This window comes from Plutella xylostella, chromosome 5, assembly GCF_932276165.1.
Source record: "Plutella xylostella chromosome 5, ilPluXylo3.1, whole genome shotgun sequence".
NCBI lineage: Eukaryota > Metazoa > Arthropoda > Insecta > Lepidoptera > Plutellidae > Plutella > Plutella xylostella.
Genome location: NC_063985.1, coordinates 9,978,201 through 10,050,289, shown reverse-complemented (window position 1 = coordinate 10,050,289; position 72,089 = coordinate 9,978,201). Strand labels below are relative to the sequence as shown.

The window sequence follows — 72,089 nt, the reverse complement described above, 5'->3', positions numbered from 1 at the left end:
TGGCTCTGGCTCTGCATAACTCCCGCCATGCATCGCGCGGAGTCTGTTGTGAATTATCTATGGCCACATCACGGATCAATGACCGCAATACTGGAGTGACAGCGTCAATTCCTACTAGGAGGTTCAGGGCAGAGTGTTGTGTGGTCTTCTGCTTCGTCATATTCAGAACCAGCTGCAGCCGCCATAATTGCTCAGACCACGAAGCGCCTTTGTGATTGGCTTCGATCCTAATCATGTTAAGGACCGTTCTAGCGTACCTCTCTACTTGACCATTAGCATGGTGCATCTCGGGTGTTATGTGATGGATATCGCACCCAATGTCAGTGAGAAATCGAATGAATTCCGCTGATTCGAACATTCGGCCGCGATCGGTTATTAAAAGCTTGGGTGCACCAAAGAGAGAGACTGCCTCAGTAAATGTGCGTTTGAGTTCACCTACATCCTGACGGTATATGGGATACAACAAACAGAATTTGGAAAACGCGTCTATCATTAGTAAAACAAACTTATAGCCGTTTGATTCGGGTAAAGGACCCAACACATCTAAATGCAATGTGTGGAAGGGAACATTAGGTTTTTCCCAGGAAGTAATGGGCTGGTGAGGCGCCCTGGGAACTCGCTTTTTGGAAACACAGACTAAACAATGGGCAATGTACTTAGCAACGAATTGCCGTAGGCCGGGGAACCAAAAGTGCTTCAACACAAGATGCAGGACCTTATCTACACCAATGTGCTCATGCTCGTCGTGAAAAATTCTTAGCAAGCTCAGCCTATGGCCCTTAGGGATAAAACAAAGCAGTCTTGGTTCCTCTCCTATAGGTTCGTACCGATAGTACAGGAGGTCATTTTGATTTACATAGCGACGCGTATCTAGCTCACCGTCACGCAATTTTTGCAACAAGGTCTGTGTTTCGCTGTCAGCTGACTGGGCTATTTGCGCCCAATTACGCGGTTTGGTTATGTGATGGACTTGGGTGGATGGGTTCCGGCTAAGATAATCAGCGTGTGACATCATGACGCCTTTTCGATACTCGATGTCGAAATCAAAATCTTGAAGATAAACCCACCACCGAGCCACGCGGGGAAGCAAGTCCTTTTTGTTTTGTGTGGCCTTGAGAGCATTGCAGTCGGTTACAATCTTAAACTTTAATCCAATCAAATAATGGCGAAAGTGCTGCAACGCTCTCACGACCGCCAAGGTTTCAAGCTCATACGAGTGGTATTTGCGTTCCGCACCTTGCGTAGCCTTACTATAGTAGCTCACTACGTGTTTGGTACCGTCGGCCCATGTCTGCATAAGGACAGCGCCATAGCCTATACCACTCGCATCAGTATGAAGCTCTGTTTGAAGCTGAGGGTCGAATATGGACAGAATAGGTTCACTAGTTAGATGAGTGATTATTTCTTGCCGTACTTGTTCCTGCTCCGGTCCCCAACAAAATTCGACATTATTTTTTGTTAAACGGGAAATACACGCCGTTTTTGTCGCGTAGTTCTTAATGTATCGACGGAAATATCCTGCTAATCCCAAAAACTGTCTAACTTGTCTCACATTGCTGGGGATCGGTGCATTAACCAAGGCTTCAACCTTTCGAGGGCTCGGCCCTACCTGACCTTGGCTCACCACTCGTCCTAAGTATTCGACCTTTGTAGCAAGAAACGAACATTTTCCTAGATTGATGGAAAAGCCTGCATCAGTTAACGTTTTTAAGACATCGCGTAATCGAACAATGCCCTCCTCAACCGTATTACTCATAATGAGTACGTCATCTACGTATACGAGTACGTAACCCGCTTCGATATGACTTCGCAGTGTTTTATTTATGATGCGCTGATAGACTATCGGCGAATTTGTTAATCCATAGGGCATCCGCAAATACTCATAGTGGCCTTCGGGTGTTACAAAGGCGGTTTTATGAATTGAGGCCTCATCTATGGGTATTTGGTGGAAGCCGGTAGCCATATCTAGGCTGGAGAAGAATTTAAAATGACCCAAGCGGTCGATGTGGTCGTCTATCAGAGGCAGGGGATATCGTTCCCTAGAAGTCAACTTATTTAACGCTCGGTAGTCGACACACATGCGATCGCTTCCGTCTTTCTTTTTCACGAGTATTATGGGGCTTGCATACTCCGAGTTAGACTCCCTAATAATGCCCTTCTCTAAAAGATCACGCACTATGTCTCTAACTATCAACTTCTCTTGATGAGAGAGCTTGTAAGGCCTGTACGCAACCGGCGTATTGTTAGTGAGGTTTATGTGCATTTTTCCTGTCGTAACTGTTGTTGTGGCAGTGCCGGTAATTAAGAAATCTCTAAAATCTTTAATTACTTGAAGAAGTGACACACGCTCGGGACCCAAAAGGGGCGAGTTAATCGAATTCGGTTCATCAACTACAATTGAGTTAACTAACGCCGCAACTTTACTAGAATGCGTTAAGTATTGCCTGTCCTTAGTTCTTATGTAAGTTACACCGTCGCGGTTGAGAATATCTGTACCCACAATTAATGGAAAACTCATACAAGTTCCCGGTACAATAACGAAGTCGGCTTCGATAGAAATCTCGGCAAATTCAACCGTAAGCGTGACAAAACTATCAGCTTCTATTGTGCCATCACTTATTCCTTTCAATGTGCATCGCGTGGGCTTTTTCTCACATGAAAAATATTTTAAGACGTCAGCTGATATCATTGAAATGTTTAAAGCGCCACTGTCGATAAGCACATCGATAGGAACTCCTTGAATGACAGCGGTAACAACATCAGTATTCTTCACATCCGTTTTAGGGCGTTCACTACAAAGGTTTACATTCCGTTTGTTTTGGGACCGGGCCCTGTCTTTCGCAAAACAAGAATCTTCGGCGTGCCCTGGCTTCTTACAAAAATTGCATGTAACTTTGTTGGCACTTTCGGAGCTTTGAAATGGCTTTTGTGACGAAGAACTATTTTGGTCGAGCTTAGGTTTTTTAGGGCAAACGTTACTCTTATGTCCGATTTGGCCACAATTAAAACATTTAAGAGTGTTGGTTTGACTATGCATAGGCCTCTTTTTACCATGAATTTGTCGAGGATCCACTTTACTACGGTTAGGTTTCGTGTAAATTGAAAGGAACGACACCAAGTCTTCACTATTTAAATTGGCGTTGGCTGCTGCCGCCCGAACCTGAGGGTCAGTAATACCTCGAATTACGAGCGACACCATTAACTCCTCACTGAGGCCCTTCACGATTCGTAGACGTAATAACATCCGCCGTGCATACTCTGCGTACGTAAGAAATTTATCTGAGTTAATCGTTATGGTTTCGCAAAGGATGTTTGCATAATCTAGTTTCCGGGGACAAAGGGGCTTAAATTCGCGTACAAAATTAGACCACGATCTATCCTGTGTCACCCATTCGTTCAACCACGTGCGAGCGTCACCCCTCAAACATCCTGCCACACGAGATAAACACTCAGAGTCCTGCCAATTATTCGCTATCCTCGCGCGATCTACTTCTTCACACCATACGTCAATATTATGGACAGATGGGTCGAAATTCGATACAAAGTAATTTTGCGAGCGCGAAGAACTAAACGATTTTAAAGCTTCTACTATGAGGCGCGTAGATTCTGGTAAAGATTCAACATCGCATTGAGATTGTGCTGTAGGAATATTCGATTCGTTATGAGACAGGTCATTTATGCTACTTGAAGCGTCTACTAATAACTCATTCGACAAGTTTTGGTTTTTATTTTGCACTTCGGGGGTAGATTGAGAATTAACCGCCAAAATTTTATCACTAGCTATGTCCTGATGAGATCTACCGACACTGTTACTTTCCAAGGCACTTAAACGCGTCATTACGTTATTGAGAGCTTGCACTAATGTAGAATTGTCAACCCGGGGCAACGCGGGCGTACGTGACCGGTCCCGTGACCGCCGAACATTGGTGTCTCGCCGCCGAGACCTACTTCTAGATTCGCGTCCATTATTTATTCGCCGTGACCTACTCCTAGATCTACGCGCTTTATCATGTCCACGCGTCTTGCTGCGCGATTTTCTATGTCTACCAGACATTCTAGTCAGTAGCAAAACAAATTAGGAACACTCAACAAAAATCTGAAAAAAAAACAAAACAAAAAAAAAATGTGTGGGTAGAAATTGGTGCTTTGTTGGCTGATTATTAATTTAAATTCCAAATAAATAACAAAACTAGGCCTTGTGGGCTTGAGCTATCCCACTTCTGATGTTAGCGATCAGAAGTGGATTAGATTAAAAAAAAAGAACGGTTACAAACAAATTTACCTTTATTTACAATTATTGCAACAAATTACATACTAGAAACTAAAACTAAACGGAATTCACTCGATTAATACAAAACACCAATTTACAATGCACACAAAATAATTAATCAACAAGAAATTAATAAACAAAAGAACACGGGTACTTCCCAACCAGCAAGTCGCGTAGATCACGATAGACGTCCGTCGAGAGCCGAGCAAATGGGCTGCATGGCCTGAGCGGCTTCCTTATATAGCGTCGGGGTCTGACGCGCTACTCTGATCCGTAGGACAGTGGGGGCAGTGCTAACAATATTATATTTGATTCCCTTGTTGAATTAAAGTAGGCTTTAAGTACCACGATTTAGAAAAACCTTTTATTTAGGAAAAGCGCTTATTTGAAAGCCAGTTGATTGGTGAGTGACGGCAGTTATGCGTCACATATCGTATTACTCAAAGCTGCGCGCATTCGTTAGTGTTTCGTAAATAAACCATCGGTTTTCAACAAGGCTGTCGGTATGTGTGTTATTTATCGCCGTCGCCCGACATACTATGATGCATTGTGGCGATTCATTTGTTTTCGCCATTGTATCACGCCACTCCGCCGGTGCCGCCGCTTGTTTGTTTCAATTAAACGTTCTATGGCGTTCTTTTTTCAAATGTAGATTCTGATTTATATTTGTTTTAACATTAAAGAGCCATTTTACATTTGTACATTAAGTAGCGTTTCAAAAAGCTTTGAAGGTAAAAGCGATGTTCCACTATCTTAAGTATTTACAAAAAAACAGTATTTCTGTACAATTTTTGAAAAATTGTTAATGCAAACCGTGACCTCCCCCCCTCCAATCTGTCACTGTTCACAAATATCGATCAGCAACTTTAGCGGATTTTAGAATCTCATTTAGAATGATAAAAAAAGTTGCGGATTCTAATTGAAGATGAAAATTCCTGTAATAGGACTAGTTCCGGTATAAAAAACATTGTGACGTAACACGTTTATTTACAATTCGGCAATTCCCCCAGTAAATTAAAGCAATTGTACCGAATTTGCTGGGCGCGGCGCATTTAAATTAAAACTGCGCTAGATAATTAGTGAAAATCAAACATACACTGACAATAATTATCGACAAAATGGCAAACAATCGTTTAATTACGTACTCGGTCGGAAACCGCTAAATTAAGCGAACAGCGGCCCCGAGAGGACCGACCAGCACTTTTACACGAACAACTCGTCTAACCTTGTTGTTTTACCCACCATGTTATACCCCGACGGAAAAATAGGGGTGTTATGAGTTTGACGTGTCTGTGTATTCTTGTGTCCAGAATTTAGCAGTTTTTAGAAGCTTATGGGAGTAGAATAAGGTTTTCTGGTTTGCGTATTTCAGAATTATAACTACTCGTAGGAGAACTAACAATATAATATTAAAATCGTAGATAAAGCAAGATAAAAATACGATGTTTTTTTTTTATCTGTGGATAGGGCGGAATCTGAGTTGAGGTGAAATCGTTTCCTCTTTCTACTACTTATATCAAAATATTACATTAATTATTTTTGCGATACTTAGTATCTATATCTATATAGGTACTATTGGATATAACACCTACGAGTATACGACAAAAACATAAGCTCACTGAGAAGAGAAGAAGAGTTTTTTTTATTGAAATCCTTTATGATTTGATTGATGTTTATCTGTCAAGCCAAGAATTTTATATAGTTTAAAATTAGGTTCGTTAAGGTTATTAGTTATACATTGCTATGGTCGAATGAGTTTCAGAGCAATTTTGTGTTAAATTACTGTAACGTGGCCGATAAATGCGCAATGAATATCGAATATCAATCGACAAAAGCCTGCTGAGATCACACACTGATTTTAATTAATGTTAACATTAACGGCGGTTTTATAACAATATGTCTCATTACTAGTTAACCAACCAGTGAAAATAGGGTTGGTATAAGTTTGGAAATTGTACCAGTATCTGTTTGAGGCATCGTAACAGATCGACAAATTTTATGAATTCGTTACGTATTCGATACTTAGGTACATACTTTCAGTATTAGCTGTCAATAGAGGATGCCCCAACACACTTCCGCCTACCCGGTAAGGCAGTGCCTACTTCAGTACAGCGCAAATGTTTAATGTACGTGCAACGTGTGTATTCATCCTACCACTCCACAACCCATTCAAACTGATAATTACATAACTTATGACTCAAAATTATTAAATAGGTACCTCCCTCTTTTACCGTACATTTATTACCTTCAGTAAAATGCAGGTAGGTACTTAGGTATGCAAAGAAATTGCATCAGCCAGACTTTCAATAGAGATTTCATTTGAGTCCCGCACTCAACTGTTGTAATGTCTGTTAAGTTTAATAACATCCGTGGAGCGGGGTGTCTGCAATTATTACTACATCGCAGGCGCTTGCTAGAGCTGTGCCGGTGTCAATTACGTGATCAGTGGCGATAGTTTTAATGAATAAGCCGTCTTCTCAGTCAAATTATGTAATTATAATGCGCGCAGATAAAGAACCGGGTGCACCGGTGCGAAAGGAATCTTTTTAGTTTTTTTTTCTCCATCGGAACTGCTACCCATAATTTTCTAAATCGACATTTCTAAACATTTTAGAGGTTAGAATGTATTTAAATGCAAATTATAAGGTGTTGACCCATTGACTTTACTATGTATATTTTGACATAACTAAAACTAAATTTTTGACTTTAGAATAACTATTATAAAAACTATCGACCAACAGCCAACACTATTCCCCCTAAGTTATGTTCGCCTAGTGTTAATTTCGGGCGCTTTTCTGACAAATTCGCCGAGGGCACCGCGCACGCCCCGCGTTTTAATGGCCCTACAAGAGATTCCAAACGCGACACAAGATTATTCTTCGAGCACATTACTTTATAGCTGTAAGCCAACCGACGCGGTCTATCGACAAAGCTCTATTTATGAGATGTTGTGGGAGAAAATGTATGGGCTGTATAATAAAGATTTAGGTATAGTTTGGTGCAAAATAATGTATGTAGCTTGTCGGGTTTTTGTTGCAGCTTTAAGCGATATTTTAAACGAGATTTATACCTAATAGTCTACCCAGATAGTTATCTTGTCATAGACCTGTTAATACACAGACAACAATGATTCTAAACGCCGTTGTTTATTACAATAATAAATACGCTTTACCTACTTGCATAATAAAAGAAAATAGGTACCTATTGCAAAATAAGAACTTAAACAAATAAAGAAGGCGCCCATGTTGCATAAAGCCATCATCTCTAGCAGACAATTTTTCGATGGAAGCGACAGTTTTAAGATAATTATTTATTACGTTTTAGTTATACTGTGGAGTCTGAAAATGCTAACTTTGAAATAGAAACTAGGGAGCTCACTCTTTATGACGAAAAACTACGTTTCGAGGCGCTCGCTGCTACGCAAGCCACGACTCTATCTGTATTCTTACGAGTATTGGTGGTAGCTCAGTCGGGTGAGCGCCCGCTTCTCAATCAAGAGATGCCGGTTCGAATCCCGGCGCTGACATGTACCAATGAGTTCTTTTAACTTAAGTACAATGCTCGCCATCGCTCTTACGGTGAAGAAAAACATCGTGAGGAAACCTGCATATCTAGATCTAGCACATCTAGATATGTGAACCCACCAACCCGCAGTGGACCAGCGTGGTGGGAAATGGTCCAAGCTTAGGAGGGCAGTTTAGACCTTGGGGATATGCACAAAGGTTCCACTCGAGAGAGCCAGGTGCAGGTACTTACACCCCCACAGAAAATAGAAAAAGAAACGTACCGATTCCACGACAACCCTCGTACGTTATAAGTATCCCCCAAGTGCATACAGAGAAGAAGCTTATTAGGGCAAAAATTATTTGTATTGGCTGACACTAAATTATTATCTTACTTCTTCACACATTAAAGCTTAACACATTTTGTAACACCCAAATTGGACCCGTTGCAAAGTTAGCGTTGTCAGACTGTTGTACAGTATGAGGTATTAAAATACAAAATAAGTATAACACTGTGGCTGGCTAGCGGCTGCGGAGAAACCTAATCAGAAGTAACTTCAGTAGGTGCGCGCTCCCCGGTGCCTCTTTTGAGATGCCCTGGATGATATAGAAATGCATGGAGAATATTTGGATAACAGTTAAATTAGAAAACACACATTTCACACTGTATAGGTACTGTATGTACTGCATTTTATCTTCGCGTTTTATTATGTAACACACATACGCTGCTATCAGTGAAAACTTTTAATGACTTACTATTGTTTACTTTAATATTTATCTGCTTTGTTATATAGTCGCTAGTTTTCCCAACAGATATAAATAAATAAAATATGTTTAAGTGGAACAAATAAACTTTTATCTATCTATCTATTCGATTTATTTGTAGTGAATACTTTAAAAATAATATAATATGTATGTCTATACTCACCAATCTACCTCTACAAATACCTACAAAACAAAATTAATATTGTATAGTAATTCTGTTAGTGGTAGAAAAGGGAGGGTAAAGGTAAATAAGGTGCAGGTGGGTAATGCCGAATTTCGGGTAATTCCGATTTTTGCTGATTTCTTCCAAACACAGCCATACTTTGACCCGTGGAACCATTCACCTTGATGGCAACTTAATATTCTATCTGGCTTGGGTTGACTCAGGGCGCTAGGACCGATCGTGCGTGTTTAAACGTAAAATTAGTAAAAAAGTGCAAATTTCCGCATTTTTGAATTTTTGGAATTACACGCACATCGCTAATTAAGAAATCAGTTAAGTTATTAAACTGATTGTTTTTTCATGCAAAAGATTGTCGTTTTTGTTCACTACATTCGGAGTTTAAAAATCCTAGCTCAATTTTTTTTTATTTTCTGGAATTAGCAAACTAGGGTAATTCCGAATGTCGGAACATTTTATTATGAAATTCTGTGAATCGGGTAATTCCGAATTATAAATATCATATAAATTTGTATACGTACTTCTGGGCAGTTCTAGGCAATATTTCGAAATGAGTTTTTGCGAGGTTATAGCTGATCGAAAAATAAATATGGTCCTTTAGCTTAAATTACCTAAAACTCATTTTAACTGTCATTCGGAATAACCCGCAGTCGTTCGGAATCACCCTCGCGCAAAGAAAAAAATATGAGCTTTTGAAACTTAAATATTCACGAATTCCGTGGGTATTTAGATAAGTCTGTTAAACAAAGTTTTAGGTAGTATGTTCAAGTATACAAAGCGTCCTTACATTAATCAAAATGACCCAACCAGTCCTCATAAATTGACAAAATACGAACATGGTTCCAAGTTTCCAACTCACCCCAAAAACCTTTCGGAATAACTCACCTGCACCTTAGGCGTAAAGTGTAGAACATAATTGAATCATGTTTTTGCAGGTACCCATTTATTTATTTCACTAAAATATTTCAAAGAAACAAGACAGTTCTACTCCATGGTTTTCCCATTCTGGGATCTGTAAAAACTTGGTTCATTTGGTCGAATGCATCGGGAATTTTAATACTTTTCTTTATCTTAAACTTTACTTGTTAGAATCTTATCGAGTGTCCCAGATGAACTGGAAAGTCGATAACTTTAGCATTTTATTATTTTTGCATCAACAAACTTTCCCTAGCTGTGAAATTAATAATTGACTTGATTTTTAGTTTGGTTGAGAATTTTAATTAGCTTCCTATTTTCAGCTTGTGAAGTAAAATTAATTATTCCAGTGTTTTGATTCCCTTCTATTTCTTCGAAATTTTCCCGTTATGCTTTTCTGAGCACCAAGTTTATGTGAGTAGGTACCTACACTTTATCAATATAGGCACTCGTACATATACTTTGAGTCAATATACAACCATTTATGCTATCATCTCATTTTGTTTTTAAACCCCTCTGGTTTTAATTTGCATTCTTTCTTCACCTCAATTCTGCAATCAATAAGTATTCTTTCGAATTCTCAAAGAAATATCATAAACAGAGCCCCTTGGGGAATTCCATTCACTAGCATTTGCACCGTCCGAGGAGTCTCCGGGACGAGCTCATCATTGTATTATTAAATCGCTGTGAATTTTATTGCATTATGATACTCTGCGTTCTTCGCCCGTCGCAGTCCTTGTTGCGAATTATCTTGCTTTCGCGGTGTCTTCTTTCAACTGCTCTACACGGCAATGTTATCTTGAGATGGCGATTGAGATGCCATTTACGTTGCTGCGGTGGTGGTTATAGCTTATTTATAGAATCATAAAAGCAGGTGGGTACAATTCATAAACAACATTTAAGGAAGACCTGTACTGTTGATTTTTTAATAGACATGTCTATTAAAAAATCAACATTCACAAATATAGGTACAGGTACTCACGTCCATCCAAAAAATCCACTCAATAATTACGATTATATGAATACTTATACCAACATAATAAAATGAAAAGGATTACTATTTGAACAGGAAGTAAGTATCTACCTAATTCATCATCTGAAGATAATACACAACCGTGTGCAGCACTGCAACAAATGAATGTTTTACATTTCAGCGGAATCTCAATTTTGCGGAAATGAAGTTAGTTGCGTCGAGTCAGTCGGAGATGCTCGGGTTACGGGTGTAGGGTTGTCGGGTTGTCGGGTTGTCGGGTTGCCGGGTTGTCGGGTGTCGCCTTACTTCAGCTGGTTGCTCTCGACAAGTTGCCGTTTGTTGCGAACAACAAATTATAAACAATCAGTCCAATCATGAGTACCTAAAGGATATTTGGAATGGAAGATATGTGTAATTGAGGATGTAGGCTAAAGTTATTTAAAGCTTAGTTTTGAGTTATAAGTGTGACCATGGTAGTTAAGTAATTTAGGTATTCCGAAAGGTAAGTATAAAAGACCTAAGTACTAAGGAGGTATGAAATACTGAATAAGAAATTAAGGTGAAACCCAAGCCGTTACTGACATAATTTTTAAAACGACATAGTTGTGTAAAACGGTTATACAAAAGTAAGTATTTATACGTGATTTATACTAATGCAACCTAGGAATAGTAACTCTGTATATTTTAATGATTCTATACAACTTTCCAAAAGGCTTTCTAGCATAATATTTTGAGATAAGTGCCATCTATTCGTTTCAGTTCAAATCTATTCTAAAACGAAGGACCTAGCACTCCTAGCAGTCGTTTTACTAGGGTACATGCTACAAGCTTATCATCAATTCGTAGCGCCATCTACAAATATTTCCTGAAACGCTTGCCACTATTGAAGTTTCAAGGCACGGAGTATACAATCATGACAGGTTTTATACTTCAACCCCTTTTGTAGTTACAGTATTTTTCAATAGATGGCGCTTTTATAAAAAAAACTGTAGGAGGGGTAATTTGGTGAGTATTCTTTTGGAGGGGAACTTGCAAATTGTCTGATTGAGTAGGTAAGTACTTGTGAGTAGTTTAAAAAAAATGTGATTGCTTTCGCGCACTGGATCAAATTAGTTCGAGTCCTGCAAGATTCGATCATAAAACCGTTAACGTTGATTTACGTACACTTGTCAGAGAACAAACCATTTTGTCCTACTTCATCATTATCATCATCATCAGCCTATGTCAACCCACTGCAGGGTATAGGCCTCCTCCGTGTTATGCCAAGTCCCATGGTCCTGTGCTACACTCATCCAGTTTGGTCCAGTCACTCTCCTTATGTCATCGGACCAACGGGTCGGCGGCCTACCGACTGATCGTATTGTTCTACTTACTTACTCGTATTAGGTACCTTTCAATGTTGTCGCATGCTTTTGTCTTATAATTTAATAAACAAAAAGTTTAGCGAAACCTACATGTGCATGTGCAGCATGTTATATCTAAGTCCGACAATGAAATCAAATTTTAGAAATTTTTTAATTCTGATTCCATTGTCGGGCTTAGATAGGTTTGGGCATAGTATACCCTTCTTGCAACACCCTGTATACATAACATACATTGTGTACCTTAAGGAACTTAACACATTTATTTAATCATTGCAAATACCTTCTGCATTAGTAAAATATTTTCGGCCATTTCTTTTATCATCGCAGGAATGCTCGGTGAGATCTGAGTGGAAATCTCTCCTGCAATAAATCGCACTCTCGCGTCCCCGTGAATCTGGTTGGAAGTTTGAACTAGTTTTTCGGTATCGCACTGAGGAGGAGCGCGTGACTCTCGGCGCTATGTGTTCCTTTCAAATTGGATTTGTTTCTTGCATGCTAATAGGTGTATCTTGTCACGTACCTGAACGTTGCTGCAGGGAAAGTTTTTTTCAAAAAGCGCATCCGGATAGAAATACATAGTTGTAAATTAGGTAGATATTTGTCATTATCTTTGAATGTAACTGTTGGAATTCTGATATTGGTATCTAGGTAGGTATGTTGCGATATGAAAATGTTTCAATATTGCAAGCCATAGCACCTACCTACCTACACAGCATTTTTAGTTAACTGATTGCCGTACAGTCAAAGAATTTTTTTATTGCATCGATCACAGTTCGCGTCTGAAAAAAAAGTCATGTCAAAAACTGCATCGAAATTGAAACCCTCAGCGGTTTTTAGTTTCCACGTTTCATGTGTATATTTTGTTGGGAAAGACTGTTTTGTTCTGCCTTTACAGTCGGGTAATTGGGCTCAATATCGCTTGTAACATTTAAAAGAGTTGGCGCGATGCAATATGCAGGCCGACGGGCGCGCGACGTGTAAATTGTTAAAGTTGGTGCGCGGTTGCAATTTTCACAGCTGTATAAAATATTGTCAGTGGCAATATCGCGCGCGGTCGGATGGATGCGTTCTCTTTGGCTTTTTAGCACGTCCGTGCGAGCTGACACCGATTGAGTTACAGCGGGGACGAGCAGAAAATTGTTTTCTGTCCATGACACCTCCACTTCACTTGGTTGACTTTTAACTGGGCTGGTTTAATTTTGACGCTGAGATTGCTTTCTGCACACGCGAGGCCGACGCGACGTGGGCTCTTCGATCGGCTTGATAGTTTCCTGTCATTTTTTTGAGTCGGCATGGAGGGATAGTATTGTGTTATAGGATAGGTACCCCTATAGGGATAGTATTATTTTAGCATAGGTTTTTTCGATTACCCATTCCGTTACCACATTTGTAGGATGTACAATTTTGTAGGATTATCATATTATGTCACCAAAAAGCATTCAAGTAAGTATAAATTTTTACTCGATTATAATTTTATTATTGAATACATTTTCTAATACTTACCGATCAATAGTTAAATAGAAGAGTTGACTTCAGTTGACCGCCAAATTTTCAATAAATACGGTAGCTAGTTTCCCTAACTGCTAGAGTACCTAAGTACCTAATTTGCTAGAAATCACAAACATCGTACTGGCCAAATCCTGTATATTGTCAATATTTCCGTGAAAGTTCGTCAATTTAGTGCAACAGTTTCATAACTCGGCGGAGTATTTAGCCAAGAGATTGGTCATATTTGGAACAAGCTGCTGCTATTGGGCACACATAAGTGCAGTAGAGTATGCGCACTCCACTGTTCATGTTGAACAATTCTGTATTTTGAAACTGAATGAAAATTACAGTTCTGTAAGAGTTGGATTTGTTTCTGAAAATATTGGCAACTATTTTACTTAATATTACTTTAACCCCATGCATGAATTCGCTTGTTTTCATTGTAAATGGGGCGTATTTTGGATAATACCTACCATGAACGACAACTTATTAATTTAAAAAATCTGTAGGTACCTAAAATCCTGTAAGTCAGTAAAGCATTACTTAATTATAGGTAAAAAGGTTTCCATATGTGTCTTCACTCGCCCACCGAGCCAAGGTTGCTCGGATGAAAAGGACAAGAAACAAATTGCCTAATTACCCTTTGTACGAATAGGCTCGTACATTAAACCTCTCATTTGGGAGGCGCAAAATCTTATTAAAGACTTTAATCTGAATATGAAACGACTTTTAAGAGCACGTAAAATTTAATTTACGTGCGATATCGGTACGTAGCCCATTTTTGCTGTATTGAAATAAAGTGATATCAATAGAAAACTACTGAATAAAATACAGTGCAGTAGTAAATAGTCCCTGTTTTATTTTTTTAAAGTACAGGCTTCTTCAATAATTCGAATTCTTGCTAATTTGATGACCGTAGTAATCTGCGCGGCATGCGTTTTCTGAATCAAGTACAAATGAGTATTAACACGTTCACGGACAATTGAAGATTGGGAAACATTTTGATATGACACCTAAAAATCCCATACATTTTATCGTTACGCCTTGAAACGTATTGTCATATTTCACTATATTTTATTTACGTAATGTGACAGTTACGGCCATAGACGGTATCGTCTATAAGCGGTTTGCCACATCATGCATATCGAACAATGCGTATAGTGACATCTACGGCTACAGGCGTTACCGGCAGTTATTTTCTAGGTCCGAATCCTCTTCAAAAATGTGTGTACGCTTTCCAGACCTCGGTTTATAATTTCTGCATGCCATTTAAAAAAATAAAGGTGATGTACTAAGAGTATACAAAAGGTACATCGACAAAAACACAATTATTTTCGTTCCTCATTACAGTTTTATACTCGCTTTTCTATGCTCTATTTAAGTAATTATAGTATTTAAATCGAATAGTAAGGTATCCTATATGCAAATCAGTATATTTTTTTTATCGATTTATCATTTATTTACCTCGTAATTTGCCACAAAATTACCAGCCCACCACACGTTTTACACAATATTTCCGCGACGCTCGCGCCGTGACACCAACATTTTGGAAGATTATTTGTATTTGTAACGGTTACGGCTACAGGCGGTATGTCACTATAAAGTTCACTTATGTGTGGGCAAAAGAACCCCCCACAACTTGTTTGTTATGACACCTAGAAACAAATGAATTAGCACAATACGACATTAAACCATGTATCTCCTGTTAAGAATACGGAAATGATACGGCTGTTGACGGTTCGTCCGTTTCAATCAATAGAAGTTGGACGGCCACAGGCGCGTAGTCATATTACAAGGATACTTAATTACGGCCCTCGACGGATTGTCCGTGAACGTGTTAACAGACTGTTTCTTTACGACAAATAACTTTACATTTTTAACGTAAGATATACTTTGTATATGACTTTGATATTTCTTACAGACAAAAACCAAAAATATATCATTAAAATATATCCTTGAGGGCCTATTATTTAATAAATTTAGGTAAGTAACTGTGTTTAATAAAAATCAGTTCAGCCATTCAAAGATCGTCATTAACTCGGGTTAAAAACTTTGGTTATAAATTCTAAACAAAAAAATTAGTCCCGCGAACCACTCGCAGCATATCCGGTTGGCGGTCGATAGCCCCTTCCTTTGAGAGTGTAGCCCCGAGCACTAGGAGGCTTTTAACACGTAATTGTGTTAATGTGTCCTCATACTCGACACCTACCAAATTAGAACCTATATTTGTTACGCTCTCGTGAACTCTTCCGCACGCAGAGTTAGCGGGGTTTTTTCAGGAAAGTTTGATGGTTAGAACTTATTCCGGGGAATTAAAATTACAGCGGTTTTACACATTTTTCTACATTATGTGCCAATAATTGATAAAAAAACTAAATACCATCCGTTTAAAATAACGCTTTCGAAAGAGTTTTTTTTTACAGCGTTAGTGTCTATGGAGTAGGTAGGTTCTACCGCAGAACTATAACAATGTATATAACATTGTACATAGAATGCACTTATGGAATTTAGAACAACCCAAGCCTCATATCTCATATCATAAACTACTATTTCACCCGCAGTCCTATAAACTATATTTATAACCATTTGGCGTGCACTCGTCAATTCGGCCAGTCAATTTAGGGAGGCGACACATCACTGCGGGGGACACTACTATTTTCATTTTCGATTTGCTGCCGCCGACAGATAGCGGCTAGTAATCGAACCGCAAACGTCTTTGATGTATCGACTCTTTTATCAGATTGGATGGACGCAATAACACACTGTTGATTGCTTCCAACGGGGCGGGGAGATTGATTATTTTCTCGTTATCCCATCCCTTGCTGTAAGTTTTCTATTGTCTCTGCGAGGGTGGGGTGTGTTTATTAACGGCTAATTGATCGGCGTGACTCGAATTTCCTTTCCGATTTCGGGTTGGCGGTACGAATTGAAGGGTGCTTTCGTTGTTAAAATAACTGCAGTTGTCTGCAATGTTGTGATACCTCCCGTCTAATGGAATCTCGAAGTGCAGTTTAGTGTTTTACTGGGGCTTTTTGGAATGTTATTACTTTTATTTTGGCAATAAATGTATCTGATTGTAATTAATTAATGGTACCTACAAATGGGCAATGCTCCGCAACCACAAAATAAGCGCATATTATTGTGACTACTCAGCTAACTGCTAAAACAAATACTCATTTTAGCACTCTTGTCGTGACAGGGGTAACAACCGCCATCTTTTTTGATGAAAACATAAAAACCCTCCCGTCACGCTATGTATATTTATGCTTCTAAATCTGTATTGAAATAACAGGCAGCATTAATGTGGAAATATTGTTGGTCAAGCCGTCCGCGCCCGTCGGGTAAGCTCATAAATAAACAGAACTCGGCCCGAGGATTCTGTTCACAATGGCCGATCCTAAAGCGGTACTCAATCAGACAGGGTTTTACATTTCTTTTTCTTTTCATCTCAACCCATCACGTCCCTACTACTGGGGCTTGGGGTCTCTGTCCAATGAAGGAAGGATTTTAGGCCTAGTCCACCACGCTGAATTTGCAGTAAGTACTTATCCTTTACTACACATTCAGCCTCCAGCCTCCTATGTTGTTTTCTTGAGAGAAGCGTACGCAAGTAGGTACAAATTGTTACTCCGATGGATGGTCTACGTAGGGAAAGAGGCGGTATGAAACTCGCCGGGCCAGCTAGAGTTATTTAAAAGTCAAGAATAACGCTCCGGACATGGAATGTCAAAAAGTTCGTAAAAATGCTATACATGCAATCAATTTACAGCCTTATGCAGCTGTTTAATAATTAACTCACTGTCAACTGGATGTGTTGTTAATTAAATGGATAAATAATGAATCTATTGAATGACTGGTCATCGCTTGATAGCATTGATGATAAACTATTGTAATATCGATATTCATCGTGTGAATTCGAGTGAATTAAACTGTTTTGCGCTTATTAAAATTGATGGATCGGCTTTCAGATTTGTATCCAAATACAGAATGTTATGTTTTCACAAAATTAGAGGGTGGAATTTTATCAATGAAACTCCGTTGTGCAGATGAGTATAGCCGCGATTTCAGAATACATAACTCATGCGTCTTTGTGACAAACCCCGAACCGAGAAAACCATAACTTGATCACACTTCACAGCGCAGTCACACACACCTACTCGCAAACATCAGTTTGTTTCTTTCCAAGTAATTTACATACATGGGGTGGAACAAGAGTGGAACGGGTGTGAAAACAGCAAAGTTGAGGCATAATGAAGAGGAGCGAAGATGTTGCCAGTAATCCGTCGTCGGCCAAGTTTAAACAAACCGCAGACTTCTCCCAACTCGACTTGCGAAGCATCCGGCATGTAGCGCTCACGGCTCCAGATATGCTTTATGAATATTTCACTTGCGCCATGTGAAATATTTATATCTTGTGTTTTATTATTGAAAAACGAAGTTGTGCTTAATTTTTCATTAGGGAATTTCTAGTTAATCCAGCGTTGGCAGGTAATTCATACTTTTCTCAGAAGAGAAAAATATATTCATACAGTTTATATTTCAAACATTTATTTTAAATAATATTTTCTATTGATCGAGACTTTGTTGTGATGTGAGGATGGACTCTAGCTCTAGTTGATGAAGCAGTTTGTTTTTTTTTAAAACCTACCTACCATAAATTCTGTTATAATGACCACAAATTGAGACGCTCAAAAATATTGTTTGAAGAAAAACAATGAGGCAGTGAAAATGGTGATTGCTTTTTATTATTATGCACGCTGATGAGGTAGCAAAATATGCCGCCTCATAGGAAATTAATTTCCGTGCCTGGAGCACTCTCGCATCATCACATCAATATCAATTTTGCACCAATTTGAAAATGTCCAATTAATTAGTATTACTTATTATAAAAAGCACTTTACCGCTCTGCAACCTGTTCAATGTTGCTTTTGTTTACCTGATTTTTATTAAATTTTGTAAATATTAAGTTATGCCTAAACATACAAAACTGAATAGATTTTGATGAAATGTTATACAGAGAACTTTTTGAAATATTGAATTGTACTTAAATATTAATTCACAAATTCGATAGTTTTGTAACAAAAACGATAGTTAATTTATTTTATTTTTGATTTTATTTCATAATGAAAAACATTATTTGGTTTAATACCTATGTGACATAAACTTACAAAAGAGATAATGTAGAGGATAAGTAATAGGTACTAACTAAATAACCTAGTATAATACTTTAAATCTGTTGTGCACAGTAAGAGAGTGAATCTATATAACAGTAGCTTATATTCTATTAGAAAACATATTTATCATATATACATAACTTTCATAATTATGTAAAAGATATCAAATAAATTGTATAAGTAGGTATAGCCTAAATAGAATTTATTAGTAGGTTCATAATGTATTGTTAAAAAAATGTTAAATGTAATGTTAAATTTAAGTTTTATCAGGTTAACTAAGAGATTGCGAGAACAATTTTGTAAATTTATGTCAATGAAATCGTAACTAGGTACAACAACATTTTAGAGGAGGCATTTCGTATTAATTTGTATTTGGTTAATGATTTACCTACATCTTACAAACAACAATATATTTTAATACCTGTAAACATAAAACAGTACACAATATTATGATATTACCTTGTAGCGTACTACTTAAATTTGATTCAATTTCAGTTGTTACATCAAATTTGTTTATTATTTTGTTATTTTTGTTATACGATTTTTGTTTGTTATTAACTGGATTAGCTAAAGTGTAATAGACAGATTTATTTTTTGTTTTGTTATCTACAGGATTTGGTGTTTGTTTTATTTGTGGTTCTTCTCCGTCTCTGTCTTCTTCATCATCAGAGTTCTCGGCTGAGCCAAACTGGTTGTCAGGTCCTTCCAAGGGTGTAGAAAACTTAAAATCGTTCTTTTTTGTCGTTGTGCTAGTGATCCTGGCCGTGGTCCCAGGGATTTCTGAGGACAAAACAATACATATATAATCTACATGTTTTAACTGCATTATTTGTTGCCTTTATGTATCTAATCGATTTGCGCAAGACTTTTATAATACACTCACGAACAATGAAAAAGTTCCAGTGAAAATGGCACTAAATTACACCTAAATAGAAACAGAAACTAGCTCAATGACGCTGTCTGTAATATTAAAGTACCGACTAAAAACAAAAAAATAGTCCTAATATGAAATGTTTTTTATTGCTCTTGAGTGTAAATACGTAAGACAAAGACCCTAATGAGCTCCAAAATCATTACCGTAGAGCCTGATGACACTGTCAACTTCTCCCAATGAGTTCTTGGCCACACACCGATAGCCGCCCACGTCAGCCGCGGTGATCCGCCGCACCGTCAGAGACATCTGCGTCTCGTACTTGCTGAGTGCCGTGGTCAACACTTCGTATTTGCTCGACGATATCACCATTTCATCTGTGGAGTGACATGTTTTGTAATTAGTTTTTGCCCAATAGGTTTAAATGGAAAGATGAGTTTTGTCCATGGGATTTTCCAGAATAAAGCGCTATTTACCTATTGAATATTACAATTAAATTGATGCAACAGGCAATAAAAGAAAGAAACTTGCGTCGTGTAAATGGTGCCATGAAATTCATAAAAATAACTCAATTACGCCAGGCATTTGAAGGAAAAAAAAATTGTTCGTAATAAACATTAGAAGGTGTATTTTCTTCAGCCAGGCTCGGGTTGCCGAGTGCACACCGGGCCTTATTCGTCTGGAGCCAGAAGCCGGCGTAAGCCACACTGTCCAGTGTCCACGTATGATAAAGCGAGTGTCCTTCTTTCTAAAACTCACTCACAGTGCAGCTTTATTTAATGCCTATTTTGATACTGCTCTAAAATAGAATTACTGTTTCAAATTATGGTCTAAAAATAGTGTGTTATTTTGCGGCGTATCCATGTGGAATCCTAATTCTAGAGATAGTTTTAAGCCAGTTTATGATATTGTTTGTTGATCCCTTCCTTTTTGGTGGGGTGCTAACGTTATAAATCTTTGGGTAAAAGTCAAAACAGTAAATTGCAAAGTGTAACATGACCTTTTAACAATCCCGACCCTTTGAGCAAGTTTCATTATAGCGAGAACTTTCATCTCGATTAATGTCTAAAATAACATTGTAATACTCTTAATTACGCTCGAGTGAGGGCTGCTTAATTAACACTTACATGTCAGCTGTAACATAGATTGATGACAAACGAAAATGACGATCCTGGCTCTTTTGGGTTGATTTTCGCAATGGCTGTGAGTGAAAACGCCAGTCACTGCTCCGAGTTGGGGCTGAACAAAGCCTACAGCCGCGGATCATATCACCCTCAACTTTGAACCTTAATGCATTTTAATAATTAACCCTCGACTTTGAAGAGGCGATTGTTCAAACTACGCTTTCTCTACACCACGTATTTCAAGTACAACACGGCCCACATACGCGGGGCGCAGTGCGCAATGTAACTGCAACTTTAACAGTGCACATTATTGTGCTGTAATGTTGTTATGATAAGTGAAAGGTCGTGCGGCGCTCGTTTGCCGGCACTCGTCTGCTCTCAGTGGTACTGTAAACTGTGAAGCCTAATGGCCAAAGAGCGAACAAAGCTATTTTCTTACTGTTCACGGTACACCTAGAAACTAGCAAACGAAAACGACTCTAAATGACGTCGTAAAAAACGCTGGACGAAAAGCTTTCTGTGGAAAAATTTAAGGCTGTACTTAAATGAGATCACCCTTTCGCACTCCATTGCAGGGGAAACGCTGGCAATGTTAAAATAATTCACTCCACTCAAACGCACCCTTCCTGGATTTAGTCACATCACAGACCTTTTAACATTAAAGACCCGCTGTTTGTCAACGAAACCCCGAGTCAGCTTAAAAAAGAAGAGCGACGAAAAGATTCATGTAATGAAATTAGTGACACATCGCTCGGATGAGCGCCAAGCATAACGGTGGAACTTAAAAACTCTGAGAAGCTCCAAAACCTCTGCTTCCATTGAAAATTAACCCGTAAATTTAAGGCGACAACTGCCGAGTGGGAACTTTGCGAAACCGCCGACGGCTGCGGGGCGCGGGGCGGGGCGGGGCGGGGCGGGGCGGGGAGGGGGGGGGGGGGTAGTGCCGGGCTACATCCAGCTCGTTACACCTCCGTATTTCAGTTGGTGAAGCTTGCCGGGACATCTGTCCGCGCCACGAGATCAAATCTTTCATTGACGCACTTTTACAACTGTAGAAAATTAGGATGTGGCTTAATTCCGTGTTTGACTAAGGGACTGTAGAATAAATTAGGAGGTAATTGAGTACCTTTATAATAATAGACGCATGGAAATAATTAGAATTGACACATAATAGATTTGTTTCGTTTAAACGAAATGACTGTGTTCCAATAAAAGAAAAGCTGTTTTTGCATCCGTACTAAACCAAATGATACTGTAGCTGTTAATTAATTCAATGTTCAACTTTTTTATATCAAACTCTTTTGAAAAATAAAGCTACCTATCTAGAATTCTACATAAAAAAATGCTTTAAGGCATGTAAACAAATAAGTAATGCCGAAGGGTATTGGAAATAAATTTCCAATACCCTTACAGATTAAAAAGTATGTTAAAGGTCTATTTAAAGCAATGCAAACACCAAAACGACTATTTACAATTTACCCCCGTTCGGAATAACGAAATATCAGTACCGAAGGCAACCAACACATAAATCTCAAATATGGTAAGTTTGTTATTTTCGTTTGGAAATGAGGTACAAATCCGAGTTCGGAATACTGACTCTGATTCGGGCTGACTGGAACAATGCGCAAAGAGATTTCCGTGACATATTGCGTTGTTACAGAACTGAGAACATTCGAGACCAAGGTGTGTTTCACTTTGTAAATTATAAGTTAGTGGAGAAAACGTTTGTGGATGATGTTTTCTTGTTAAACGTTAAAATTGTTGTTGATGATGAAGAACATTAACTTTACCAGCCAACCTACAGAAGGTATAAGAAAACCAGTAGAAAGGGTCAATAAAGATATATTATGTAAAAGAAGAAAGAACAAATACAGACTAAAAATTAATATGACAAACACTACGGTTCTTAATCTCTAAATACCTACCTACATAATTATACACATAGTTTATTTATAGTAAAACACACTTTTACAGAGGCACAAAGTGAAACAAACTGTAGAACCATGTTTATTTTATAATGCACCTTGATATAGCTTATTTTCCGTCTGAATTAATTTCAATTTGAACATAATAATATTTGCAGCAGTTTCAAAGGAGATTTCGTGGTTTTCTCTCATATGAGTGCAGTCAAGTTTTATGCATTATATTTATGGTTTGCGTGACAAGTTTGGGGGATGCATCCAATATTGGCTACGGAGGACGTGACGTGTGTGCTCATGCTGTGTGATTGATTCGAGACATCTGGATGGTTTCGACTGTATTATACCTGCTGATGTGATGTGTGTTACTGTATGTTTTCAATTCAATAATGAAAAAGTTCTCAGTTAAATTTAAATTTATTTTATTTATCACTAGCCACTTTGTAGTCACTTCATTAAGTTCTAATACAAATGCAGGCATTTCGAATCAACCAAATTTAAAATTAGGTCCATGAACATCAAAATATTTTTGTAGAAAAATAATATAACATTCTTCCATTGCCTTAACCTTAATAAATGTCAAATTCAAGCGGGAAACTTATAGTTTCGACTGTTCTAAATTTAAAATATATTTTTTCAGAATCGTCTACGTTATCTTCCTTCCAAAGTTACAATAAAACTACATTAAGCCTTCACCTTCATTTAAAAGTATGAATAAAATATGTCCTCATCAGCAGAACAAACGTGGGCTGCCTTCACACTTGCATAACTATTATGTACCCGTGAGTATGTATTGTCGTACATACTGAACTATAGTATGATGTAACGCGACGCTTAGCGTATAGCATTTTAAGCTCCAACTTGTTGTAAATTAAAATTATATATGTGCCTGAAACATTTGTAATTGGTTCGGTATTAAAAAAAAAACTCACTTAAATGATAAGGTAGGTAGGTATTAGATATTTATATAAAAGTACCATAAAATCCAGTCCTTAACTTATTACTTTTACCAATTCAATCATAATACCTGCATTATTTGCTTCTAATGTAACAACTGTAAGTCTAGCTAAATTGTTATTAAAGTCTTTGTTACTCAGTTACAATCAGTTTAGTTATTTCAACTAAACCAATACCTAGTAGCAGACGGACATTTCTGACTTAAAGTTCTTGTTACTACGAGTAGTTAGTACTAGTTCTGTGACAAAGTTGTATCAGCAGTGGCCTTGTACTGGAACTTAGTTAATTTTTATTAGGGTTCCGTAGCCAAAATGGCAAAAACGGAACCCTTATAGTTTCGTCATGTCCGTCTGTCCGTCTGTCCGTCTGTCCGTCTGTCACAGCCGATTTACTCGGAAACTATAAGTACTACAGTGATGAAATTTGATGGGAATATGTGTTGTATGAACCGCTACAAAAATATGACACTAAATAGTAAAAAAAAGAATTGGGGGTGGGGCCCCCCATACATGTAACTGAGGGATGAATTTTTTTTTTTCGATGTACATACCCGTGTGGGGTATCAATGGAAAGGTCTTTTAAAATGATATAAAGTTTTCTAAAAAACATTTTTCTTAAAGTGAACGGTTTTTGAGATATCAGCTCTCAAAGTCGTAAAAAGTATGTCCCCCCCCCTCTATTTTTATAACTACGGGGTATAAAATTCTAAAAAAAATAGAGGTGATGCATGCTAATTAACTCTTTCAACGATTTTTGGTTTGATCAAAGTATCTCTTATAGTTTTTGAGATAGGTTGATTTAACTGTAATTTTGCTGCTACGGAACCCTTTGTGCGCGAGCCCGACTCGCACTTGGCCGGTTTTTATTTTTTGTTAGATTTAAGTTTTTAACACCAGTTAATTTAGATTTTTTTCAAAAGTTCTTGGTACTTATTCGGTATAAATTTTATAAATAGGTAGAACAGACCCCAGAAATTACTTATAAAAATAGTAACATTGCTAAAGTAGAAGTATCTTAGGCGTATATCGTATTATCTAATCATCAATGATTATGGAACTGAGAATGTCCATTTTATGTTTGGTCTAATATTTTGTTATATTTTCGCATTAATCATAAATATTTGCATAAGTAGTAAACAATGATGACCATATTATAAAATATTTGATGGATTATTCAAAGTAAGTAATTGAGTTTGCTGCTTTACTGACGCAATGCAATCAGTTGGGTTGTTTCAATTAATGATTTAAAATAATTTAGCAAGACTAATAATTAAAATATTTTATAAATTTTCTGTCTAAAACTCGCGTTTGGTAGCAATTTAAGTACATTGAACGATATTGCCTACGTAATAGCTACTTAGCAGCAAGTTGAAGGACGCTAATAATAGAAGGTCTAGCAGTTTCTTGACGATAGAGCACAAAGACTATTGTTGAAGATCCCTCTCATATCGCAGTCGATCGCGACGTCCACTCACTCGGAACTAATACGCATTGTCTCATCCACGACAATAGGTCAGTTTTCTTAAGAATTTAACCCGAAGTCGTCGTAAATTTTACCTAATACTGTCATTATTCGCAAGCGCAGCGCCGCCCCTAGCTGGCGTTGAAGTGTTAAAAATAACGATAGGCATATTTCATGCATATTTCACTGGCACAAAAGAAAATTAAAAAAACAATATTTTTTTATTGTTGGCAGCCAGAATGCTAATGAGATCGCAAGTGCTGGAAAAAATAAGTGCATCAAAAATTCACGAGCAATAATAAGTGTTTTTAATGATTAATGAATTTTTTCGTAGATTTTTGTTTATGGCGTTGTGTGACTTGCGCTCATATTCTAATGAATTGACGACGATTACATTTAATTGATTGATGTGTTTTAGACACCGAGGATTTCGACTAAACACTTGTAATTGAAACCATTCATTAGGTAAAATCCCAGGTGAGTGTTAAAACTACGACCACAACTACTTAATGGGACTAGACACGAAATAAAAAGCTTTATTCTATGTTTACCTTTTATGCTCATGTATTCAGTAATCGAGCAATATAAATTTTGTTAAACCTTGCATTGTAGATCCGTAAATAAGTAGGTACACAATTATTATGTACATAATAATTGTAGTCTGGCGCGATACAAAAACATCAAGTTAACTTGTTGCCGCGCTCAAACGGTGACAAACTTAGATTATCAATATAGGAACAAGATGGAGTATCAGTGGAAAAGGCCACTGAGCCCTTATTTTGAACTAGTACGGTTAGAAGATTTGTGACTTTATTCATAGGTAGGTATATTGGTCTATACTTTGAACTTAAAACCATTTGACAGTAAACAAAATGCGGACATTTATTTGCTTTGTTTTTGTATGACCACCATTTGGTCCTATATTGTTAATCTAAGGCCACAAAACTTCCACTATGCCCTATATACTTACTGGAGTCCCGTACCCAGTAGTTGATGGACTTGGGCGAGGACTCAACGTAGCACTCCAGCGTCACGTCGGTGCCGAGCGGCGCGCCCACCAGCTGGTTGGGCACCTGGATCACCGGGTGGACTGCGGGGAAACACACTCGTAAATGTACCTGGCATTGAGGTTGAAATTGTGTGCTTGTAAGGAGCTTTTGGTGGACAGTGCAAGGGAATCACAGGTAAATAATAAATAATAATAATAATATGTGGGGACATCTCACACCAAGCTAGGCGAGCCTGTGTTATGGGTATCAATATGTATCTAGTTAAGTTAGAGCGTCGCGGAAGGCCGTTTTTAAAAACACAGAATTTTTGATTAATTACGTTTAATCTCGACGGAGTCTCTACAGGAACTGAACTACTTGCTAAGCTTAAATCTAAGAATCGCCTGCGGTGACGCCGTTGCCACCGTGGCTAGTCATAACATCCTCTTGGCTTGTCAGCACTCTTGAATATTATGTGACTACATTGTAGCATGGGAATGGAATGTGCTATTTATGTTTGGATGGATACTAAGCCATGAGAATGTATAACTCCTCCCTCCTTAAGTTCGAAATCCTCATTTGGGGATTTTTCCGAATGATGATTTCGAATATCCTTCTTATATCTGTAAAGGTAAAGTAATACAATAATTATGATTAAAATTAAGATTACATAAATGATTACTCTTCCGACACTGATGCTTTTCACATTGATGACACTTTCATTGACTTTGCATATCACTTCACTTTCACTTTTCTTCAATAGGTATGACATAAGACGGATATCTGAAAGGTCGATTTCCTCCAGGTTGATGGGGTAGCTTTCCTTTTCAGGTTGTAGGGGTAGAATTTCTGGTAAGCTGAGTAAGGGTAAGTCAGAATACTTAATTTTTTCAAATTGTAGAGTTCGCTTTTTCAATTTGTACTTTTCTATTTCAATTATACAATTTTCATTCATAGTGAGTATGTATGTTCCTTGAATGTTATGATGTGTAACCTCGTCCTTACAGACTTGGGTAAGTACGGAGTTGTCCTTGGAATAGAGTATCCAGCGATTAAGTTGTATGGGGGTTAATTTAATATTTTCCAGCTTTACATAAGTTGGTCGGCATGACGTGGCGTTAGGGGTGCGTTTCATCAAGTCTATGACACATGTGTCCTCAATGAATGCAGACATCTCGTTTTCATTGCATAGGTAGTATTGTTCGTCGATTTTCTTGCAGGGCTGGGAGAGTGACTGAGTTTTCAACCCTTTCATAAGAAGGTAAGGGAATTTAGGAATTATAAGGGTAGTTTGGTTGGACTCGTTGGTGGTAGGAATGGGGAGTATTTTATAATATGTATATGTATCTTTTTTAATTAATGGAATTTCTAAAATGAAGGTTATCTGATTTTCCTTAAAATAAGATTTTAATTCTATTGTTTGTTCTATCTTTACTAAATTTGCTTCGTTTACAGGGTATACTAACTTATTATTTTCCTCTATCTTTTTCAGTATTTGTAACAATTCATCTGAATCTAATATTGACTGATGTAGAGTCCTTAATTTACTAAAAGCTATGGTTGTTTCCAACTCATCCAATCTGATAAAAAGTGTTTGAAAGTTATGAAAGAAAAGATTATACACTGATATGATTTGTTCACGTATTTGTATAGATTTAGTTATATTAATTTGTTTACGAAGTTCCCAAATTGCTTTATCTAATTGGATGAAATTGTTCTGTGTACTATTTGCAATATTAACAAAGGACTGCACCATTTCGGTAACCAATGATAGTTTTTTCGCAACGTTTTCCGTGCGTAATTTTGCTTCGCTGATTAAATTATCATACCTAATGGCGTCATCGTTATCTAGATTTCCTGTAAATATCTTAATGAGTGAACCAAGAGGGTTCAAAATACCTCTTTTTATTCTTTTAGATGGGGAAATTTGTCTTAATTTTCCGATGGTTGTATCCTTTATGTAATCTGTTTGCGTTTTTATATTCGCAATTCCTACGTCTAGTTTTCCTTTAAAATAACTAAGAACATGATTATTCAAGTTCGCGTATCTATTTACGTTAAATTCTAAATCTCTACATAATAAGCTTATATTTAATACCTTAAAAACTATCCACTTATCGGAACTAATAACTGCTTCTCCTTTTCGGACGGGCAGAATTCCAGCGCCATTATTGACTCGCTGAAGTCGAAGGGCCTGGGTCGTGAGGACCACGGCCAGTAGCAGGTGGAGAAACCTGCGGAGGGCGTTTGACATCTTTAATAGGTACCTTGCTAAAGCGGTCCCTTTTCGCGATAACAGGTACGATGTTTCTAGAGATGTCTCCAGCCACTCGTACTTTCTCAAAACGGGGTTTATCCTTACTACGTCGGTTATTTATCCCTTTAACAAAGACTGTGTCACCGCAATCTATATTAAAGTCGGTCTCACCGCCGCGTTTCTGAATAATCTTCTCCTTTTTATTGATCATATGATCTGTTAGGTATTTATATAGGTATTTAGTCCTTTTCGCGTGATCGCTTATTAGTTTTTGGTGATACTGTTGTTCGAATTTCACGTTAAATGTACTATTAGCGTCTGTGTGTCCAAAAACAACCTCGAATGGTGTAAGACCTGTAGTTGAGTGTATGGTTTGGTTGTATGACATCACTGCATACGTCATTACTGTTGCTGCGTCAGTGATTTTGTGTTCGTATTTGGCTAGGCGATATATTTCTAAGATGGTTGAATGAAATCGCTCTATTAAACCCATAGAGGTCGGATTATGAGGTGTCCCTATGTGTAAACGGATTTTGTAAAAGTCTAAGGTCTCACGCATAAGTACATTGTTGAACTCTGATCCAGGATCAGAACTAATTTTTCCGGGTACTCCATATATAGAGAAGTATTTAATAAGCGCTCTTACTACTTCAGGTGTGGATTTGTTGGGTATTTCAAATGCTTGACCAAGTTTGCTGAAGGCGTCTATTATAGTAAGAAATGATTTTCCTTCTATGGAAAACAGGTCGATAAAGATTTCCTCAAAAGGTCGGTTTTGAGTTTGGGTGAGTTGTAGTTCGGGTTTAAACGGTTTTCGGTCGTATTTTAATTTTTTACAAGCTTCGCATGCATTAATGATGCTTGCTACCGTTTCATTCATGTTATTCCAGAAATACGTACGACGGAGATGGGTTATGGTTTCTTTAATCCCCCGATGGCAAGTTTTCCCTTGATGGTATTTGAGAACTATTTCGCGTTGTTCATTTTCGTCTTCGACGTAAATTACTCTTTCCGTGCATTCGAATAATTTTACCGTATCTTTTTGGAATAATGATATTGTTGCTTGGGTGAATTGGATGCGATGTTGTTTTTCGTCGAAATAAAGGAAATATTTCTTTTTTGGTTTAATATGTGTTTTCAGGAATTCTTTGATGAGGTTTGGTGCATCTAACGGTAAGTGTACTTCCAAAATCGATTGTTTTTTATTAGATAGGTTTTTCACTGAAATTTCGTTTCTATTCCAGGAATAGACAAGGATTTGGTTTTGTTTTGTATCTACGGCTTCTTTCAGAATGGGAATACCTACGGTGTCTATGTCATCTGCTGAATGGGCTGTAACGGATGCAATTGTCTCTTTACCTTCGCTACCTGTAATTGTGCTGGAAGTGGGTGATGGAATGGAAAATGGAGATCTAGGCCTATTTGTTGGTATGCTTAATGTTTTTTCCGAGTCTGATGATAATTCGATTATAGGTATACTATTTTCCTGATCTAAATTAACATCCATTGAAATGTTATCTTTATCCAGTACATTTAATTTAATTCTCGATAGCGCGTCAGCGTTTGTGTTTTGACGTCCCTTTTTGTATATTACTTCAAAATTGAATTCAGATAGTCGCAACTTCCAACGCGTTAGCTTACTATTGGGTTCTTTAAATGAGTTGAGCCAGGCAAGTGGTCTATGATCTGTGTATATAATGAATTTTCTGCCGTATAAATACGGGTGGAAATGCTTCGTAGCCCAGACAATAGCCAGTAGCTCCTTTTCTATTGTGCTGTAACGCTTTTCGGCTTCGTTAAGTGTCCTACTTGCGTAAGCAATAGGTCTATCGGATCCTACGGGTCCCTGAGAAAGCACAGCACCAACAGCATAGTTTGATGCATCGGTAGTAAGTATGAAAGGCTTGGAAAAGTCGGGAAATTGAAGGAGTGGAGCATTTACTAGAAGCTCTTTACATTTTTCGAAGGCATTTATATATTGCGGCGTTATTTCTACCTTGTTTCTTTTCTTGAGGCATGAAGTTAACGGTTGAGTTATTTTGGAAAAGTCTTTTATGAATTTCCTGTAATAGCCGACTAAGCCTAAGAAGCTTTTTATTTCTGTGGGTGTTTTAGGTATCGGAAAATCTAAAACTGCTTTTATTTTGTCGTCATTTGGCTTAAGGCCATCCTTTGAGATCACGTGTCCTAAATAGAGTACTTCTTTCCTAAGAAATTCGCACTTATCTAAGGTCACTTTAAGATTTGTTTCCCGGAGCCTATCGAAAATTTTCCGGAGTTTTTCCAGGTGATCCTGTAAACTATTTGAGTAGCAAATAATATCGTCCAAATAGACCATACAATGTATGCCACTTAGTCCCCTAAGTACATTATCCATAGTCCTTTGGAATGTTGCCGGCGCGGTTTTCAAGCCAAAGGGCATGCGCGTGAATTCATAATGACCGGACTGGGTAGTGAATGCCGTTTTGTGTCTGTCAGCCTTTTCCATCTCAATTTGGTGGTAACCACTAGCTAAATCAATGGTGGAAAAGTATGTTGATTTTCCTAACTTATCAAAAAGTTCCGTAATGTTCGGAAGTGGGTACCGATCGTCGGTAGTTATCTCGTTCAACCGCCGATAATCGATAACCATTCTGAATTTTCTTTCACCTGATGCGTCCATTTTCTTGGGCACAAGATGTACGGGTGCACTCCACGGAGAGTGTGACTCAGTTATTACGTTGTCCTTTAACAACTTATCGACTTGTCTTTGAATTTCCTCGTTTTGTACGGGTGGATGCCTATAAGGTCTAATATAGATTGGATCTTCATTTTTGGTTCTAATTTGGTGTTTAACCTGATTTGTGAATGAGAGTGGTATGTTTTCACAATAAAATATATCTCTATATTCATAACAGAGTTGCTGTATGCAATGACGTTCTTCATTATTAGTGTGTTCCAAACGTAGTTTACATAAGTTCTGTTTTAGCATGTCATCTATTTCTCTGGGAGCTACTTCGTCAATCTCCATCGGTGTGCAGTTGACTAGGCACTCCTCGTTATCAAATTTTGTGACTTTAATGGGTTCGGAAAACTTTAAATGGACAATTTTATCTGTTGTGTTTTGGATTACAGTATGGGCAAACGAATCAACACATGTAACTAAAGCTGTAGGCATACGAACGCCTTCACCGAAACAAAGGAAGTCTACGATGGCTGTACCGTTCTGTAAGTTGGTAGGTATTTTAACGCGTGTCTCTGTTCGCGGTTCCAGACATATCTCATGAGGTGGTGTATATATAATAGGTATACACGTATCGCGCGTCTGTAGCACTTGGTGATCCATGTTAATGGTAGCGCCTAACTGTTTTAACAAATCTGAACCTATGAGGCCGTCATATCTCTTGTCTACATCATAGATAAAGAATTTGTGTCGTAGGGTGCTCCTGAAAGTTTTCAGTAGAGGGATGTATATAGCCTCACTGTGAGTACTACGGGCATGCGTACTGATGACTTCGAAGGGTTCTTCAAATTTATAGTCGGTAAAATATTTTTCTACAAGCTTTGGACTTATGAAAGACCTAGTACTGCCGGTATCTATCATAAATCTAGCCCCTATTTCAGGTAGTACTATGTGTGGTAATTTTAAAATGCTATCGCAGTTTAAATGTATTATTTCTGATTTATTTCCGAGGCTTCTATCTGAAAATCCTGGTTTTCATCATTTTGTTCGTAAATTACGTCATCTGATTGTGTAAAATCCGAGTAATAGCCGTACTGTTCATCGTTTTCCGGTGAATAGTAATTTTCCGGTGAACAGTAATTTTCCGAGGAAATGTGATTTTCCTGCGCGTCTAATTCGTTGGAATAAAAGACGTTATTTTCTTGTAACACGTTTTGTCGAAGGGGTGCAGCTGTGCGCATGGAGACGTCAGTGGTTATTGGTTTATTGTTTTGGTTGTTAGGTGGAATACCGAATTTAAATTTATTTTGGTTTCCGTGTTGCGCGTTAAGTTGCTGTTGCATCGGTGGACGCCACTGCTGGTTCGGTATGCCGAACTTGAAGTTATTTTGTTGGTTTGGAATTCCAAAACGGAAGTTTTGCTGTGGGTTATTGGGTCTGAAATTGTTATTTATCTGTTGGTTAGGTATACCAAATTTGAAATTTTGTTGTGGTCTAAATCCTGCATTTTGGTTTAGGCCACCACGGAATTGTTGGTTATTATTATTATTATTAATTCCAAACTTAAATCCAGGGTTTTGCTGTGGAATAACAACATTAGGTGTATTTGAGTGGGGTGAAGTTAATTTGGTGGATTTATTATTTTTCGAGTTGTATTGAAATTGGAAATTAATTTCCTCAGTGACGACGCTTAAAGCCGCCTCTAGGGTGGTACATCCCTTTAAACGAACTATTCGTATCATGTCCTCGGGTAGATTATAGAGGAAGACATTTAATGCCGAATTATTATAAATGATCATCTTTGCAGCTTTTACACCTTCGTCTACAATTAAATTAACCTTGGACAGTAATGCGCTCTTCGTTAATTGAATTCTACTACAAAAATCTATATACGATTCGCCAGGTTTGATTTTTAACGATTCTAACGTAATCGCGATGCATTCTTCGGATCTAGGGTCACCGAAATGTTGTAGTAGCAATGCACACAGTTGTTCCCAAGTTGTTATATCTTCTCGTTCGCTGAGCAAAGACGCAGCTTTGCCCTCGAGCCTGCTTGTAATGGCATGAAAAACATACAGGTTTTGAGCTGCATTTCCCTGAATGGAAAAGCTCCTCAAAATGTACTGAGACTTTCTTATATATAGGTTTAGGTGTCCCGGTTCACCATTGAACTTAGGTATCAAACACAAAAGATCTCTCGGGATAATTCTTATTTGCTCTTCTGTATGGTTTTCTTGGGCAGTTGCCATTTTATTTTATTTAATCTAATTATCTTAACTAAATTAATCCTAATTTGTGCGATTTTTGTCACAATTTCTAATCTAATTTTGTGCTATGTTTGTCACAATTACTAGCCTACTTTTTGTGCGATTTTTGTCACAATAACTAAACTAATTTTCATAAAACTATAAACTTAATTACATAAAGAGTCGATTTTTGTACTCTAAATGATATTAGATAACTACCGTGCTATTTTTGTCACAATAATTAATCTAATTCACCTAAAACTATAAACTTAACTACATAAAGAGTCGATTTTTGTACTCTAAATGATATCAGATAACTACCAGTTACATAGAGAGTCTATTTTTGTACTCTAAATGAAAATCAGATAACTATCAGATTAGGTTTACCAGCAAAAAGGAATAGATGGGACAAGACAGGATAGTGAAAAGGTTTACTCACACACCGCTCGCCATATCCTCCAGTTGTCAGCTGATGATGTGTCTCAAAAACGTACCCAACGCACTTAACAAATTTATTTGTTTTCTGGTTCTTCTTCACACTCGCGAAAACGTCGCTATTTTCCCCGCGGAAAGACAAAATATAGTCCTCTATACGCGAGAAAAGCGCATGAAAATATCCGGAAGGCTGCGCCAGTTAAGTTAGAGCGTCGCGGAAGGCCGTTTTTAAAAACACAGAATTTTTGATTAATTACGTTTAATCTCGACGGAGTCTCTACAGGAACTGAACTACTTGCTAAGCTTAAATCTAAGAATCGCCTGCGGTGACGCCGTTGCCACCGTGGCTAGTCATAACATCCTCTTGGCTTGTCAGCACTCTTGAATATTATGTGACTACATTGTAGCATGGGAATGGAATGTGCTATTTATGTTTGGATGGATACTAAGCCATGAGAATGTATAACTATCTATCAATGTATTTGTGTAGTCATAACAGGTGCTATAACTACACAAATACATTGATAGATACATATTAAATATAAATATCAACACCCAAGACCCAGGTACAAATATTTGTCTTTAAACAGATATCTGCCCCAGCCGGGAATCGAACCCGGGACCTTCGGCTTAGCAGTCAGGGTCACTAACCACTACAGCAGTATGGCCGTCAAATGTACTATGCATCAGTTAACGTTGGCGTTGTATGATTGTCAAAACAACAATCATTGGCATGATTGTCTAAGGGAAATGTAAATGTAGTAAGCGTTAGGAAATTATTACCTACTACTAAGACAATAATACTACACACAAAAAAAGTTTATAATTATTTATTTTTTACATAGCGTACCCATACTATTCAAACTTACACTTGTCACACAGAGCGTAAATTAAAAACCTATTTACTAAAGTATGTTGAAAAAAGTCGATGATTTGAAGAGAATTACTAAGAGCAAATCCTCACCCTTCCCGCTCCCAAATTAGGTACAATAATGAAGTTAATAAAGAAAGTAAGTAATAAGCTCTGCTCACGACGAAGTTTAAGATGTTCCTAAGAGGAATTTATGAACTCTACATCGTGTGCCTAAGTGACACGCTGACACAAACGCCCTGGAAATAATTAAAAGCTATGTATATCTAGTCCGCGACATTAAATAACACCATTAATAAAGAGAAAACCTCCCAAATTCGGCCAAAATAAACAACAATTTACTGAATTTTTGCGGTTCCTCTTTTTGTCTTAATTGAACTACGGGACCCTTTTTCTTTGGGTGTTTTAAATGAGCTTTATTAAGTTGAAAATTGGGGTGAAGATGCCGTAACAATGGATTTGATTTTAGATTGTTTTTTCGGTTAGGAAGAAACTCAAAGTTTGGGGACCGACGAATTGTCTTTGGAACAACAAATTATTGAACCAACTTTTGTAAACGTAAACGATGATTATAATTTTCTGACAAAGTTTTCTGTGATTAAATAAATCTATATTTCTTTATCGATATTGGCATATTTTTTATCAGTTACTATGTACTTATTGCATTATCTAGTAGGTACTTATAACAGTTTATTCGGTACTTATCACTTTTATTTGTGATGCATCGTCGTTCATAAGTAGCATCCGGTTAGCTAAGAATTCGGTACACAAACAGAAAGCTACTATTTCTTAATGATAACACAAACAAGGGGAACCCATGATAGATAGGGCAAACATATCAACATGGGAATGTACGGTGGGCCCCATGTTACAATGTGATGAGATAGGTAGTAAAATAATATTTTATCCAGTTTCTCTGTTAGATTACAAAAGTTCAATAATTTTGTAAATGTACCTACAAAGTTTAGATACCTATTATAAGACTTTTAGAATCAAGCCCGGTGAATTCCTATAAAATATATAAAAAAAAATTAAGGGTGAATTAATGGTGTTCCTGTGTGACATACCATAGAAATAATACTTAGCTATCATTTACGATGAGGTATACGTGTAAAGCAATGTATTTTATTTGTAATTAAACGTAGATAAACGTCACAATATCGCGATTCACCATGAATACGACGCTGTGATTGAAGAAACGCGCATTTGTTTTTGTTTCATTTATTTTTGAGTGTGTAGTGCTGGTCACCCAAAAGGATTATTTCTTCTTTATCTTTATTACTCACAGTGTACTTTGATAGTGATCCGCTTGCTGACAGAAGGAGGGACGCCGTTGCTCGCGATGCACAGGTACGGCCCCATCTCCGAGCGAGAGATCTTCGCGATGGTCAAGAGTTCATCCTCGTATATGGCCACTGGAAGGTAAAAGTATTGTTTCTATCTTTGTTGCAGATCATTACATAGATAGATAGATAAATAATGCTCTATTTGTATAATATGACACCAAAAAGAATACTATGTAAATTAACAAGTTGCAACTTAAAAGGTGGTCTTATCACCGTTATGTCACCGTGGTGGTCTGTATCTATAGACCACCTCGAGGTAAAGACAGAGGGGACTTCCCTACTTTTTTCTCAAAATTAAATGACCTACTTTCTATACACTTTGTAAATAACTATAACATCATTATAATGGGTGACATGAATATTGATATGTTAGTAAAATGTCCAAATTCAAAATTATTATCAGAGACTTTAAGACAGTTTGGATTTAAATCATTAGTTAATTTTCCTACAAGAATAACAGACAAATCAAGTACATGTTTGGATCACATCTATACTAATATGCCAAATGTTAATATAAATGAAGTATCTCCTTTACAATTACAAGTCTCAGATCACTCAGGTGTATTTATGTCTATACAAATAAACAAAATGTTACAGCTTAACCTAGAAAGATATAAGCGCCTTTTCTCGGAATTTAACATTAGCAACTTTAAACAAAGCCTAGATTTATATGATTGGGAAAAATTGTTATCTAAATATCAGTGCTCTAGTTTAAAAATTGATGCAACAATTAATGTAATCAACCATTACTTTAACATACACTTCCCTCTGAAGAAGTATCCTGTAAGAAACAACGCGAAGGTGTGGGTCACCGAGGACGTCCGGTCCAGCCGTAGAAAAATACGAGAAGTCAAACAATCACTAACTCAAAATCCTAATGATCAAATCTTAATTGACAAATTGATTAATCTAGAAAAGAAACACATATCTATCCTAAACCTAACGCGTAAAGAATATATAAATAAACAAATAGTTAGTGCCGGAAAGGACATGTGCCGCACTGTGTGGAGGGTCATCGCGTCGGAGACGGGGCGGGCGGGCGCGCCCGGCGGCGGCGCCGCCCTCGACGTGCTGGTCAGCGCCTCGGCGGGGGCCAGCGACTGCGAGCGCGCGCGCCACGCTGCCGTCGCCCTCAACCGGTACTATATCGAAGCTAACAACAACCCGAACTGCCGGCCTTGCTGTGATTCCGCAATTGTTTACCTCAACAAATACTTAGAATCCCACGAAGTACCTAAATTCATAAACACACCTATATCATTGAACCAAATAATAAATGTTATAAATAAAATAAAGCGTAAACAATCCACTGATATAAACGACATGTCAACGGCTGTATTAGACTATCTACCTCCTGTTGTTATATCTTTACTTTGTATGCTATTCAACCAATGCGTAAATGAGGGTGATTATCCTAGCCTTCTAAAACAAATAAAAGTACAACCTATATACAAGGGAAAGGGTGAAATGAACATGCTTAAGTATTTTAGACCGATATCCCTCATACCTATAATATCAAAAGTATTTGAGCGTCTTATAAGTGACAGACTTATAAAACATTTCATAAAAAATAAACTTCTCAATCATCAACAATACGCTTATCAGCAAAACAGGTCGACTGTTGACGCGGCGCGTGATGTCGTGTGCCGAGTGATGAGTCATCACGAGGCGGGCCGGCAGGTCGCCGCCGTGTTCTGTGACCTGTCGCGCGCATTCGAGCTAGTTAACCACGAACTTCTTTTAAAGAAACTTAAATTGTATGGTATTACTGATGACTTCTACAACACAATTGCAGTGTTTTTGCGTGACCGGAAGCAATGCACGTACGTCCGGAACTCGAAGTCCGACCTTGAATTCATAGGTGACTGCGCGGTGCCGCAGGGTTCTACTATGGGAAACTACCTATTCCTAATCTTGGTCAATGACCTAACAGCGGCATCTGAGCACGCCGAATATGTCTTGTTTGCAGACGACGGTTGCCTGATTGTATCTGCTGAGAACTATGTTCTGCTCAAACACAAATTAAACCTAGTCACTGCCTGCATACATGACTGGTTCAGCGCAAATGGAATGCTGCTAAATATAGAAAAAACGAACATTGTTCATTTCCAACTGAGAAGGACTAGGGGACATGACCTAAATGTGGTGTGCAACGGAGTGGCGGTGCCGCAGGTGGACCAGGTGAAGTACCTCGGCTTCGTGATCGACGCCGGCCTCACCTGGGCGCCTCACATTGACGTCACGTGCGCCCGCCTCGCCTCCGCGTGCTTCGCGCTGTCCCGTCTGGCTCGTAGCTTGTCTAATGAAAATATGAAAAAAGCATACTACGGATATTTTCACTCGATTCTATCATACGGTGTTGACCTCTGGGGTAATGCGGCGTGCTCCGAAAGGATACTAAGACTCCAAAAACGTGCCGTACGAATAATTGCTCACAAACCATGGGACTGTCCCGCTCAACAATTATTTAAAAACTGTAACATCCTAACACTACCGTGCCTATACGCGCTAGAAGTTGCAAAATACGCAAGGCGTAACCTTGACAAATTTAATACTAAAGCAGACTTCCACCGGGTCAACACCCGGCGGCGTAACCAGCTGATCGCGCCCGTGACTAGGCTCGCCAAGTCTGATAAATGTATTAACACTCTCGTTCCCAGAGTATACAATGCACTGCCTGATAACGTAAAAGAAACAAAATCTGAAACCGTTTTCATCGCAAAACTTAAAAATATATTGGTTAATATGCCTATTTATAAATTCACTGACTTCCCTGCCTCGTTGTCCTCTGTGACCCCAACCTTGCCTACCAACTAAATTGCAATAACAACCTGTACCTACCTATCTGTAAAATTACTGTATTTTTAACTACATTATAAATTAACATTAAAATTAAATTGTAATTACCTAAATAATATTACATACTTAATTAGCTAATGTACCTATCTATAAAATGTAATAAGTATAACTTGTGATTATGATTTGTGATTGTAATTATGATTTGTGAGTTGTGACGTATAAATATTATTTTATAAATAAATGATTTGAATTTGAATTTGAATTTGAATTATCAATTAAAGAGCTCCCGGCCAGACCTTTGGATGGATGGACTAAGAGATTGAGATTGCGTGCTGTGTAGGTTCATGTTAAAAGGAACATGACTAACTGATCATTTTGATTATGCCAGCACTCTATGCAGTTGCGGAAGCCTCCAGACTACGTCACACCTTATAGAGTGTCCTAATGCCCCAAATGCAGTCAAGGAGACCTGATGAAGGCCAATGATCTCGCAATAAGAGTAGCAAAACACTAGAGGAAGTTAGGTTAGTGCATTTACACGATAGAAGAAGAAGAATTTTGATTATGCCTTTAAATTAGGGCGAGGCCCCATTGGTGTGGTTTCTAGCCACGCTGCGTTCTTTTTCATAATGTTCCAGAGTCATGTCATGTCATAAAAATATTATGGAATACCGCATCGCACCGCAGAAATAGGGCCTCGACCTTAAAAGTAACCCTATACAGACATATAGGTCTACACAATATCTCTTACCCTTAGTTTTAGCCCCGCTAGAGTTCCTCAGCACAATATCACTGCCATCCTCCCTTCTCCACATGACTCGCGGCGCGGGGATGCCCCTGGCGCGGCACAGCACCTTCACGGTGCCGCCTTCAGGGACCATCACGTCCCCAGACGTCTCCTCCTCGATGAAGTCTGGGGGCACCACCACGTCCAGGTAACCCATCTGGGGGTGAAATTGATCATCTAGGTACTTTGGAATAGAATAAAAATGTTATGTTGTACTTAGAATTTTAATAAAGACAGATAGAAACGTAGTGAACTGCTAGTACCTATTAAAGAACGCAATATAGTCAAAATTAATATGGCATACAGCTGCTTTATTACACGAAATCTATTGACGAAACTCGAAATACAGTCAAAATGTCATTGTTAATTAGCGCTCCGGCGGGAGCCGAATAATACGCCACCTCTATCTCGGTTCAGCGATAGGTTAATTGAAACGCATCACTCAATTGAATATCAACATTACTAATTGGCGTGGCGCCCTCTAGTTCCATTTTTGAAACGAGTTCTGTCAAGTGGCGACATGCTGCGTCGACGCCATTGAAAGCTGCAGCTCTGCCGCTGTGAATTTATGGCGTTATCAGCCAGAGAAATAAATTACAGCGAAGCGCAATAATTTAGGAACCATGCACGAATCATTACCCTCTGCCGGGCTCTGTCCACGGTTTTCGTTTTATCTCTTTTGTTGTGTAATAAAATGCTTTTTGATAACGAATTAACTTTATTCATGTTATTACTCAAATTGAAACATAATCTAAAATTTAGTAACTTGAGCCAAATGGGTTATGTACGACGAGACGAGCTAATACCCACATTTGTGTTTCGCTTCATGAGCTGTTTTTCCCAATAAATTATTTGAATAAGTTTCAGCCTTCAATGGTACACCTAATAAAAATCGAGGTGGTCATGCCATCACAACTTTTGGTAATACTTATTTTTTATTTCTGCTTCTACTAAGTATTATAATAATTGTAGTGTTCTATTTTTATTCAAAATGCCGCAACGAGAAAGGCGAATATTTTCACTAAAATACGACGCTTTCAAAATCATCCTCTGCAGTTGGATGTTGAATCAGATGTCAGTGGTGTTTGTGCCCAGTGCGATCTCCCACAGTGGTTTCTACATTCACGCTGCCGTGTATCTGTTGGCTGTTGTATTTGTGGGGATTCCCCTCGTGTACTCTGAAGTGTGCATCGCCCAGTACACCAACGGCAACGCAGTCACAATGTTCAACTACTGCCCTATCTTTCGCGGCATCGGATATGGAACCTACTTCTTGGTAATCCTAAACGCAATGTATACGCTCGTCCTAGCCAGCTGGTACCTAGAATATAGCTTCTACTCCCTAATCGATCCTCCACCATGGTGCACTTGCGAACACTTCGATCCTAAGGAGTGTATGGTAAAAAGAATCAATATCACAACTTTTCAACACTGCGTAGAAATGCAGACACTGTATAAATTGAACTGCATGAAGAAAACAGCGAGTGCACTCTTTTATGAAGAAGAAATTGGAGATGAAAATACACTTAAAACATTTTGCTTACGCCACTGGAAACCAGTAGCTGCAAGTGCTTCTATTTGTATGTTTTTGTACATATTGACTTTAAAAAAGTATAATTTATTTGTAGCGTTTGCCAAAATTGTATTTGTATACGTATTATTGGCATTATTTCTTCTCTTTTGTGCTATTTTGTCTACTAAAGGTACTTGGTATACCGCGAAAATTAAGGTTAGTTTATCGTACTTAAATTTTAAGGAATTAGCTATATTTGCATCTCGCGGCTATCTAACTATGGGGACCGGCAGTGGAGTGATCGTGGCCTTGGCGCGCTTCGTACCGTTCCGAAGTCCCGCCACTATGACTTCTATATCTATGCCCTTAATATCTGTGGTTGTTTGCCTAATCTACTCATTGGTATCTTTTAGTGCTTTAAAATCCATGTCCTATTTTCATGCGGAAGATCAATTTGTGATGGACATAGGAAACAGTGTTTTCTTCGATATTTTTGGATCGACATCGGAAATTTTATCATATTTGTATCCGAACCGGCTCTGGTCATTTCTTTGGTTTTCATCAATATTATGCAGTCTTTTAGTAAATCAATGGATTATATTTCTTTATTTACTTGACGCTGTTTTACACTTTCATTTTTGTCAGCGGCACTTGAAGACTGTAACTTTTTTTCTATATTTAACATTGAACTATTTCTCGACATACTTTTTTTGTTCGGATTTAACTGTTGCCCTCACAGATTCTATACGTGTTATACAAACAGTAAACTGTTTACTATTTTCTATATCATTATATTGGATTTACGGAATAAACAACCACTGTATAGATATTCTGTTCATGATTGGTATCAAAACATCTTGGTTTTGGAAAACTTGTTGGTTCATAAATCCTTTTATTATCATAACATATTTATATGCCATTATAAAGTACGATCTTATGTATGATGATTATACTGTTTCAAAGGAAATACCATCAATTGGATTTGCATTCAACGAACTTATATTTTATTTATTTATTGGTATTTACTTAATAGTTACGATCACTGGCATAATATTAGAAGTTTGCAGTTTTATACGAAATAGGGATAACATTATTCGACCATCAAAATTTTGGGGCCCCAAAGACCAGATTCTGTTCAAAAGTAGAAAAATGTTCGTACCGGAAATAATGACCAGAGAATTTTTGTACAAGCAAGCAAGGGTTGTCAATCAAACATATAAAGATAATGTTTCTGCCAGTGAACCAACGACAGAAGAAAATATTTCAGTTGAAACATTGTCTGTAAAACAAGATTGGACCGCATGTACCTCTAACTAATGAATGAGGTAAATGGCATAGTTCCATTTACATGGGGGGGTAGGTACCTATATGAAAATATTCCATTTAGAGAAATGTAATATATATAAAAATACTGAAATGTTAAATAAAATAAAATTTATAACATTCATAAAATAAATAATTGTAACCAGTTATTAATAATGTGTTTCCATTTTTTATTTATCTTAGATATATATATCTTATATTTATATTAGAAGAGTCCCATTTACTTATAAGTTACTCCTAAGCGAAAAAAGCTAGCTTAATGACGCCGTCTGTATTATTGAATTAGGTACATTTAAAAGCTCAGCAGAATATTACCAACTAAACTTGTGGCAATTGTGTTGGAATTTTTTAAGTGGAACTGTTCTTTCTTTGACCGTGAGTGTATTTTTTTCTTAGATGTTTGTATTTGTGTTCTATGGAGAGACAAAATATGTATTTTCGCGAATTTTCAAATGCCGTTTAACTAAAGCTATTTTGAATTACCCCCTGAGTGACCCCCCGGTGAGACTTTCCCCCTGTCGGCTTAATCGACCTTTTTATAACACCCTCTAGAAAATGAACAGTGTGAGCCCCGATAACCTACTATAGCGACTTTATGAAATTCGTGATTTTTTTAAATATATTACATAGTTATAAATTCACGTGACCAACCAGACTGACTCTCAGTAACGCTCTTTTGCCCCCACTATACCCTTTTTACCCGTACAAAAGAAAAACAACGAATGGCCCACCACGCTCACCTGACTCTTCATTGGATCCGTGTTAATCTGACACATGTACTGTCCCCGGTCCTCCTCCTGCACGTTCTTGATGTGCAGGTTCCATACCACCTGCCCGCTGTGGGACACGGAGACGCGGTGGACACCAATTTCAGTTTTGTTTTTAGGGTTGTTGGCAATATTACCCTAAGTGTTCCTAGTCATGTTTTATCAAAATCGGCTTAGCCATTCAAAAATTATGTGACTTTTAGTGTAGAATGCCGGGGTTTTTAACTTTGGTTTGGTAGAAAAGAAACAATGACAGCCCCGCTCACCTGACTCTTCATGGGATCCGTATTAATCTGACACATGTACTGTCCCCGGTCCTCCTCCTGCACGTTCTTGATGTGCAGGTTCCATACCACCTGCCCGCTGTGGGACACGGACACGCGGTGGTGGTTCGTGGACAAACTTACCGTTTTTTTAACACCCTATAGCGACTTTTTGAAATTCGAGAAAAAAGTTGCGTTGCTCTCAAACGGCTAAACCAATTTCAGTTGTGTTTTTTAGGGTTGTTGGCAATATTACTCTAAGTGTTCCTAGTCATATTTTATCAAAATCAGCTTAGCCATTAAAATCTATTTGATTTAGTGTAGAATGCCGGGGTTTTTAACGTTGGTTAGGTTAGTATCGGTAGAAAAGAAACAATGAAAACCCCGCTTACCTGACTCTTCATGGGGTCCGTATTAATCTGACACATGTAATGTACTGTCCCCGGTCCTCCTCCTGCACGTTCTTGATATGCAGGTTCCATACCAGCTGCCCGCTGTGGGACACGGACACGCGGTGGTTGTTCGTGGACAAACTTACCGTTTTTTTAACACCCTATTTTAGCGGCTTTTTGAAATTCGAGAAAAAAGTTGCGTTGCTCCCAAACGGCTAAATCCATTTCAGTTTTGTTTTTTTAGGGTTGTTGGCAATACTACCCTAAGTTTTCCTAGTCATGTTTTATCAAAATCAGCTTAGCCATTCAAAATCTATTTGATTTAGTGTAGAATGCCGGGGTTTTTAACTTTAGTTTGGTTATTATCGGTAGAAAAGAAACAAGGACAGCCCCGCTCACCTGACTCTTCATTGGGTCCGTATTAATCTGACACATGTACTGTCCCCGGTCCTCCACGTTCTTGATGTGCAGGTTCCATACCACCTGTCGGCTGTGGGACACGGAGAGGCGGTGGTGGTTCGTGGACAAACTTACCGTTTTTTTAACACCCTATAGCGACTTTTTGAAATTCGAGAAAAAAGTTGCGTTCCTCCCAAACGGTTACACCAATTTCAGTTTTGTTTTTAGGGTTGTTGGCAATACTACCCTAAGTGTTCCTAGTCATGTTTTATCAAAATCGGCGTAGCCATTCAAAATCTATTTGATTTAGTGTAGAATGCCAGGGTTTTTAACTTTGGTTTGGTAGAAAAGAAAAAATGTAACCCCGCTCACCTGACTCTTCATTGGATCCGTATTGATCTGACACATGTACTGTCCCCGGTCCTCCTCCTGCACGTTCTTGATGTGCAGGTTCCATACCACCTGCCCGCTGTGGGACACGGCTACGCGGTGGTTGTTCGTGATCACGTGCACGTGGATGGCTTGGATGGCCTTCGTGTCTGCCTTCACCCAGCCCACCTGGAATTCGGCGATTGTTTAAGAAAGAAAGAAAAAACTTTATTTGACACAGACAGCAATACTGCTAAAGTTAACTAGGTACATAAATTATATTAATACATAAATTATTTGCTGTCATCGTCAAAAAGGTGTCCACTCAGCTAATGCAGTGCATTTGGCTAGGTTTAATGTGAAGCTCATAATGTATACCTTTAGCTATATTATGTACACTCACGAGCACTGAAAAAGTTCCAGTGATGATAGCACCAAATTACTCCTATACGGAAAAGACCAGCTTCATAACGCCGCCCGTCTGCAATATTAAACGACCGTAAATATTTTTATCAAATATAAAATTAAGGGTTTTTGAAATTGGGCTCATTTTGTCACGGCATTTTGTTACTGGAACATTTTCATTGCTCGTGAGTGTATTATGTTATTATATATTCTAATAATTATATTCTATAGTTACTCTATAACCGCCCAGGTTCTGCACTAAGCACTGGAAGGTGGCGTCGCGGCCGCGAGGCACTGTCAGGTTCACGAGCGGCTCCGCAAACTCCGGCTGAAACGCTTCCCCTGAAACAAACTTTATGCTGTTAGGTGTATGTTAAATACCTGTAAGTAATGTGTTAGGTTAGAGAAGAAAAACCTGAAGCACTTGCTTAGCAACGACAAGTTATAAAAGGAAAAGAAGAAGGTAAGTGTGCATTAAGGTAAGCGTTCTCCTTTTGTACGCAACGGACGCATCGCATTCAGTATTCTTTGTATAGAAATTTACACAAGTGCGTCCACTTCATCGGCTTTGCCGACGCCGTTTCTCCATTTACGACAATTCATATTGAGCAATACGCACGATACCCACGGTGATAGGTGATCTTTAAAAAAATAATTTAAATTAATAAGTCTTACCCACAAGTTTGGAGTCGAGGCCAAGCATGAATATTGACAACACGTACACTGCCCACCAAGGATCATGCATATTTCTGTCCTCTGGAGGTCACACGATGGCTGCTCGCAAATCCATGGGATGCCGGCTTCTGCTAGAAAACAAAACACTGTCACATCTCTGATCATCTTCCTCAACGTCAAGAAATGAATAAATTAAAGTACAAACGAGGTACCAACCCAGTATTCACCTCACCTAGCTAGAGACAGTTGCAAACTACATTTTACTTTGCGTTGAAACATTACGATTTTAAATTACCTACCTCACAGTACAAATATTTTTTATTAAATTACCTACCTTAAAATATACCGTAGAGTCTGACCGAATGTCCATTATTATATTTATCTAATAAAACTAGTCAGGCACGCTGTAAAAACATTGCAACTACATAACGTTGAATGTCCACAATTTCCAATGCAAATTTACATTCGATTTCTCGGGAACCTTTTATTTTTTTGACTCGATTTAGCACAGTGTTGTATGCATATTGACATAGGGGGTGTTCTAGAAATTTCTGTAATCAGGAGTCGAGGCGACGTGCTGTTATTACGCATCGTTTCGGTCCCTTCCGCGCTTCACATCGCGATTGTATCTGCTCGCTGTTTGTGGAAGTTGTTGGAAGTATCGATGTGATGTATCGATATCGGTATGTAATATTGATGGGTTTGGAAATATTACACAGACTATTGTCGCAAAAGCCCGTTTGAACACTCAGCCGGGGCAGGTTTTTCGGGCCTGGAGGTGAAATCCGGACTGGTGAAGTTTTCTTTAAGTCATAGTTAATATATGACTTAAAACTCGTGAATAATTAATAGCAATGCACTCCTTCTTGTCCCTACCCCACATTAAATTGATTACTAAAACGTTGGCGTGGCGTCATATTATTACTATAACTATAGTAATATAGTGGGACATGCAATCCGCCCTAGATGGCCTGACACAGATGTGAAGTTGAGAGCCTAGATTAGGGGCAGAGGTTAGGACAGTCGGACTCTCCAATTTATCTATGTACTTACAGCATTCATACCCATATACCTACGTTATTATAGTTTCTGTACTCGTTCACCAGCGAAAATAGAAGTGTTTTAAATACTCTATCTAGCTTGAGAAGATGAGTTCAAAGCAGATTTACACCTCGGACCAAACTTTTATAATTTTTTTCACATCCCTTACTTAGTCGTATTCGTAAAATACCGGTATAATATGATACAAGGTTTAGCGTCATGCAACTATGACAATAAAATATGTGGGGACATCTCACATACCAAGCTAGGTACTACCTGTAGTATGGGAGGGAATCGGACAGCAGATGTATAAATATAATTATTCAGAACTACAGATACGTACCTATTTCATTAGATCGTGATTTATACACACTATGTATTTCAGCAGAAGGCGTTTGGTGTGGACGTTCAATTTACTCTTACATACCTGTACATATTCTTAAAATAGGGTGAGTGAGCCCCAGACGGTCTCGGAAACGACGCTCCACCGGTAACTACTTCTGCTCCAGATAAGTGATAATGTCGGAGCATTCAACGCGAACCGTATAAAGGGTTATGCTGCTGTCTGCGAATATTATCTAAAAACTAGCTATTAATCTGTAATCGACTTTGTTCATCTTTAAATGTCCCATGATTTTAGTGATTTTATTACCTATATTGTACAAAGAACTTAATTCCTGTGCCATCACATTTGGAAGAATACATCGGCCTTAGATATATTGCGTTCAAAGTCAATAAAATAAAAGCCTGTTCTGAGCCTGGGAAATCCCCAAAATCCTTATGTTTATTTTATCCATCATGACTATCATGAGATTGTGTGACGATGCTACATACCTACATTACATTTATACAGGATGTTTGGTACATAGTCTGAAAATTTTTTTGGTGGTAGAATACTGAATGCGAAACGTTCATTGCGTACGATGTCGAAAGGTGGTCATACCCTACCTTACCTTTAAACTTCAAAAGTTTTCGATAACTACTTACCTACTTATTAGCTCATTACGCTTAAAAACCTGGCAGAAGCCTTCAACAGGCGTTCAACTTGGGGGTCAGAAAACAATAGTAGAATAGTTCAGGCGCAATCGCAACTGGTCCACGGGGGTCGCTCTATATAACGCAAAATATAGCTTCGGAGCACTGCTGCGCGAGCTATGACTCTATCTCGTTGTATTAAACGTGCCGATTGAAAGGCAGCTCTCATTTTTCGTCAGTATAGAGTAACCTACCTGCCCCACATAGCATTGTCTAATGTCTAGGTGCGCAGTTCACCGGCCGTACGAAAGTTCCGACAACGTTTGTAAACTAAGTTTCTGTTTCGAAGTTGGAAACTTTCGCCTTAGGCTCGCCGTGAGATGTTACGAGCGGGCGATCGAGTTGCGCCGCGATGCGGACGCGGAAACGAGATCGGAGGTGACTTGCGTCGGATACGGATCTTCAGGTATTGTTTGTAATTGAGTTAGTATTACGTTTAGGTATTATAATACATATAATATGATTCACAAAATATAGTAGGCAGGTAAACAAATATGCATAAGGTTAACTCAAAGTTTTAATGCAAGTTGAAAGAGTGTAAAAATGATTGATGTCTGGTCTGTACATACGAAGTGTGAGTTTTTATACCGTTCGACCCATAAACGCAAATTTGTAAGGCGCGAGCGGCGTGAGACAACCGCCACCTAGTGGTGTAAACGCTACACTACCTCTGCGTCATACAGATTTTCCTAAATTTTTCTCTGCTGTAGGGTTACTCTAGTTTTATAAAATACTGTCGCATAAGAACCGTCGAGCAGTAGCGCCTCAGAACTTCGTTTTCCGTAAGCTAGAGACGTAAACGGTGAGAAAGAATCCTAGTAGGACTTCTGTATTGTGCGGGCGAATCGGTTCCAATACGTTTTTATATTTAAGAAAAATTCTTTAAAAATTAAATATCAAATAAATAGAAATACATTTGTTTATACTTATTAGTATATATTATCATATCAATGTCACTTATTTCGACATACTCATATCATGTTTAGTGTATATGCATAGTATAAAGGGCATTATGTAAGTAGGAAGCATCTCTATTTGCAAGCCAGTGTTCGCCGGCAAACTACAGCTCATTTGTACTAACCGATCGCTGGCAAATTCAATATGATTTCGACGATGCTTTGAGTGCTCGTTCACTCGAAATATTGACTCCCAGGACCGTTATTCCAAAACTATTAATGATAGGCATTTGAAACTTGGTACATTGATGTATTCTATCTGTAAATTGCTCGAATTGTACAAAAGTAATAAAAAGGACACAGGATGTTTTCCTTCCCATACAATGAAATATAACAAAAAATATAATTCAAGATTTGTATATGGTAAATTTTTGAAAACTATTGTTAATTTACCTATCTATTAGCTTAGGGCTCTCACTCATAAACATGATACGACGTCGTGTCGGGCCACTCTCTCGCTCTCTCCCATTGAACACAAGCGATTCGGAAGTAACCATTTTTACGACGTGATGTCGTATCGTGTTTATATGCTAAAGGAAAAGAAAAAGACAGTGGTTTTTAAAAATTTACCATATACAAATCTTGAATTAGCAAGTTGCTGACATTAAACCAAAATGGAATCCTTCAGGTTTGATGTAAGTACCAGAATTTTGCCGTAGCCACTAATTTTTCCTCACCACATGAAATGCGGCTAATTATTGCCTTGCTAATAAGTAGTTAGTACGAAGCTGTACGTTCCTGTAACTACCAATATTTGATCTGCTTGCAGTTAACGACTCGTAATCAAATTACTGCATAAGCGCAACGTGGTGGCACGATTGGGGTCTCTATTTTGCATCTGTGAGAGATAATTCGATATATCTATGTTGCAAAAAGCAGAAACATACGTGTGCAGCATGTTATATCTTACTACTTTTATAACAATTTCAACCGATATTAAAAACTATTTGTTAGCTTTGTTTAATTTAAAAATAACTTCACCGTTTTTATTTCATAATTTTTGTAATAGGTAGTAAATAATGTTCTATTGGTTGAACTTCTACCGTGACGGGAATTTCATTGAGACCAGCCATCTGCGCAGGAGTAGATTATAGCGCCAGAGTGTGTGCGCATAACACAAGAGTACTCGCTGTTCCATCCATCTTATGAACTTAATCCATGGGAAGAGTGACTGACACATGAAAATTTAATGCCTATTCGACAGCATGGATCATTCAGCCGCCTCACTGAACTTGGAAACTAAAATTTATGCCGGCTACTGCCGAAACTAAATAAACCCATCCTACATATAAAATAGGCGGCACTTTCAACACTGAAGAAACTTTTGGACTGTATAAGGACGGCAACCATATACAGTCCAAAATTGTCCATCCGGTCGTTCTGTCGTCACGTTAAAGATCGCTCTTAATAATCACATGAGGAGTGCAAAGTGCGCCTGATTATCTTTTCTACCAAAAATTGTTCGTGTAGGGGCACCCAACACACAATCGGATGGAACCAAACAGGAATCAAACCTCTGAGTTGATCTGGAAACCATTAGAATACAAAATCTTTCAGTCAGTTTAATATTTTAAAGTTGGTATGGCTTCGTTATAAAGAACACAGAGAAAACAAGATGTTTTCAGTTAAATAATAAGTTTACTCTCCAGAAGCTCTTTAAAGTGCATTAAGGTCCATATTTTATTCTTTATTTTCAAAGCAAAGGCTGTGAACTTGGTTATTGTGACCTATTTTTGAAATGGCCAACGTTTTGTTCACCTCAGAATGAACTTCTTAATTTAAAAATGTTTGTAAGTACCTACGTGTGGAATCGTTCATACTTAATTTTCAATCAAACTCCGATTAAAAGTTTATGGAAAGTACCGTTTGGGCACAGAATGATTTCAGGTTTAAATAAAAATATCTATTAAAGGAATTGTATATGTAGAAATGTGATATAGTGTTCAAGCCATAATTTACAATCTATACTTAAGTGCCGGTTAAAATTCAATAGTTTTCAATTTGTTAACGAGTAGTAGAGAGTAGTGTACGTCTAAATTTTCCATTATTTAACTAGAGCTATAGATTAGATAGTTTCCCAAGAGCAAATCTACCCCAAAACCCAGCTTACAATAAGTAGGTAATTAGTTGATTACAAAAAATCGGAAGTAAAAAAATCTTACAACTTAAAAAGTATTTACGGTTGAATTACATAGCCTTTAACTTTTCAAAAACTTCTCTTTTAATATTAAATGAATGAGACAACTACCAAGGTATTTTATCTACCTACCTATACTTACTGAATAAAAAATCATAATAAACAGCTGAAAATATTTACCAACTAAAACTTTCTTACCTGGACTTTCTTCTTCTGAACTTGCAAAACTATTATAAGTTTCTAGACGGCCAGTATCGGGTCACCTTCGCGATTGTCCAAAGAGAACGCAAACGAAAGAGGAAGAAAAAGTTTTACGCGCGTAAAAAGTTTTCAGTTATGGGAGCGACATGCTCCCGGCCGGCGGGGCGAGGGCTGCGCGCACACTGAGCGTCGTCACACGCTCTTGTTCATTCTCCCCAGTAGCCGGCAGTAATTCTTACGCAGATGTCCATATGATGGAATGGAACTGAACGCGGAGCCAATACTCCTTGCCAAGACGCCGCGGCAAGGGATCGCCCGTTTAAAATGCCTAGCGTATTTCGTAGGCCACCTGAATCCTGAATTGAATTTTCTTATAGCAAATGGATAATAGGCTTATAATAAAAATACATTTAATTAATCATTTTCAAGCGTCTGAAACTTTTTTTAATGTAGCTGAAAATGTTGTAATATAATTTTAAAAAATCTGGTTTTAATTGCTTTAACTAAACCGTTCTTAGACTTTATAATGAGGCGTAACAATCTAATCTGGTTGAACGAAGAGACTCGAGCTACTTATAACTAACTTGAAATGGAGATAGAATAATTAGCTCGCTTCCGCTAATTTCCAAAGTTATTAATTGGAGCGTCGGAATTGGCCGTCATCTGCTGGTTGCTATGGGGTGGAACGGGAATGTCCTTTATAATGTAAGCAATATCACATTATATTTAATATTTTATATTAAATTAAAAAATACAACTCACAAAAATTATTAATTTCTTTGTGCTACTCATATAAATTAATCAGATATCTCTAAAAGCTAACAATAATAATTGCATGTTGATAAACGTTATAGTATACGCGTTTATATTATCAGTAGTGATCATTTCTTCTTAGGCATTTCCCCATCAAATCCTCCATGGAAATTCGAATGATAAGTCCACGGCGAATCCAAACTAAAAGATCTGTACTGCTGAGCGTATTCCACTGGCTCGTACACTATCTTTTTTAACTCATCATCGAAACGAACCTCCGTGTAGCCAATCAACGGGTAGTCCTTCCTCAAAGGATGTCCTTCGAACCCGTAATCAGTGAGTATGCGGCGCAGGTCCGGGTGATGCGTGAATACCACCCCAAACATGTCGTACACCTCCCGTTCATACCAATTCACACCGTTCCACAGTTCGTAAGCCGAATGCAAAGGGGTCAATTCGTCCGTATACGTTTTAACGCGAGCCCAACGACAGAATCGCATGCTGAGGATGTTGTAAACAACTTCGAATCGATACTCACGGCTGAGCACATCCATGGCGGTGACACAGGGACACGTATTGAAGCAAGCGTTCTGGTGGTGGCACATGAAGCTCAGCACGGGGAACAGGCCCTCGGGAGCGACTAGGATCTCCAGCTCGTCTGTGTGCTGCATTTGTATCTTCTGAACGTATTTTGGCATGCACGCGGCGACATATAGACCGAATTCGTATAGTTGCTGCCTTTTAGCATTATCGTGTGGCTTCAGTGTCCGGGCGCCTGTTTTGATTGGGTCCAAGCAGAATTGGCTTAACGGCACCTGGACGTGATCCTTTTCTGGAGTTTTTTTCTGCAATAGCCGCTGCTGTTGATGGATGTGTCGTTTTATGAAAGTAGCGATGAAAGTTGCGCTTCTTCTAGTTGAGAAAATGTTGTACATTTTGTTAGCGAAATAGTTGAAGATTATCTTTAAATTTCTTTCGATTTACTACCTAGTTGCTTTTAATGAACTTTTAATTCAACTTCAACTTATTATTATTTTGTTTACAATTACTCAGATTAATTAAGGGTCGGCAATAGGCAATCGAGGGTTGGCTTTGTCATAGAATTATGTAGTAAATGATGCTCTACAGCCTTGAAAAAAATCACACAGGTAGCCGAAGAGTCTAGCTAGGTGCTGAATCATTCGAATTTAAGTAAATGCTTATGGATAACTGTAAATTAATTACGAAAAACCAGTAAATCACACTCCCGTATTGTAACAACTGTGTCGTAATTATCAAGAATTTTCATATGATTCTTATCAAGTTATAAAGATAAATGCTTGGACTAGGCGCTAAATACCTTGTTTTTTAATAAACACACACCTATTTTGTGTAAATTAATCCCAAACTTGAGCAATTTTTTTCCCTCAAATCTTCATACAAATATCTATGGCGGCTTTCTGTGTTATAAAATCATAAACACAAGCGACGTTTGACTCAGTCGGCCGGTGGCCTCCAAAGAAGGGTCACGTCGGTTTAGGCGGCACTGACAGCTCGCGATCTAATTGTGTACAGACACAAAATCACTGCACATTGGTTGTCATTGCACTTTTTCAACTTTTATGACACCAACATAATTTGATTTGAAATTGAGGAAGCATAATTCTTATACTATATTCAATAAATTAAATGATAATGTTTTTTATTAGTTAAGTCCATGGTACTTCTTGATTAAATTATAATTATTAATGCCTAACTAAAACTCACTAATATAAAATTAAAATTAAACTAAAAAGAAGATGCTGGCCAGATCGCTGCCACTGTCGGGTAGGGTACCCAAGACGCTGGCCGCGTTACCCCGCTATATAGCGATGCTTAGCCTTTGTGATAGGTAAGTGCCAGCCCTAGGGTCCCTTGAGACTTCTATTAGTCTGCTGCTGATGTCTTTAAAAAGCTGACTGACCCCACGGCCCTGGGATGAGGAGCAGGAATATAGTGAATGGATCTAAGTGTTGACAATACGTAGGAAGATTAGGTTAGGATTCAAAAACACAGTCTCATGGTGCTGGTTGAGGCATGGTCTCGTGAGGATCTGATGAGGGCAGTAACACGGAGGTGACTGAATTTTATTTCAAAGATTTAATAGCTAAAAGCATCGAGTTTGGGCGCGGTGGTAGCTCAGTCGGGTAAGCGCCCGATTCTCACGCAAGAGATGCGGGTTCGAATCACGGCGCTGACATGTACCAATGAGTTCTTTTAACTTAAGTACAATGTATACCATCCCTCTAACGGTGAAGAAAAACATCGTGAGGAAACCTGCATATCTAGATTTAGCACATCTAGATATGTGAACCCACCAACTCGCAGTGGACCAGCGTGGTGGGAAATGGTTCAAGCTTAGGAAGGCAGTTTAGACCTTGGGGATATGCACAAAGGTTCCACTCGAGAGAGCCAGGTGCAGGTACTTACACCCCCACAGAGAATAGAATAGAATCGAGTTTAAGCTATTAAGTATGTTTTTCAAAGAGAGAGAGAAAGATATTTTAGGTTTCCTCTGGATTAGTTAGGTTTACTGGGTTTACTAAATTCATTCGTAACGTAAAATTGTCAATGACGGAATTTCTTCTATAGACAGTAGCCACTAATAAAAACAACGATATATGGCGTGATTTGCAAAAGTACCTATCTAGTCAACCTGCCACGGGGTGACTTCGGTGGGTAACTCAGAATAATACTAATTATATGTTATTGCATCAATAATAAAAAAATCAAGAAAATATTCAAAGTTTCCATCCTCGCGTTTCACGCACACAAATCACAAACTCATGCCTTGTTCTAGGAGCAGGGTCTACCCTGGTGCATTTCCATGACCACTTTTCATTAGCGTCCCACCGGTTTCGATGCTCAGCGGAATAGCACCATTAACCATTATTATTCTGAGATATCATCACTTCTTATTCTGAGTTACCCAACATAAAATTACGCCATCTATTGAAATCATTTTTTAAATTAGGATTTGTCTATGGTGTGGTCCCCAAATTTAAGGGTAAAAGCCAAATAATTATATTTTAACCTTTTTTTATACCTATTATATTAAAAGACCTATTCAACGATACCCTACCTACACCATCAAAATAACCGGAAAAAATATCAGCCCCAATTTACTTGTATGGGAGAGGGAGTACCCCAATTTTTTTTGGGTACTCCTCATATCTATGCGAAATATCAGCTTGATATCTTTACCCGTTTCTGAGAAAAAGGGCAGTGACAGACAGTCAGTCAGACAGACGGACAACAAAGAGATCTTATAACGGTTGCTTTTTTCCTTTTGAGGTACGAAACTCTAAAAATATGAAAAAATATTATTCTGCCACCAAAAAATATACTTACAAACATACATACATACAATCAAAAAACATTACTCTCCTCCTTCGGCAGTCGGGTTAAAACAAGTGAGACTGATTCTGAACTTTTGTTCTACGAGTTTTAAAAATTAACCAAAAAAAACTTTATCATAGAAACTTTGTTGACACGTGACTTTTTACCATGGAAAACGAATTTTTTTTTTTCGCGTTTTTGCAAAACTCCTAGAACTAAAGTTGTTCAGAATGACCCCTTGAGTCATCCCCTTTCGGCTTAGTATACCCTTAGTATAACTTATTATCTACACTTTAATACCTGTAGTTACCTTTCTACAAGTAAATACCACATTTGTTTAGAAATCTTATCGGGTTCCGAGTATGGAGAAAAGTGGCACCCCTATTAATTTCTACTCTTTCCTGGTGCCTACCAGTGTAAGTAAGAATTATACTTACTTACCCTAAAATCACCCAAAATGTACTTGAACATAATTGTCAATAAAGTTGGCGAGTAAAAGTTTATCGACCCACTGTGCAAACTAACATGTGTGCGTGTCACTGCGTGTGCTGTGTGAAGAGCATTGAAAACCCAAAATTGGCGCGGCACGTCACCCTGTACGGGCCCTTAATCAGATGACACAACAAAAAAACACGAGCTTTATTTTTGGTAAATATCTAATTAAAAACTCCATGCAGGCTGTGCCGAAATCCTTAACAAAAACTTTTGCGTTGTAATTTGTAATCTTAATTTATGCGTGAATTCTAATCATAATACATACATGTGGTGAAGTGGGGGGTGGGGGGGTAGGCCTCAAGGAGTGCTACATCGTGAACAGGGCTTTACTCTTCCTGAAGATAAAGTTTTCTAGAAGTTTCGACATGTGTCCCGGGAGACTCGCAGGATTTGAATCTCTGAGAATGCCGAGAGTAGACAAACTGAGGTATTTGTGATATATGTGTATAGGTACTGTAGAGGGCTATATGGCATACACACACTCAGTCTTTTCAAGTTTAGGATGCGCTCTATGTTTTAATGAAAAAGGCGTCGTCGAAGTTTGTTCTTAGTTTTAAGGCTGTTATTTTCAAAGTAGGTAGCATTTGATCAGAGGTATACTACGTATACTACTTAGGGTGGATTCGTCCAAACATCACGTTACACGAGAATAACTATACCGGAATTAAAATTATACGCGAGTAAATATCTAGGATAAGTACATTTGCATTCTACCAAGTTATACCATGATTAAATTGAATGAACGAGGAACGAAACTGTAATGCAACTAAAATAAAAATAGCTGCGTTTCAAAGCATGCAATGAGGCGTTTGTTAAAAAAAAAAAAAGTTCCTTTTTGGAGAAATAGATGGCGTTGTCTGGGGTTGTACCAACTTTCAAACCCTCAGAACACACTCAGATCACAATATGTTATTCTGTGAGGCTAACGAAATGTGAAAGTGACGTAGGTAGGTAGAATTGTAGTATTATTTTCTCTATGATGTCGATGTCACTGTTGCTTCAGCGTTCAGTGCGATTGTGCGTACAGCCGTTCTTTTCAACTTTTCTCAGTTTCTTTGTGTTTCTCCTGTATTCATTGAGTTGTAGTTGAGCTATCTGCTCCTCCTCCCTTGATACTGTAGAGTTAGTGCACTTGAGATAGTGACTCTTTTGAGATAGTGACTCTTGTGAGATAGTGCATAGAGAAAAGAACACTACGTGACGGCGCGGGTAGAACTATTCACAGAATACTTAGCACTATCCCAAGCCACATGCAGTCTGAGCCTCGGAAGGATGGCTCGCGCTACCACCCGACATTTAATCACAACTAGTGAGTTCTTATTCTGAGTTTAGTACTCTTTGCTCTCTATGTAATTTTTGACAGTTGGTACACTGCGTTTTCACGCCATCTATCGGCTTACCCAAAAGCTCAACTGACAGCTGTCAAGGAAAACGGCTCATAGAAATGACATGCCAACTTAGTTTGAATGGATTATAAAAGTATGAAATTGTTTATGTTTTAATATTTTATTCGCTGTTGTTATTCTGAGACTTTGCCTTTTAACGTACTTTTGTTTATGTTTTGACAGATGTGTTTATATGTCATTATGACGGTTTTCTAATCAGCTGATGTGCTGCCGCCATTACAAAATTACTCTCGGATAAGCTCGTTACACGGTAAATTTTGGCGGTATAACATTTTATTCTTGGGATAAGCTAGTTATCTTGGTTTCAGGTTTGGTAGAATGCAAAATCTGCTTACTCGCGAGTAACTGGTACTTTACTCGTGAGTAAAAAGTTACTCGACGTTGGCCGAATCCGCCCTTACTTATTTAAAAAAGTTTTTTTTATAATATACTAATCTCTGATTTTTAATTGGAAAGAATTCTGACATTTTATAAGTGATGCTACTAAAAAAGTTCTTTACCGAAAAAATGAAAAATTGCGATCCATTTCTGGGCAATAATTTTTTCTTAATATTTTTATACAAAAAGATAAATCTAAATATTTACTTGCTCAAGTAAACTAATACAAAAATAACAAATATTTCAATATAATAGCTGTTCCCGCGAGCTTCGCTTCGCCTTAATAAGTTTTCCCGTGGGAATTCCGCGATAAAAAGTAACATATGTGTTAATCCAGGGTGTCAGCTAACTTCATTCCAAATTTCATTAAAATCGGTTCAGCCGTTTTGACGTGAAGAAATAACAAACATACACAAATACATACATACATACATACACATATACACTTACAAACTTTCGCATTTATAATATGAAGTAGGATCACGACTCACGACCCATGTATTGAATTAATTTTAATTGATTTATTTTATTCTTTAGCATGGCATCACTTCCTACTAAATTCAGGGATAATAAACCTTTTTAATCAATTTCAAAAAAAGATTGTCTATTCGGTAAGTACATATAATATGTTCGGTATGTATGTAAGATTATTGGAACTGCACCATATTGACATATGACAATATACGAGTATTAGGGCTAATAAACAAATATTCAAAATTTTATAAATGTTTATGTACCTATACCTATGTACGTTTATATGCTTGTTGGTATGTATGTTTGTCCACGCATATCTCCGAAACGATTGATCCGATTGTCACTATTCTTTTTGAGGGTTCCGTACCACCACCGCACATTTTAGACTCACAGTTTGCTGTGACGACACGCAAGCCAGTCAGTGCACACAATACAATTTTATAGAGCGACATCTCTTTTTTTTACCTCTATTCAAATACGAACGCAACATCGCCCTGACATCGGCGCGGCTACCGTTTCAAAAATAATTACTAGTTGTTTTTAGATATATTTTGTACGACAGCGATAATTATATAGGATAATTGAGATTATCTTTAATTGTATTTTTCACTGTTTGTAATATATTTAGGTAGGTAAGGTAATTATTTCGGGTTCCCCTCATCTCGCCTAATCTTTATTGCCCAAAACTAGTTTCGCATAACTCGTAAGGTCTAAACTTTTTTGGTCGAATCGTCACTTTGCCAAGTCTTACGTGGCATAAGACTCGTTTCGTCTAAAACTCTTTTGGCACAATCTTGAAACACGTAAGTCTCGTTTGCTCAAATTGTTCGTATATATATAATCTTGTTTCTCCTAATATTATCTTAATAAATAATATATTAACTATGTTGTAAATGTACAAATTGTGGTATTTTTCTCCTACATTCCGAAAATGACGATATTGTATTATCGAAATATATAAGTTAATGATCATTATAATTATTAAACCCCATGGGATCGAAACCTCAAGATAGGTGCGACGACGAGCAATGCGAGGAGAAGCGTGTTAGGTTCACATTTTCGTCAGAATTAAAGCGAAGCGGAGCGGAGCGTTTCCTACATACAAGGAAACAATACAAGGCACCAGTTGCGCTTTGACGCCCCATCTAAGTTAAAGCCTGAATATTATTACTTTATATAACCTATGTCACAGCATCATTAGACTATTCAAGATTTGGCCATACCATTATTAGGCTAAACAATATTATGCGAAATAACTTTTTACTAAACGAGATTTATGCCATACGATTTTCGGCGAAACGAGACTTTGCCCAAACGTTACTATGCAATACGAGATTAGGCAAATAAATCTTATGCCAAAAAAGGTAGAACCAATTATTTCTCACCGTAGGTAAATCCCCTTTTAATTTGGAGCGGCGCACTTAATAAAATGGATACAGGGACTAAAAAAAATATATTATAGTCTCAGATGTCCAGACTCGTATTGAAAAAGTGCCCAGCCCAAAAAGGTTTGTGATCTCTGATTTGTCTAAAATTGATAACTGTCAGAATTCCGTAAGATTACTAATAACAGTGTACGTTACCAATTTCAGGCATGTGGCAAAACGTTGTCGAATCACTCAATACAGAGCAAGCGCACAAACAAAGTCCACCTAGCCTTGTTAGAGCGCGGAGCTCATAATAAATAATTTCAGTGTTGCCCACATAAAGTGGAGAGCCTGATTCAGTGTTTCCAGCAGGGTCCAGATTGTGCGCGGTAACACCGCAACTTCCGCTTCCGGCTGGACCGCGCGTGCGCGTTGCTGTCCTGACCTGATCATTGGACCTTCCGAATTTGAATGCCATCCGATTCTTTCATTCCGATTCTTTTATTGTGTTATAGCACAAGATGAGCTGGTGCCCTTTTGACGCTCTGGACAGCAACCTGTTATATTATTGTTTACAAGTAGGTATTTTGTGGTTGTTATTTTTTTTTCAGTCTTTTTTTGTTGTTGACAGTTTTCAAATACATTTTTATTTATCTTTATTTGTTGTTATCCGCTGGTCAAAAGAACACACACAAGTTAAGTAAATTGTAATTAACTATAGGGGTTTATTGAGCACACACTAATAATTATTAACTTTAATAAATATATATAAAATGCTTAGAGCGCACGGCGCGGTAGCCACCGGAAGCCCAGTTGGTTTTATACTGTGTTGCCAGTAATCTGTGTTCTGAGGGTTTGAATGTTTTATTTTTCATGACGCCGCCTATTTCTCAACTTTTTTTACCAAACTTATTAAATTCTTTTCCCAAATAATACAGCAATGAATCGCGAACTGTTTTTAATTAAACTTTATTCATACCGCAAATATATTATATACCAAACTAAGTACAAAGCGCTGCACACAACATAAGTAGTTACCAACTGAAACATTGATGAAGGGACAAACAAAGCTATCCAAACAGGAACGCAATGCCAGCAGTCCGCACAGGATGTGACGTCACGCCATGTCACTTCCGCCTGCGATTCTGCGTTCCGCTTAATGCGACCCGAAATTTGGCTAGCTCTGTTTTGGATAGTTAATTTTAATTTTCAAAATAAGGTTTTTGTAATATACTGAATAAATAATTATATCTTGTCTCTCGTCTTTAGTTTAAAGAAAGAAAGAAAAAAAAACTTTGTTTGACACAGACTCATAAAGCTAACTACATAAGTTTTAATTTGGTAGTCACACTATGAAAAAATATTTAAATAAAAGTAATTCGTTCATTGGCGTAGATACATTATCGCAAGCATAGTACTTAATCAATTTTTTATAAAAATTACCTTGATACCTTACCATATTATTATTACATTTTATTTTCCATAACACTACGGTTCGTGGGGTTGCCAGTAAAATGAATGTGGTTTTGCAACAAAACTAGGATAAATCTTTGTTTCCGGTTCTACCTTCATGTGGTCAAAACACGGACTTTAATGAAAACGGATGTGTGCAACAAGTTATTAAAATTCCCTACAGAGGTTTTATTTATTATGATGAAACTAGGTACCTTGTAATTATTACATAAGAGCCTATTAGATGTTGTTATAAGAAAAAGCGCTTTTTCTTTTCTAATTACTTCATAAAGTTCCTGTGATGTTATAATTTGAAAGGTGTAAAACTAATTAAATTAATACAATCTAATATAATATTTTACAATAACACACTTAACCGGTTAACAGATTCGCAATTTTTTTATTTAAGTCCCAAGAGATAACGGAATGACGCAATGCTATAAAAGCATAAAAACCCCTCCTACAATTTAAGAAAAATAACATGACCCTTTACGATCTAAGTACACTTCGACGGTTTAACTTTTAAAAAAGTTCCGAAACAGTTTGAGATAACTGCGCAAAAATTCAAAATAAGAACCTCTAAGATAATATTTACGTATATGGGGGCTAAATTAAGGTCCACTTAAGCACGATTTGGGGAGCTCTTTCCGCGACATGCCTAGCACTCTTGCATTTAATTTGAACTCTAATGAGGCGGGACGGAGTGCATATTTCAGCGGCGCGGCCCGCTCGCAGGCGTTGAGTGGTATTTTATTGGCTTATTATACAATATTCTAAGCTAAAAATTGTAGAAAGAGTACGATTTTAATTGGGCAGTAGCGTGACTCTGACGCGAGGATTATTCATGGCCGTTCTGGAGCCAACTGCGTTATTCAGTTCACACTTTTTTTTATTATTACCCGCCAGCAACCCAGTTTGAACTTTGTTGTTATTAACGGCTCAGTTGATTTGTTGTTGCAGTCGAATGTGGGATTGTTTTTATTGGGCCTCCTGTGTTTAAAATAAAAGGTCAAATTCAAATTCAAATTCAAATGGTTTAATCGACGTAAAATTTTACAATTATTTGTCGATAGTCATCTACCACCATTTCACAAAGGCCCCGTCATTGAGAAGGAAAGAAATGGCGAAAGAAACTCCTCGAGCATCTTTTCAACTTTTTCCTTATAATCTATTACAATTTTTACTTATATCTAGTACCTACAATTTTACTTAAGTACCTATATCCATTTCATTTTTTCAATAGCCTTAGCTGAGGTGGACAAGACCACGCGTTTTTGTCGTTTAAATAATCATTTATACTATAGTAAGCTTTACTACATAATGTAGCTTTAACATAATTCTTAAATTTTTGCTCAGTAAGGTTTATTGCTTCATTTGATAATTTATTATAAAAACGTATACAGTTCCCCATGAATGATGTGTTTGTTTTCGAAAGTCTGAGTGTGGGGAAAAGCAACCTATTTTTGTTTCTGGTCTCAATACCGTGAGTGGCTCCTACTTTACTAAATGAATTTAAGTTTTTACGAACATACATAATATTTTCATAGATATATTGGCATGGAACAGTTAGTATACCTATTTCCTTAAACGTATCTCTTAATGAAATTCTAGACCCTAATACATATATGGCTCGAATTGCTCGTTTTTGCAGAACAAAGATTTGATTAATGTCAGCCGCTCGTCCCCACAATAGAATTCCGTAAGACATAACACTATGAAAATAACTAAAATACACAAGCCTGGCTGTATCTACATCTGTTAACTGTCTAATGGTTCTAACCGCATAAGCTGCAGAACTCAATCTACCGGCTATCCTCTCAATATGGGGTCCCCATTGCAACTTTGAGTCAATTGTAATACCCAGGAATACCGTTTCATTTACTAACTCTAGCTTATCGTTATTCAATGTCAAATATGTCTCTACTTGTCTTACATTAGGCAAAGTGAATTTAATACATTTTCTTTTCTTGGAGTTAAGAGCTAAATTATTTACAGTGAACCAATTAGCAACTATGGAAAGAGTACTGTTTGCATTGTCAAAATTGACTTCTTGTCGCTTCAACTTAAATATAAGTGAAGTATCATCAGCAAACAGTACTATCTCACATAATTTATCTACCAAAAACGGTAAATCGTTAACATATACAAGAAACAAGAATGGTCCTAAAATCGAGCCTTGGGGAACACCCATACTGACAGGACAGCCAGCCGAACGCACTCCATTTATGTCAACTAGTTGAGTTCTGTTGCTCAAGTATGATTCCAATAATGTAAGAGCTTTGCCAGTTAGCCCATAATATTTAAGTTTCATAAGTAGAGTGGCATGATCCACACAATCAAATGCTTTCGATAGATCGCAAAATACACCCACAGCATCAAGACGTTCCTCCCAAGCACTAAATATGTGTTTGACCAACGCGACACCAGCGTCAGTTGTAGATCGACCTTTGGTGAAACCGAACTGTTGGTTATGGAGAAGGCCGTGAATATTAAAGTGCGAAAGCATTTGATGCAGCATAATTTTTTCAAATATTTTACTCAGTACTGGCAAAACTGATACAGGCCTAAAATTATTGGGATCATTTTTCTCACCAGATTTAAAAAGTGGTATTAGTTTACTAAGTTTCATCAAATCGGGGAATACACCGACCTCAATGCATCTGTTAAAAAGATTAGCCAAGTGGGGTGCTAGGATATCAATAACATGACTAATAACTTTAACGGACATGCCCCATAAATCTTCTGTCATTTTTAAATTTAATTCTTTATAAGTGGTAATTATGGTCTGTGTATTTATATCATGAAATTGAAAGTCGAGATCGCAAGGCGGTGCATTCCCTCTTAGCAAACGTTCAGCTTCAGCGCAAGATGAATCAAGGTTCTCAGTTGTAGCTATCGGTATACTACGGAAAAAATCTTCAAAGACGGAAGCCACTTCTTCACTAGATGAAACAATTTTATCATTAATTTTAAGTTCAAAATTTAAATCACGTGGTTTATTCTTCCCGGTTTCAGTATTAATGATATTCCATACGGTTTTAATCTTGTTATTAGAGTTTTTAATCTTTCTATTTATATAATCTGATTTAGCTTGGTGGCAAACGGCTTTGAATATCTTTGTATATTTCTTTACATAATCTCTAAAGTTATCGTCATGAGTAAATGTACGCTGTTCATAGAGATCATATAATTTACGTCTGCTCTTATAAATTCCCGATGTTGCCCAGTCATTAAGACTTAGTTTACAATTAACATCTACTTCTTCCTTAGTGAACACGTTTTCAAATTCTTGAGACAAACCTTGAAATATTTCCTTAAAGGCATCATTGGGATTTCTTTCAGAGCTTCTACAGTAGCCAAGTTTACTGTTCAATCGAGATTTAAACTTATCAATTCTGTATGATGTTACTGGTCTGAACTTGAAAGTGGCTGACTTACGTTCAAAAGTACAAGGAAACGTAATAATTTGCCCACTGTGGTCGGATGGTAAACAATTGATTACAGAATGATTAGTAAAATCACAATTACAGTAAATATTGTCAATACAAGTGGCTGAGGTGGGAGTAATTCTGGTAGGTTCCAGGAAGACATTACTTAAATTATATGACTAGAACAAATTAATTATACAACATTTCATAGAAGTCTCAACTAATAAATCAATATTAAAATCTCCCACCACGACCACTTGTTTTGAGCTCTTAGATAAGATGGTAAGACTATCCTCCATCACTTTCTCAAATACTTTATAGTCAGAAGAGGGGGGCCTGTACACGCTTAAAATTATATACTTGTCCATCTCAACACAAGCTAGTTCAGCTATTCTTTCGACCGATAATTTTACAATATCTTTCCTATCCTTACATTTTAAATTTTTCTTTACAAATATTAATGATCCTCCTTTGTCTAACGATTTCCTATTAAATGAGCTAATAACATTGTAATTTTTTACATTAAAATTCATGTCATCATTTTTAAGGTGATGCTCAGTAATACAAATAATGTCTATGTCGTATTGTTCTAAAAATAACTCTAGCATTAGAAGTTTGCGAGAAAGCCCCTGAATGTTCTGGTGTACAACTCTCAGTTGCTCATCTCTTGTCGTGCATGGCAGTTTTTTACATTAGTATTACTACTAACTATCGTATCAGTTGGTCCTACTTCTGTTATACTACTTATAACAGGGTCATAAATATTGTAAGCTAACAATTTAGCTATCTGTCGCTTATAAAACTTAGGTACAAATAATGTACTCTTGGTCAAAATAAAATTGTGAATAAATTTATTTGTATCGAAATACATCATCTGTTCCCTATGACCAAATGTCATGTTAAATATCAACATATTTAACTCATGTATCTGAGTGTTCTGCTTATGAGACCGTGAAGCGGAATAGGGAAAAGCACAGATTATCGTTTTCTTGATTTCCATGGTAGAAAGGGCGTCATAGCATCTTATTAAGTCATTTTCTGTCACATCTAAGCTGTTTCCAATTAACAATACTAATGTAGTGTTTGCACTGTATTGTCCTGACAAAATTCTATCTACAATTTGGTTATAAGAAGCCCCTGGCATACATATATTAATGACTTTTTGTTTAAGATAGTCATTTAACATGTGACCCATTTTGCTACCTAGCTTATCTGAAAAGACAATTGTCTCATAAGGAGCTTCTCGAAGCAGGCAGGTACTCGGTGTTGAAGACAGGGCAATCTCGGACCGGTCGCACGGTGACGGGCTGCTCGTCGGGACGGCTGGCTCGTCGTTGCAGACTGTAGTAGCTGGCTCGTCGTTGCAGGCTGTACTAGCTGGCTCGTTCACATGAAGAGTGCAGGCTGGTGGCAGCTGAGTGTCAGTTAGTAGGACACTACTCGTCGCGACGGCGGGCTCGTTGTTGCAGGTTGTAGTAGGTGGCTGAATCTCATCAGGGGGGCAGGCAGATGGCAGCTGATGTAGCTGAGTGTCAGTTGGTAGGACACTGTCTGCTGGCTGCTGGTGCTGTTCAGGTGAAGCACTCTTGTTGAACCCCGAAAGAGGTGCCGACATCTGGGGACTGGTGGTTTTATCCCCAGAGTATGGCGTACGGGTACTATTTAGGGCAGACTCTAAGTTGACCAGTCTGCGCTGCAACATTGCCATGTTCATCTCGTAGTAGCTGTTGCATTCCGAAAGGTCCTGCCTATGGACTAAAATATCCTTCTCATACTTATGGACCAGTAGTCCAAGTCTAACATTTTCTTCTTTTATAGATTTCATTGGTTTTTGTAACTTTCTCAAAGTATGTTGACATCTCTTTATAGATCTGTTGATTTTACAGTATTTTTTCAGTTTATTCGCACCGATAATCTTGGGTGTCACTTTGTGTTCGCAGGGTTCTTTGCAAGGTGTAGTGAGGTCTATGGTAGGTACTGCTTTACATTGTGAGTTGATCAGTTCCTCATACAAAGCGATGGTTTTATCATTTTCATCCCGCTCTTGCTCTTCATTCCGTCTTTGGAGCTCTCCGTTGGCCTCAGCCAGCTGTTGTTCCAGGCTGTGGATTTGCGACAGAGTAGCTTCATGGATGTTCTGGCACTGCTGGTATGACCTCAGTAGACCATTGAGCTCATCACACTTGCCTTGCAGATCTTGGTACTGGATATCCTGTTCTACTAATTGGTTTTTTAGCACTGTGTTCTTTTTTAAGATGCACTCAAATTCCATTTCATTTTCATCCCGTTCCTTCATGAGTTGGTCGGTCAGTTCACGGGATGCTTTGAGGTCCTCCAGGGCTGTCCTCAGCCCGAGTTCCAGGTCACGGGTATGTGCCCAAGTAACATTTTTGGTTTTAAAAAGGTTTTGAAAAGGTTCTAGAACCTTTGTATGGAAATCAACTCGTGAGACTTAGAAGGCTCGATAACCTTATATTAACCTTATATTAACCTCCTGAGTGCAAAAAGGGCCCACGTTTTAGAACCTTTCTGAGAGCTACAGCAAAACCTATAGCTCAAACCCAGAACCTTTTGAACAACTTACACAGAACCTAAATAAAACCTTCACAACCTTAATTTAACGTTAACATAACCTTGGAAGACAGCTTTTAAGTTCTAAATTAGTCCTGGATGTAACTCTTCTATAACTTGAAACATATTTGATGGATATTTGTAATGCCTTCCCAGGACTCTCGGGTCTTAAAATGTTTCTGTGTAAGATTTTATAATAATTATAATAAATGGCGGCATTACCTGACACTTTCCAAGACTCAAAATGGCTAACTTGTAAGTGTTGTATTAATACAAAATATAGTAAGTAGTTAGGCTGAAGTCAGGAAATATGAAAACCTTGTGCGACTAGCACTTTATTGTGATACTTTCGGATAATAGTTCTGTATAAGTGACGGGCCTTTTGTAAATGATAAATTTGAAGATATTTTAATTAAAAAAAATAGATAAAATTTTATGTTTGGTGTAAATTTATATTAGAAATAAAAGTACTGTCTATATAAAAAAACATATATTTGGAATAGTATAGGAAACGCTACTGAATTTTCCCTTATTAATTAAAATGTATCTTTTTGGTAAGTTTTTTTTTTTATTTCAGTGAAAAAATATGGCGGCCGTTAGGAAATTACTAAAAAGCATTAAACATATTTTGAGGATGCCTCTAAAGCTTTAAAATATTCTTGTAGGACTTAAATCATGCCTTTAGCTCATAGCCAGTGCTTAATGCTTTTGGTTTTCACCAAGTAGTCCTAATTTGTTTGCCTAGACAACTCTTATCAACCTAAAGGTTTAAGATAGGTTTTAAAAAATACTTATAAGTAATTTAAATATTCCATAACTTTATGGTTGTATCAAGGTTAAAAATTTAACCTTAAGCTCTCACTTTAGCATTTATGCTAGCTTTTCTAGAAGTAAATCAGGAGTCTACGACAACTATAAGATCCTAGAACTATATGCTCCTGAAATACATGTTAAAATAACGTTAATATAAACTCTTATCAGCAGCTACAAGGTTGTATTAATAAACAATTAGTTTTAGGACTTAGTAATCATTCTCAAGTACTCAATATGACCAGATAGCAAAGCATTAACCTTTTCACAACCCTTATAAAACCTAAAGGCATTTCTTACAACCTAAGCTCGAATGAAATGTTACTTGGGTGCCTTGCTTCGGGACATCATCTTGGTTTTGTCTGAAAAAACACGGGGTGCTACGGTAGTATATCGGTATAGGATATGGGGTGAATAGTCAGAGCACCAGATAGGGCTTATTTTTCAGGGTTTTAGTTACAGAACAAATGTTACAGTAACAAATGTTTATTCATGAAGTTACTGATAATTTATAAGCAATTTGGTAGTAGTAGAATTCAAATTGTAACTGATTTTCACTAATGAATTGTTATTATTTTCTAAATAATAATATAATACTTTGAGTAAGCTAAAAATACCTAATTTAGTTATTTGTTGACTAGTCTAATAAAAGGATGTTTTGTTAGTTATCTATGTAACAAGTACAGGCATTCAAATTCACTTCCACATATAAGTCAAGTGAACCGAGCACACGAGTCATAGAAGGATTTAATTCCCTATTCCTAAACTCCTAAACCAGGAATACCTACTAGACTACAGGGATGGGGAGCAGGTAATGTTAGAAGGGAATATTCCTAAATAAAAAATTTACTTATAAAATGTTGTTTGAACAATTTGATCCTATGTATTGTGGTAAAATTTGAAATTAAACAATGAGACGGGACAGGGAGACTACAGTTTAGTTTAGGATAAACTAAGTTACTAGGTTTTAAATAGTAAAGATGAGATTGAGAAGAGAAATAAAAATAACTAAAAAACTAAGTTAAATACCTACTTATTAGAAAGAAAAGGAAAGTAAAACGGCAAAGAAAGTTAGAATATCTTAATTTAAACTAAGTATAAAGGCTAAAGGGAGGGAAAACTAGATAATTTTACACAATACTCGCCTGGTAATTCGTTGGAAATTTGAAGTTTGACAGGTTATAGGTGGTTCCAACTTCAACCTCATCAATTTGGTTAAAAACTTGTCTTGAGGCTCAAACTTCACTTGTTACAAACTTATTTTAAATTCATTTATACAATTACACTAATTTTAAGCTAATTTACTAGTATTTAATCAATAAAAAATATTTAAAACTAAGCAGCTGTTTCGTAGACAGCTATTCGCCAGGGTTGCCAGATGAAAAAAAAAAAAAAAAAAAAAAACGTTCATGATATTTTTTTAATTAATGAAAAATATGTATGTATAGTGCCACAAACTTATCTGTTCCGGTGAGAGCGAACTAAATTGGTCCATCCATACCTCATTACAGTTCCCCAAAATTGATAATGCGCATAGAAATCTTCGCCATTGTTCGGCAACGGTCGTATTTCCGAACGCCATGTATTTAGATATGTATTTAGAGTGGTTAAGTGCATTTTCTTCATGCATTTTTTTTAGATTTATGTGTTTGGTGCTAAAAGAGATATTGATTTATCAGTAACGAAATTTGAGTCGATAATTCATAATATTGTCATAATATTAAAATTTACTTCGAAAATGTTACCGTACTTTTCAAATGTCTTGCTCAAGCTGGTGTTAATATGGATGAAATAAGGTTTGAATAACACAAGGTTTATGTTAGAAGAAGAAATATGGATTTAAAACACAGGTTTACATTAAAATCTCAGTTCAAAAGTATTTACAGCGCTGATCATTCACAATTACAATAACAATTACAACTTGGTCTTTTGGGTGTGGCTTTATTGGCTAAGTGAAGTCTATCAATGTGACGTATATTTTATTCTTAAATGTGCCTCATAATATGGCGTCGTCAAAAATAATTAAAGTTGAAATTAAATTCACATTTGAAAAAAATAACAAGAACGATGTGTAATTGCAGCTCTTTATAATTCCACAAAAGTAATACTGATCTTGACCTTGAGACCTTTGACTGATCGGTGACAGCCACCGACCGCCCAAATTGTTTTCGATTATGTGTCACATGATATTGACTACTATTTCTTTCGAACAAGGATCAAAATGCAAGTGCTATTACGATTCAATGATTCGGGTGTTTCCGGGAATACGACAGTTTGCGAAGATTTGCATGTGCATTATTAATATGGGAGAACTGTACTTACTAATGAATTTCATATTGACATAGATTATATGGACCAATTTAGTTCGCTCTCACCGGAACAGATAAGTTTGTGGCACTATAGGGGAGACCGGGGACAAAAGTAACAGCGGGTAGAAAGTAACAAAGACTCTGTGGACTTCCCCAATAGCCTTAACGTCCCAAGCGACAGCTGGTAGTCAGCATGCGATGCCCCCCACGCATGATATCATTTTCCGCGCCCGTGCCGCGGTGCAAGGTTGTTTTAGTGAGCATTTCTTGATTTTACACACCCAAAGTAAGTTTTTTGGTGTTTATTCATTTAGTGTTTACGTAGGATTAAGATGCCAAGAACCATATGACTATTTGTTCATTGATTCATTATAAGATTGTCTGTAGCATGTCATAAATTGTTTTCGAATAACACGTGCTATTTTAAAGTTATGTCGCCTGATATTTCAAAAATGGTGATGGGTACAAAAGTAACAGCTCGCGGCAGGACAAAAGTAACGAATTACTTACGTAAGTTTGCCATGTCACATAATAAATTTTAATTTTTTGTTGTTTTGATTAGATATTTGTGTCATAATATTGTATATTATGGCACAAATAAAACAACTTCTTATCAAATAGTCAGTTTAAATTATGGATCTCATTTACAGTTTATATTAAGAAGTTTTTTTTAGTTTTGTCAATAAGTCATAAGTTTTTTTTAGTTTCGATAGTTTTTTAAGATGTTTTCTTAACTAAATAATTTGCTTGTTTTTTTTGTTCTTTCTTTTGAATCGTATTTATAACATTGGGCAGAATTTATGGGTTGTTACTTTCGACCCATGCCTTGTTACTTTCGTCCTGACCATGGGGTCGAAAGTAACGATTTCCCTTTTTTTTTTGAGGCTTTAGAAATGCTAAAATTCGAGATGTATTAATTAAAGTAATAATGGATATTTGTAGACTATATACAAAAGTTTTATGTGACTATATTTATTTTATCGTAAATGTTATTAATTACGAGAAATCAGACCGAATCTACAAACTGTTACTTTTGTCCCCGGTCTCCCCTACTTTTGTTTCGCTGAAGCTATGGATGATAGTATAATTATGTCTGGAGAACGCAGAATTGAATATAATGCAGATTTCAATAATTAAATACAGTAATTTAAAACTTTCTAGATTGATCAAGACAGCTGAATAAATTTTCATCAAAGAACAAGTCAATTTTCAAATAAAATATGGTATAAGTATTATTAAGACGCAAGATGGACACGCGATTGATTAAAATATTACCATATCTATATCATTTATGGTTAAAGTTACGGCCAAATATAAACAGCACTAAATACTTCTTCGGACAACAAATATCATCGATTCCAAATTAATATTCAAATAAACCTCAATACATTGATAAATTATTTGTCATTCATATTTTATTGAGAATTCGGAAGCTTTTTATTCGCGTTGAAAATTACTCACTTGCGGGTAATTTTTCCCGAATTTCCGCGATGGATTGCATTACAGTTGTTTACAGATTTCAAATGAAAGCGAAATTAAATTGTGAATATGAATGTATTTAATTGTACTATGTTATAATTAACAGTTGGTTCAAATTACAGTTTAATCAGCAACTTTGTAGCTTTGTAGGGGAGTTTCTGCTTACAACGAAAAGTGTTATAATTACTCATAACACCACTTTTGAAAAAATTAAGTCAAGCTAAGCATTCACACTTCTGAAAAAACTAAAGCCAAAAGCATCGTGTCTGTCATCCAACCATCATATCTGTCTATGGCTTCAACCCAAACCAAGTAAAAAAACTTTGTTTATTTTTTAGCGCCACCATACATATCACAAGTGGCTTAGAACAACACATTGTGTCCACTTTACTGAGATTGTTTAGATTGAGTAACGGAGAATGTATAAACATCGCGTGTGAAGTTGAATGAACAGTTAAGGAGATCCCAATGTTTAATACGAGTGATGACTGCGTTTGTAAACATAATGTTTGTGAATGTGTTGTCAAAGGGTTCCGTACTAAAGGGGTTGAACTGGGAAATATTACGACTCTGCTTTCGGTTTGTCTGTCCGTCTGTCAATGACGTGTCATAGCATTCTAAATATTCAAAAATGAATTATAATAAAATCACTAAATACTACTAACTGCATACCAGTTTTGGATCTAGTCAATACCAATAATATGGTGGTCAAATTTTGACCACTACTACTGGTAAAAAATACTATTTAAATAATTTATTTTGAAGACATTTAGACATAATATCTTTAAAAATAAAGCATCTTAATCAAAATTAAATTAAGGTAAAAATTTTAATGCAGTTTAATTAGTTGAACACATAGTGTCCACCCTTAACGGAACCGATATTAATTCTCAAGTACGGCTCGCCCTTGGCTGGTTTTATAGTAATAACTAACTACCTACATATAAATTTACAAATATGTTTTTGTATTCATTACA

The 72,089-nt window shown here is 37.4% G+C and overlaps 3 protein-coding genes across 4 annotated transcripts; 1 reads left to right on the top strand and 2 right to left on the bottom strand.

The window, feature by feature from the left end:
- Nucleotides 1-18,570: 18,570 nt before the first annotated feature.
- Nucleotides 18,571-51,039, bottom strand: LOC105394265 (lachesin). Of its 2 annotated transcripts, none has more exons than XM_048633141.1 (9): nucleotides 50,831-51,039; nucleotides 45,464-45,594; nucleotides 45,024-45,130; nucleotides 44,387-44,572; nucleotides 39,322-39,514; nucleotides 35,712-35,840; nucleotides 25,936-26,055; nucleotides 19,711-19,881; nucleotides 18,571-19,413 (listed from the first exon to the last, which is right to left on the bottom strand). In XM_048633141.1, exons 2-9 carry the CDS (start codon nucleotides 45,531-45,533, stop codon nucleotides 19,022-19,024), a joined length of 1,368 nt encoding a protein of 455 aa, XP_048489098.1. In that variant the 5' UTR covers nucleotides 45,534-45,594; nucleotides 50,831-51,039; the 3' UTR covers nucleotides 18,571-19,021. The 2 variants fall into 2 exon arrangements, with proteins under 2 accessions (XP_048489098.1, XP_048489099.1); XM_048633142.1 differs by having other exon boundaries at nucleotides 45,464-45,591.
- Nucleotides 40,269-42,340, top strand: LOC125491363 (sodium-dependent noradrenaline transporter-like). The gene has a single exon (XM_048633140.1). The coding sequence runs from the start codon at nucleotides 40,349-40,351 to the stop codon at nucleotides 42,185-42,187; it is 1,839 nt and encodes a 612-aa protein (XP_048489097.1). The 5' UTR covers nucleotides 40,269-40,348; the 3' UTR covers nucleotides 42,188-42,340.
- Nucleotides 51,040-51,626: 587 nt separating the features above from the next.
- On the bottom strand, nucleotides 51,627-52,639 carry LOC105394256 (NADH dehydrogenase [ubiquinone] iron-sulfur protein 3, mitochondrial). Its single transcript, XM_011566137.3, has one exon. The coding sequence runs from the start codon at nucleotides 52,519-52,521 to the stop codon at nucleotides 51,715-51,717; it is 807 nt and encodes a 268-aa protein (XP_011564439.3). The 5' UTR covers nucleotides 52,522-52,639; the 3' UTR covers nucleotides 51,627-51,714.
- Nucleotides 52,640-72,089: the final 19,450 nt, after the last annotated feature.

What these genes read in the sequence shown, in the direction of transcription:
- LOC125491363 (XM_048633140.1), top strand. Translation starts at nt 40,349, where the DNA reads ATGCCGCAACGAGAAAGGCGAATATTTTCACTAAAATACGACGCTTTC.
- LOC105394265 (XM_048633141.1), bottom strand. Translation starts at nt 45,533, where the DNA reads ATGCATGATCCTTGGTGGGCAGTGTACGTGTTGTCAATATTCATGCTT. An exon ending in CTACTGGGTACGGGACTCCA is followed by an intron (nt 19,882 to 25,935) that starts GTAAGTATATAG and finishes GTCACTCCACAG; the next exon opens with ATGAAATGGTGATATCGTCG. An exon ending in CAGTGTCATCAGGCTCTACG is followed by an intron (nt 19,414 to 19,710) that starts GTAATGATTTTG and finishes TTTTGTCCTCAG; the next exon opens with AAATCCCTGGGACCACGGCC.
- LOC105394256 (XM_011566137.3), bottom strand. Translation starts at nt 52,521, where the DNA reads ATGTACAACATTTTCTCAACTAGAAGAAGCGCAACTTTCATCGCTACT.